Source organism: Castor canadensis, chromosome 8, assembly GCF_047511655.1.
Source record: "Castor canadensis chromosome 8, mCasCan1.hap1v2, whole genome shotgun sequence".
Classification (NCBI taxonomy): domain Eukaryota; kingdom Metazoa; phylum Chordata; class Mammalia; order Rodentia; family Castoridae; genus Castor; species Castor canadensis.
The window spans coordinates 10,159,736-10,215,700 of NC_133393.1; the positions used below are offsets into that span (position 1 = coordinate 10,159,736).

Consider the following 55,965-nt stretch of genomic DNA (forward strand, 5'->3'; position numbering starts at 1 on the left):
GTGTTAATTTGTTACAATGCCAATTGGAACCTAATACAGCTTTACAACAAATTTTCATCTTGGCTTGATTCTCATTGAGAAATGTTTAGCAACTTCTCCATGCTGAAGCAACACTTCTAAATATGTGTGCAGGATGTGTATGGCATTGAAGATGAATAAATATCAGATGTACCCCAAAAGTCACTCAAAAAGCTACCATACTAACATCAGACAGTGTTAAAACAGTGTATTGGGGGCTGGAGGCATGGCTAAACCAGTAGAGGTCCTGGTTAGGAAGCATGAGTCCCTGAGTTTAAATCCATTATTGACAAAAAAAAAAAGTATATCTTGGAGTAGCTTCTCAAAATATACCACTTCCACCCCTACACACACACACACACACACACAATGAAGGAACGTTGCTCTAGATCTATGATTATTGACCATCTAATTCTTGAACTGAGACAATTTCCTCTATTCAGAGAATGAAGTGTTCTAAGGTTCTTTATCTTTTAGGATGCTTAGAAATGAAACCTAAAATCATGGTGAGAAAGGAGGCTGCCCTGTGTCCTGGACTTGGGGTGGTGGGTAAAGACCAAAAATGGACTTAAATGCCCAAACTTCAGATAATAGTATGAATACAAGACACAATGGGCTCTTTCTTCCTATTTTAATGAACCACATTCTACCAATGAGTTATAAAAAGACACCAACACTTATGGGAATTCAAGCATCCCTAGAAATAACAACTGTTTACTCACTTAAAAACCAGCTGTCATTATTGAACTGGTTGGGGACCTCAGAGACCATTGAGTCCAAATCACTCATTCTGTAAGTGAGGGAACCAAGGTTGAGAGAGGGGACTTGTCCTAGTCATGCAGGTTTGTGGCTATGATAATTCCAATTCTAGTTCCAATACTTACGTCTCTACCCCACCCTCTCAAGAATGAGTAGGTGTAGGGCAACTCATGCAAGTCTCACTTTCTTTGATCCTTAAAATAACACCCAAACTTCCAATACTGCACCATCAAGAAGTAGACTGAAAGTACACACTCCAAAGCCTGCTTCAGATGTGGTACTAGGCAATAGCATGCCAAAAAGGATTTCCATAGGACAAAATCAGAGGCCATAGAAGCCAAAAGACAAGATTCATTCCAGTGGGAAGAACTAGAAGTACCAGATGCAGCTAATTAAAGATTTTACTCCATTGTAGGGCCAGAGAAACTTCAAGATGCCTGCCAAGTTGATAACTCTGTGATGCAATGCTTTCTATCCTGTGCTTTTATGAATGAGACTTTATGGCAGTTTTCTAAATCCTATGATTATCTCTTATGTAGCATTGGAAAAGAGAGGTAGTAGATCACAAAGTGCCTCACCCAAACCTGATGGAGATGATTCAAATCACCCAAATTGTCTAGGCTTTCCTAATACATTAACCAAGTAGGACTTAGAGGTTGTCTTTCTGTACAGGAGTAAAGGTAGGTGATGGTGTATGTTCCAATGGTAAGGAAAAACGTGCAAACAAGTATCTGCCTCACAGAGAGATGAGCTATGTCAGAGACTGCTATTTGCCCCCCATTCTCTCCTTCCTTCTGTTATAATTTAATTCCATGTTTTAGCTATGGGGTAACATGCCCCCCCAACAGACAAAAGAAAGACCACTTTTCTTTTTTTTTCTTTTTTCTTTTATTATTCATATGTGCATACAAGGCTTGGTTCATTTCTCCCCACTGCCCCCACCCCCTCCCTTACCACCCACTCCGCCCCCTCCCTCTACCCCCCCAATACCCAGCAGAAACTATTTTGCCCTTATTTCTAATTTTGTTGTAGAGAGAGTATAAGCAATAATAGGAAGGAACAAGAGTTTTTGCTGGTTGAGATAAGGATAGCTATACAGGGCATTGACTCACACTGATTTCCTGTGCGTGGGTGTTACCTTCTAGGTTAATTCTTTTTGATCTAACCTTTTCTCTAGTTCCTGGTCCCCTTTTCCTATTGGCCTCAGTTGCTTTAAGGTATCTGCTTTAGTTTCTCTGTGTTAAGGGCAACAAATGCTAGCTAGTTTTTTAGGTGTCTTACCTATCCTCACCCCTCCCTTGTGTGCTCTTGCTTTTATCATGTGCTCATAGTCCAATCCCCTTGTTGTGTTTGCCCTTGATCTAATGTCCACATATGAGGGAGAACATATGATTTTTGGTTTTTTGAGCCAGGCTAACCTCACTCAGAATGATGTTCTCCAATTCCATCCATTTACCAGCGAATGATAACATTTCGTTCTTCTTCATGGCTGCATAAAATTCCATTGTGTATAGATACCACATTTTCTTAATCCATTCGTCAGTGCTGGGGCATCTTGGCTGTTTCCATAACTTGGCTATTGTGAATAGTGCCGCAATAAACATGGGTGTGCAGGTGCCTCTGGAGTAACAGTCTTTTGGGTATATCCCCAAGAGTGGTATTGCTGGATCAAATGGTAGATCGATGTCCAGCTTTTTAAGTAGCCTCCAAATTTTTTTCCAGAGTGGTTGTACTAGTCTACATTCCCACCAACAGTGTAAGAGGGTTCCTTTTTCCCCGCATCCTCGCCAACACCTGTCATTGGTGGTGTTGCTGATGATGGCTATTCTAACAGGGGTGAGGTGGAATCTTAGTGTGGTTTTAATTTGCATTTCCTTTATTGCTAGAGATGGTGAGCATTTTTTCATGTGTTTTCTGGCCATTTGAATTTCTTCTTTTGAGAAAGTTCTGTTTAGTTCACATGCCCATTTCTTTATTGGTTCATTGGTTTTGGGAGAATTTAGTTTTTTAAGTTCCCTGTATATTCTGGTTATCAGTCCTTTGTCTGAGAAAGACCACTTTTCTTAATCTTTGTTGTAATTAGATATGACAAAATAACTAAGTTCTTGCTAGATGACTGTGAAGAAAATGGTATGTGGGACTTCCAAATTGTGTCCTTAGAAAGAATATGCCTCTCTTCCTTCTATCCTTCTGCTGTCTGGAATGTGGAAGAGATGGGAAGAGCTGGACCAACCATCTCAGACACTGGGATGGATGCTACCCATTGAAAATGGTGAGCAACAAGGTAGGAGAAGCCTGGTTTCCTGCTGAGAGTGAATACATTCATCCTCACAACCTTAAACCAGTTAGTAGAAAAACTTCTGACTTACTTGAACCACTATTATTTGTAGTCTCTATTTTAGATGTTGTGAGGGGAATGTTGTGAGATCAGTTGATGATTGTATCTGTAGGCCTAAGGGGTTGGCATATAATTCAGAATTAAGCAAAAGAACAAAACTACAATATGATTAGCTATTTAAAATATCATCTAAAATAGCTTCAAGAATTTTATTTGGAGCCATGACTCCTTCCAACAATGTTATAATTAATATTAATATTAATCCTGATCTATATGGAAACCGGAGGAAAGAGAAACAGGACAAACACCTAAATAATGGCAGACCTAGCATAAGAATGCTCCAATTTTATGTTACTGATCATAACTTCATTTCTTTTAGCAACAGATTCATTCTGAGATGGCTAAGAGGACATTATATATCTCTGTCATTTATCATAATAATCACAGTTGTACATTACCAATACTAATACCAAATTTAACCATTTAAGTACAGATATTAACTTAAATGTTTGCTTTAATTTCTTACAGTATCATATCTAACAATTTGTCCCATAATTGGGACATATAGGAATTGCATATATGTGAGAAACTCAAAACAAGAATATAGAGAACTTTTTTTCCTCAGTCATGAACTGGTTAAGTAAACCAGAATATATCCTTACCTCTAACAACTACACAGCACATAAAAAGAATAAGGAAGCTGTATGTATGACTATAGACTGATCACCAAACTAAACTGTTAAATTTTTTAAGAAAAACAAAACAAGAATTATCTTAGAAATATCTCTTAAAAGACATAAAAATTTTGCAAATAGAATGTAATGTACAATTATACAAACTAATCCAGAAATATTGATAGCCTTTGTGTTAGGAAAATATATGGGAAGGGAAAGAAGGGTTGGGAAACTTTCATTCCAGATCCTGTCATACCTTTTGAATTCTCAACTGTGTGAGTATATTGTCTATTAAATAATAAACCACACATATGTTATAAGGATAATATGCTATTTTTATTAGAGAGAATTTGATGGAGCTGTTACCCCATTTGGTTTGAAATACCAAGAGAATAGGAGGTAGGTATTTTATCCCTCTTGTGGCTCATGAGGATCAAGCACAGATAGGAAGAGCACCTGATTCTGAATTAAGACACAGTCAACTCAAACAAATATATATATTGAGTTGACTGTGTCTTAATTCAGAATCAGGTGCAGAATCAGGTGAAGAGAAATGGCTCAGTGAATAAGATCTCAGACTCCGGCAGCAAATGGCTGGATCCAAAGCCAGTTCCAATCACTTACCAAATAAGTTATTGAAATGTCATATTTCTCATCAGTAAAGTGAATAATAGTATCTACTTCATATATATATGACTATTGAGGAATTAACTAAATAAGCATTAGAGCTTCTAGCATGTACAAAGAACTTAATAAATATAGAAAAATTATTACTTAACCTTCATTATATTTTAAAAGAGGTTAAAAGTCTTGAACTAGCATAAAGGACTGACATAGTCACTGATGTCAACAGATATGAACACAAACCAGTTGTGCCATATACTCAACAAGACCTTTTCATTTTCTTCTTGGGCTCAAAGGAAGACTCATTTTTCTGGACCTTGTTGCAGTTGGATTAGGACATATGACTCATGCTGGGTAGAAACAAAACATAAAACATACTAGCAAGACATAAAATCTCACCACTTGAGTCCCCATTCTCATTGTCCCCTTTTACAGCAAACTGGAAGACTGCAGATTGAAAGTGGAGATGTCATAAAATGGAAGAAGCCTGGTCCTGAAAGATTGCATGGGCCAATATCCCTCTGTGCAGTGGCATTGGATCATGACACAAGCAAACAGCAAACATTTATTGTATTAAACACCTGAGGCCAGGATATTTGGGCTTGGGAATTGTTATTCATTTATTTGTTTGGTGTTGTTACTGCAGCATACCATAGCCTTTGTTTTACACAGCCTTTGAAAAAAGAGTATCACTTATCAGTAGCAATATTTTTTAAGGTTTTAAAATATGGCTGCCACTTTGACTAAATACTTACAGTGGGTGGAAGAACCAGCTCTTCTAACTAGAAAATATGGCCCGCTAAGGAAAAGGAATAAAGACCACTTATTGGTTGTTCTAATTTTTAGAGTATGACCCTAGGAAATTACCCCTTGTTGAGAGAAAGATATCAGTGACATAAGTCAGATATATTCTGAGTTGCTTGGGTAACTGCCAGTGCTGCCAAATGTTTAGAAATATTCCCAACCAGTGAGCATTTTTACCTAAGCCTGTGGTTTTAGAAAAGTCCACACAAATCATTATTATGAGCAAATGGAGGATTACTGAATTGTGTGATTTGGCTGGTTCCTTTAAGGTAAGGTAACCTTATTTTAGTTCTGTCAAAGCTTCACATTTATTACATCCTGTATTGCTGAATGTTTAGATTTAAAATAAAAAGTACCAATGAAACCAAAATGATTCAGAATGTCAGTGCAGTATATTTTCTTTATTGAAAAATATGCACTTGAATAACAGCTGTTGCTCAAAAAGAACAGAAAGAGAAATTATTTTGAATGTGTGGATAAAGAGAAACTGACAGAAATGGAAAGAGTTAATCCATTTGCTGCCCAGAGCAGTTGTCAAATGTGTCCTTTATTTCGACATGCACTGGGTAGATCTAATAAGTCAAACGCTAAAACATCTTCTGAATTCTCATAGAGAGTACTTACAAATGCTGTGTACAAGTATGCTTCTAGAAGTTTCCAGATAATATTCAAAATTCTAACCAACTACAGGAAGAAATCATTGGTGTTTTCGAGAACATTTATACAATAATAAATGCATCAAGAAGCTCTATTGCTATCACAATGAATGAAAAGCTTAATCATTCCCCTTACTTAAGATGTCCTCTCCATTATGGGTCACTATTTTTTAATCATTTATAAAGATTGAAAAGTGAGCACTTCACATATGTTACATATTCATGATTGAACTTCAATGTCAACACTTCAGTCAGCATCTGACCATTATTTTCTCAAGCTTAAAAAATAAATACAAATAATACACTACATTTTTTCAGCATTTCAAAACATATATATTGGAGCTTGCCATTTATTTCTGAAGCCCTGGTGAACAGGCGTGGATTTCTTGGCCTCAGAATACAGGTGCATATTTCTTGCCATGGTCACCATCATTACCATGACTCTCTCCATCCATAACATGGGTACTAGTAAATCTGGAACTGCTCTGTTTAAGAGAACAACAACATTTTTGAGGTGCAAATGTCCACTGACTTCAGCCTCTTTTCGACAGCTTTCTATTACTATTCACAGATGCAGAACAATATAGATGGTCTACAACCCCTAAACCATACTCTTGAGGATAGATTCATTTAGCAATTTATTTATACACATCTCAGCAATGGACACTGGTAGAAATGGGGTGGGTGGTATTTGGGGTTTTTTAAGCACAGAAAGTTTCATGCTTGCTTTAAGGAATTACAGATAGATACTAAAGTTGAAAGTCCAATGGGGGAGTAAAGGAGAGAGATTTAAAAGTAGTGCCTGGTATTAAATGGAAAAATGAAACCTGTTGAAACTATTCTAAGAATGGGGGGAAGGGAGAGAAAGGAGAAGAATGGAGGAGGTTAATTTAACTAAGATATATTGTAAGCACATTTATAAATGTCACAATGTACCCCCAGTGTAACAATAATATGGTAATAAAAATAATTTTAAAATGAAAAGAATAGAGAGAAAAATATTAAAAATAGTGGTACCTGAACCCAATTGAACTTATAACCTCAATAGACCATTGTATTATGCCGTACTAGAAAACATGTAAAACTGTCTACTGATTTTTAATTAAAGCCAATGACCACAAGAAAATGTCCCATTTTCCCATTTCAGAGAACTCCAAATATAATGCAATTATTACTCACCACACATCTTTACAAAGAATTTTAGACAGAAGATAGGCATTGTACACACGTGCATACACAGATGCACAGGCTTACTGACATGCATGCATACGATGTGCAAATGGATAGAAAGATGACATATAGAAAGAGATAGATTAGATAGATGATAGATAGGTAGAAGAAAGATAGAGAGATAAATGGATTTTTCCACAAATTTTCCCATGAAGTGGACAGATATATTGCATAGCTATAACAGTATTTGTTGTTATTTTATAACTGGGATAGCACACTTCATGTCAAGAACCCAAAAAAGATTGGGGGAAAAAAAAGTAACTGTGGGATGGTGGTATTATGCCCCTGTTGAATTTAGATCAATGTTTATGTCTAAATGAAAATAATCACCTTCCTATATCCACCAGGCAGAGGTAGCAGCATGTGCAGAATCAAGACAGCTACTCCTCTTCAGGCTCAGCTTGTACACATGTGCATTTGCTCTAGACACCCCTCCTTCATCATGCCACAGAAAGCAAACCACACACATGGCAGGTATAGTAAGTCCTCAGTTCATGCTGCTAGTTGTTTTACTTGTTTATCTACCTCAGGGTCTTTGATTTATCTTTCTGTGCTCTAGAAGTCAGGACCATGTCTCTCTATAGTTTGATTTTCTGATCTTTGCACCATACAATCAGGTGCACAAAGATACATATTAAATACACATTGATGATAAGAGCCATTGTAAGGATCCATGATAGTCAATGATTGGCATCCCACCATACTTTCTCTGTTAAGCTTGATTAAGGAAATGGGAAGTGAGGGTTGAGGGGAGAAATCCGATGATGGTCTAGTATCTAGGACTGCCCAAGGCTAATATTCTAGACAACATTTTTACAGATATCCTTCTCTTGGTACTCTTTTTTTGACCTCCCCCAGACTGTAACCCCAAACCTTCAGGATAGATATCTCTATACTAAAATTCAACACAAGAAAGAGTTTTGTTTGCCTGAGTCTGCTAAAAAGTCTCAAGTACCTTGAGAGTCTCTGGTTTGGTCTAATACTTTGTGCCTCTTAAAATATTTTTTTCTCCTATGTGGGAATGAGTTATGTGGAAGGATGCATATCATGCTGTTAGCACAGATAATATTGGAGGGTAGGTGGTTATCTTTGCTTTTATGCATCTGCAGTATTGTTCTAATTGTTCTGACATTACATTTTAATTTGAGAGTTTTAATTTAAAAACTTTTAAAACATATTCCTAGTATTTTGTAGTATCTTTAACCCCTTTAGGGTGAACTAAAGTCTGTCCATATTTTCTCCCATACTGACATTATAAAAAACTTAATTAGAAGGAAATAACTTTCCAGCAAGAATTCAATATGCCACTCAAAATATTTGTAATCTATACCATATTTGCTCTGAAAAATAACTGGAAATATTATTTTAGGGTATTTAGCAAAGAAAATTCTCAAGTGGCAAATTCATTCAGAACAGTAGGCTGACAATAAAGGAGAATTACTAGAAATATAACTGTGCTTATTCTAAGACCAGAAAGTCTTCCTCCACTCTTTTCCACCCTAACTTAATGTGAAATTCTGCACTGAACCAACTAGCTCACCTTTAACTGACTTACCTTTGTCAACTCCCCACCAAACCATAAGATGCATCCATCTGCTGCTCTTCTCCTGTGTCCCTGGGGACTTCTAGTCAGCATTCTCTTTGGAAGGATTGTGTACCTATCTTCTTATTTAGGAAGTAATTACTGCAGGATTTCTATTTCTTTCACTAGATCTCCACAAATCCCTCAGAAAGTTACCCTCAGCATATTCCAGAAATGTCTACCTACCAATGCTACAATAAGGTCTCCTTTTTTCTTAATAACATTATTATTGTACAGTAATGCCATATTTGGAAAATTTTACAAAAATACCCAATTAGCTTCCAGGAAATACAGCAAGTGGGAAAGCCGAAAGCCCTGAGCCATGAAGTCTCCAGTTCTGTATAAACTTTATGTGCCATTTATGAATTCTTCCAGGAAAACTCTCTGAGCCTCCACAGCTCAAGGAATGAAACATGGATTAGATGACTGATTTCCTGTGGCAAGTAAGAGCTTTAAACAATAATCAATTTCAAAGTTTAGTGTGAGCAGGAGTTCCCAGAGAACATGAAATGAACATTTTTAATTCTGCATTATCAACCACCAAAATAATATTTATTCTCTCACATCACAGTGACCACTGACTACCACTATACATACTTGAAACAAGAACCCAAATCAGAAATGCAAATGTCAGTACTTACTACATCTCCTTAGGTTGATACTTAGTGTGTGGTTGGCTCCTCTGTTTTTCCCTGCCTCATTTCTCCTAGACTGACCAACCCTCCTCTCACCAGTAAAATGGAGGCTTCCTGATGCACTCCTGTTCAGAGGAGTATATCTCATGTTTTTGCAGAAACTCTGTGGACATTCGTCACCTTTCTACTCTGGTGTTATCACTCTAATTTTTAAAAACATTATTATTAATAACCATATGTTTAGGACTTGACAGGTCCACATATGATACATTTTAAAGATTATTATTATCCCAACTTTCAAATAAGCAAACCAAGGCTCAAAGATACAAGATAATCCCTTTGGCTATCAAATATCTTTGAATGCTGAAGTTTAAGAAGCGATTCCCTAGCCCTGGGTCACTGATTCCAGAAGCATGCACATTTTTGTATGCAATAGCACTTCCACATTGTTAATAGTAAGCTTTAAGTTTACCCCTTCCTTAATTATGACAGTGGAATTAATAAATAATGAGACAATGGTGCTTCATTTTGTATCTTTCCTCTTTTAATCTGTCCAGAGACATTTCTTTTTAATCACCCGTAATGAATGATTGTTTATTATATAACTTTATGGTCAAGATATACATGAAATAAAGTCTGCTGAATTACCCTTGGTAATATGGAAAAAGCCTATCACATTTGCTTACCTTGACCTACTTTAATGAAGTGATAATGGTCTCTATTAGCAGCTATACATCCCAATGTTCCCTATCTCCATGTAAGTGCATCTCAGACAGAATAAATGCCCAGTTAATCAGAGTTGTTTAGTTTTCCTTGCCGAAGCTCCAATAATGCTGGTGCTTAATAATCTGTGCTATTATACAACTGTCCTGTATTTGAAAATAATTGTAAAATTATTTACATAATTGTTTACTGAGGAGATAATATACCTAACATGTCATCTAGAAGGCAATACTCTGACCTTGACAAGAAAGTGAGACAGGTGGTAAATCGCTGCTCTTCCAATTTTCTATTTGGTCCTCTTCCTAGCTACTGAATCACTGAATAGCTCCATGGAGACTATCCTAGCACACATGGAACAGGTTAGGTTTGGGTGGGTATTACAATGAACACTATCATTATTTTCCATGTTCCAAAGGAATAAAGGGATAATATGATGTTAGACCCTAGGTAGTTCAGAAAAGTAAATCTTTGGGTTTGTTTTTCCTACATTAAAACATGCTGTAGATGCTTTGGAATGCACAGAACCTGCCTCCAAAATGTTCTGAGAAGAGTGTCACCACTAGTGCACTCACCACTGTCAAGCAACTCTGGAGTAAGTCAGGGCTCCCTGCTTTTATGCCTTAGCCTCCCCAGTTCATCCAGACAAGCCAAGAGTTGGGTGTTACCTTATTTTTCAGTCCACATACATATTCAGGTTCTAATTCCAGGTGTGGAATGAACTTGTGAGTTTGGACAAGACAAGTAACAATCTTTTTGCCTTAGCTACTGAACAGGAAAGTTTATCTTCCACTTTTCACAAGGCATTGGAGAATTTAAGGCAATAGAAGTGAGAATAAACTAAACACTACAATGCACAATGGAAACAGAGAACATTATTAGTAAAGTAAATCCTTCGCCTAGTGTGTCCTTGTCACTATAAGAAACTGGAAATATGCCAGAACCACCAGCAGATACTCGTATCACCAGCTATTGCTAACCCTCCCTTCCCAATGCAGAGTGCACTGGTTTAGGTTCAGAGTGTCACACAAAACCTGGTAAAGCCTGTACTTGCTTACCTGCTGTGTGACCTTTGTGAAATTATTTTATGTTTCTGAGCTCCAATTTCTTCTTCTGAAAATGACATATTCATATGTAAATCCTACCTCAAATAGTTTTCATAAGGATTAAAGTATCCATATAAAAATATTTAACAGAATACCTGACACATGAGTACCTGATGGATGTTACAAATACTGTCTCTTAAAATTTCTTCCATATGATGTAAATAGAAGCTCTTGAAAATAAAGAGTTCTGGGCTTAATTAAACTTGGAACGTCCTAGCTTAAATAAGTTCCCATGTGAAAATTTCTGGGAACCATTTATATGTTCATGTACAGGTTGACTCCAAAGAGAGAGTATCTAACATTTGCCCAAAGTATGTGAAGATTAGAACCCTTTATTCTTCAGTAACTTTTCAGAACTGGGTTTTTGGAGATCATGCTTTTGGAAATCTTGTTCTCATAAATCAGACATTCATAATACTTGGATGAAATCCCAGGATATGAGTCTCTCCAAAATATTGCAAGGACATGGGGAGGGAAGAGAGTTGTAAGTGCAAATATAAAAGAAGATAAGCTGTGTATTAGTCATTGTTGAAGTTGAGGGATAGGTACGTGGGAGTTTTTTATACTATTCTTTTTTGTACATGTTTGAAAGATTCTGTAAATGGTTTTGAAAAACATTAAACCCGATGAAATACATGTGTACATTTATACAGTATCTCTTAATACATACAACAAAGTCTAAGGAAACTGGCTAATATATCCCTAGGTTTACACATCCAGTCAAGCAAAGGCAAATTATCTCCTTTAACTAACTTGGGGATGAAGTTCTTCCCACCAAAAGAGATCACCTGTGGTGACAACACTCAAGGAGACTCCAGAGGGGCAATTCAGAGGCAAGTTTCATCTCTCACCATAATCTCAACCTTTTCCCACGAAGCCTTCTCCATTTGGAAAATGCAATGCAAATTGCATCTTAACTTAATTCTTTCTCTGACATTTCTCTTGTATGCTGCCAGATGTGCTACTAAAGCCAAAACCAACCCGAAGTGTTACAGGAGGGATTTCAGAATCAGCTCCTAAGTAACAGAATGTGTCACTCAATGAACTTGGTGCAAGAGAGGACTTTACTTAAAGACTAATGTTCAAACCTCATTTAACTGATGCTGTCTTTTGGGAATGCCAAGGTTTCCAGATGCCATGGAATTCTAAGGGACTTACATTTGACTTACATTTGACTAGAACCCATTTTGCTTGTCAAAGTCCCTAACTTTATTATTTTTAAAAATGTATCTCATGATAACCATGAAATCATTAAGCAATTATCACTTTTAGGCTTTTTAGAGAAATTCTCCCTAAATGCTCTTTTGTTCTAAATGTCAGTATTTTAAACATACTACATTGCTTTTAGTTGTGCTCAGTTAAAGGTTCTTGAATATTTGCATTGTGTATTTTATGCTTTAAATTCATTTTGGTGCTTTAACAAAATCCTCTTACTGTTCATTTAACCTTTAGAAAGTTCACAGATCGCCAACCTGCCTGTCACCAAGATTGGTGCTCATGCATTAGTCATTTCCCAATTGGACAATTTCACAGTTACCAGCAGGCCCTTTCCATTCATCAACTGTGTGTTTACAATCTACTCCACATTTACAAGGTACTTTAGTTTGTTTCCATCCTCCAAAGTTCCTGTTTCTATTCTCCCTGTAGCCAGGCATAATGACTTTTTTCTTTACCTAAGAGTTACCTTTAAAATTAAGATAGACTCTAAGAACAGTTTTGTTTCTGTTTTATAGTTCCACACAAAGAAAAAAGCTATTCTGTTAAGTTATGGGATTAATGGTTCTCCAACTTTCTCTTTTTAAAAGATGGATGCTGTCACCTGGTTTGACTTCATGTTCTCCAAAGACTTACAAGAGTAGCATTCCCAGGGGTATTAAAAACAAGTAATACAGTCACAAGAATCAGACAGCTTCTACCTACATGAAACCCACATCTGGGAACCCATGGGTGAAGTTGGGCAATAACCTACACACTAAATGTAAAGAATGAAAATGTTAGCCAGGGGCTAGTGGCTGTAATCCTATCTACTTGATTGGGTGAGATGGGGAGGACTGTAGTTCAAGGCCAGCCCAGGAAAATAGCTCATGAGACCCCCATCTCCAAAATAACCAGAGCAAAATGGACTAGAGGTATTGCTAAACGAGTAGACTGTATGCTTTGCAAATGCACAGCCCAGGGTTGCAAATTCAAACCCCAGTTCCCCCAGGAAAAAAAAAAGAATGAGAATATTTTGTGTATGCAAAGCTCAAGCTATTCTTGCTGAAACTGGAGCTGGTCTGGGGAAAAAAAAAATCCCTGAGAGATGTTCAGAAACCATGGGACCATTGCCATGGCAAAGGAATCAGTAAATTGATGACCCTTTCTATAAGAAGAGCCCTTGCACAGCTCTGCCAGTAATAAAAATACATTTTCACCAATCCATACTCACCTAAATCAGCACTTCATCTGCAATAGAACACACCAAGTTACTAAGGTGGAGTGAAGCTGCCTCAGATGGAGAGACAGCCTGACTTCCTTTAGTCAAGCCTTCCAGACCAGCTTTCACAAGCTCCGGTTAGGTAAGAAGTCTAGCTCACTAGACTGACGTGTGTACTGGCAGGATATGGAAAACATGAGTTTCTGTCACTCCCTAATTGGTAACTCTGCCACAACCCTGGACTGTAAAACTTGACTTCAATATTGCTAGGGTGCATCATTGTTTTGAAATTTCTCTTCACTACTTTCTCTTGACCAGGTAATAGGTGGAGGTGGGAAGTGAGATAACTAACATTTGTAAACTAAGCTCTCTGCATGCCACACATGCTGTAAGCATTTTAGCTGTACTCGTCACAAGCAGCAAGTTTGTTATTCCCGTTACAGAGAAGATACAATTAGGTTTCATGGAGAGGCATGCTGCCAATAAGTAGCTAGGTGCCAAAACTCAACTCAGACCCTAAATATACCACACACACCCCAAAAGAACAGGTTTTTGCCTGGACACGGACATTGTTGGTAAGGACAGCTTCTCCCAGAACTCCTTCTCCCTTTGCCCAAATGCAGTCTGTCCTGCGGATTCTGCTCTCCACGTGCATCTAATTCTATTCCCTTCCTAAAGACCCGAATGGCCACAGCCACCTCCCAACACATTTCCTTGTCTTCTGCTCCTAGTCATTGTCTAGAGTGAAACACAACATCTAAAGACTAAACTTCAGCCCCTCCTGAATCTTCTCCTCCTGTACCACCTAATTTTCTCGCATACCCTTGAATCTATCCAACGTGCACTGTTCTCTGTCTTCCAATGATACTTCTGCTGAGGCCAGCTCCTCTACCTCCTCTTGTGTTCAAGCCTAATTTATTCTTTAAGACTTTGCACAAACCACACTTCCTCCTGGAAGTCAACCCCTCTTCCTCCCCTGTCTTTTTTTGTAAGAGAATAATCTCTCTGAGGGTTAAAGTCATGTTTTATTTCACATTATGACTCAGACAATTACAGGGCCAAGGCCACATAACTTAAGTAGAGATAGGACCCAATTCTGATGATTCCCTTAGCGATGTTCTTTCCAATATGTCTGCTGCTTGGGGTTTTGGAATTCTCACAGAAGAGCCATGGCAAATGGTGTTCTCAAATGTGTGTCCTTCAAACACATAGGAGGGACCAACTAGGTTGTAATTTGACTTTAATCCTGAGGGAGTTATTCTTTAACAAGAAAACCAGAATCAAGAGATGGGGGTGGAGGGAGAGAGGTAGGGACAGGGATAGAAAAGAGACAGACAGACAGAGAGAGAGAGAGAGAGAGATTGGCTTCAATTTGGAAATGTGGTTTATACAGAATCCCACTTTGGGATTTTCTACGACAGATTAGCTTGGTGTCGTGAAGTCAGGATTCCATTTGGAGAACTTGCTCAACAAAAATATGGAATGATTAAAAAAAAAAACCCTCAACCACATAACTTTTTCTCACAGAAAAATAGCTGTTATGATATTGGTTCATAAACAGACTGCTACTTCATAAGCTCTCTGGGGGCCAATCTTCCCACAGAACAGACGCCTTAATTGGTCTAAATTGTCCTTCTTGCCAGGCCCCACATCACATTTGGTATGTCAATTTCAAAATATGCCATCTTGTGTGTCAGCCTCTTCATTGCAAATATATGTAAATATACATTGCAACCAACTATTCTGGACATAGTTTTGAAATTCTGAGGAAGTAAACTGAGCATTCATTTCAGAGTGAACAGTAGAAAAATAATTGACCTAGGAAAACAGGCAGAAAATATGATTTGGGGTGCAAGGAAAAAAAATTCTGCATTTCATGTCAATAACCTAAATTAGATTTTTCTAGCCTCATCCAATTAACCACCAACTCTCCCCCACAACCCCCTGACCCTCCCAGTACTGGGGATTGAACTCAGGGTCTTATACTTGCTAGGCAAGCACTCTACCACTTGAGCCAAACCCCCAACATCATCAGCCCTTACCTGGACTAATTTTCCCCCATTCCTTCTTAAAACCATTCTTCAATGCTTTTCAAATTGTAGAGCATGGGAGAATCGGTCACCTTGGACATTTGTTTAAATGTGGATTCATAAACCGCATTCCAGTGATTCTGATGTAGGCTGTGTGAAGTGGAGTCAGGTGATTTACATTTTAAACAAGCATCCCAGGCAACTCTGACACAGTGCTCCAAATGCCACATTTTGATGAGAATGTGAACCATATTGGCCTGAAAGTCTATGGTCTAAAATTGAAACACGAAAACAATTTACATGTACTAAAAATACTTCATACTTTCCCATAGTCACAATGGAAGCTATCAACCATGATGACACAATGTTCAAAGACCTTCAAGATTCCTCTCCTTGTCTCCTACCTAATTTCACAGATCCTCTGGAGACACTACACTGAAATATATGCTGTGCTTTTCTACTTGAAACTCCCTGATTTTGAAGACCCTCTTGGAAATTTTTTTCCCACCAACTCTTATCAGGGAATCACTCTTCCAGTAATATCCCTAAGTACAACTGACTTGTTCCTTATCCCAAAAACAAAGTTAGAACTTTGATGTACCTGGTCCAGACCTCTGGACTCCCTCAAAAGCAAGAGAAATCAGTCCTAATTTTCCATTCCATTTATAAATCAAGCAAGGAAACAGAAGAGACCTAGATTAAGAGTTTAAAGCAAGCAAGGGGAAAGAGGAAAACCTACATTCAGAATACATCTTTGAAAATCTACTGCAGAGCAGAAAGAGGCACAGACTCTAGAGGCCAAGTGTGAGAGAAAGCTCAGCTTTTCAGGTGATGGGTTGTGTGATTTTAAGCAGTTTGCATTCTCTATGCCTCAGTTTCTAAAGAGCGCAATAAAGAATAACCCTTAGGATTGTTAAATATGTAAAACAGTAGAGCAGATTTTGGCAAAGATTTTTCTATAAAGAACCAGAGAACACATATTTTAGATTTTGTAAGATAGTCCCTCTCTCGATCACTCAACAAACAGCTACAAACAATATGGAAACAAATGGGTATGGTTGTGTTGCAATAAAGCTTTATTTACAAAAGCAGGAAGTGGGCTAGTTTGGCCCAAGGGTTGTGACTTGCTGATCTGTGCACAAGATCAATGCATGGCACATGTTAAACTTAATAATATCGTAGCTGTTATTATTTTCTTTGGAGAATTTTTCCTTCTGGAGGAGAAACTTGGTTTCAACCTTTTATTCAACCTTTGTGTTATTCCCACAATAATGAAAACATACTGTGACTATTTGTATTAATTGAAATCATCATTAAAATGGGCTCCCATTTGAGACTCACAACCTCAGATTTCTCACCATTCCTTACTTGTGTTTGTCATCAGAAGTAGGATCTTTTCTGGGAAAACACAGCTTCCCCTATATTCTCAACCATTCGGAAGCACAGAATGTAATTTGAAAAACCCTGTAAGACTCTGTAATGGGAAATGTACCAACAACAGCAGCTTGACTGGTAGGAGTGATTTTGTTCACTTGAAAATCACTTCCATTGACTGCTAAACTGTTAATTAATAATTGTGTTAATTAAGTCCAGATAATGCTGAATGAAGCCAAGACACTAAACTGCTAAGAGTGGCATAAATCATTCCTTTTCCTCCCTCTAGTACCACATTTCTTTTTACAGCACCAAAAAGGAAAATCCCTAACCTTCAGAATTGTCTACATATTTCTGACCAGCAAAGCATAAAGAAATTTAGGAGTAAGATCAACTGCTGAATATTCTGGTGTGATTCATGCTGTACTGCTGAATTATAAGCACAATAATTTAACCACTTCTGGAATTTTATCCAGATGATTAAAATAAATATGCTAAATGAACGTAAAGAATCCACACCTGCTTCCTTTTTATATAAACTTCTGCAAGCAAACATCTTTTGCCAGATTTGTCTAGAACAAGTTCTTGCTCTCCTCTGCCCACCTAATCCCACGCTTATTGGATTCTCTAGTGCCTGTCTTCATCCACAGACCCTGGACCAGCAGCAGCAGCTGGCCACCAGAATGAGACAGGAAATGTTCTTGCCCATTACGTCTCCCACACATTCATGTATGCCTCCACTCTCTTATTTCTGCCCTACTTGCTCAACTGCTATATACACAAGTTGCTTTAACTCTGTCATAAACACCTTTGAGCCAGTCACTTCTTGCAGTGGTGCCTACATGGTCTCCTAATCCCCAGGATGACCTGACTGCTGATTCCTAGGTCTGTCCCTATACTCCATCCAACAACAGATCAAAAGAAGTGGGTAGGGTCTTCTCTCACCTTGGAGCATCTTCCCCTCTTTAGAGAGGTATCATCTTTGTGAAGTGCCTGGTTTCATCCCCATCTTGAGCAAGGGGCCTCACGTATGCACCACACACAGGCTCAACTGCAGAATAAGATTATTCCTTGGAAGGATGCTCTACCAACTTCCCATTGTCAGCAAGTGCCAGCAAAATGCTATCTTCAAAGTGTTTGTACAAATTTCAGACCTTGTCCTATATTTAGAGAAAGGTGCTAACTTATCCACTTTCAAAAGTGTTGAGAGTAACTTGCTGTTTTAATGCCATTATTCTTCACTTCCAAGCCTTTAAAACATTTCATCAGCCTGTTGTCACACATAGATTTGCTTCTGCATAGATGGAATATCAGAATGTGTAGATTTAGATCTAATTCTGGACAGTTTGGATAAGTCCCACATGCTTCCTGGCAAATTTAGCTCATTTTATTCAAATAGATCAGCTGCTTTGCTTTTCCTCTAATAAGTTAGATTTTTTTTTTCTCATCTTTGTTCATTTGGGTGTGTACATATGAGGGGCAGGTGGGTGTTGGAAGTGGCTGTCACTTTCAAAGTAGAAAATACCTTAAAAAGTATAATTTGAATATTATGGAAAAATGTCCTCTCTGAGCAAGTTAGCTCTAAACAGTCAATCCCTGAAAATGTAGCTGTGTGTGAAGAAATGCTAACTCACCCAACAGCTTCATTTCACCTTTTCCTGCTTTTGTGGGGAGGTAAATGGCTCTGTTCCCAGCATCCCACAGGAGACTGTGGTCTGTTTTCCCCTTGAAATACTAGATGCTATACTATTCCTTTGCCCTAAGCATAGAACACACCAAAGAAAGTGTCCTGTTCACAGAAGACTCATCCTAGTACCCTGGGACACTTTTAAGTTTGCAAGTCCTTGCTTTCACATAGCTGTCCATTAATTAAGGTGCTACTGGTCTGGAAAGTTCTGATTATTACCACATCCAGTGAGCTACTGACTTAACCAATTTTCATGGGCATGGAAGTCCCATGAAATGACAGATTCTGATATAGCGGGTCAGGTGGGACCGAAGTTCTGCATGTCAAAGCAGCTCTCAGAAGACACCCAAGCTTTGGGTCTATAGACTATACTGTGGGTAACAAGGATTTAAATCATCCTATGCATAGCTACATCAAACATAGACATTTTCAGGTCAAAAACCCTGGATATGCCTTCAGAATTTTCTCTGCTTTAAATACACTCTCCAGATAGGAACAAGAGGTCAAGGTAACTGAATTTCTGTAACTGTCTTGAACCCCAAATACAATTTCTAATTCTGCCTCTATTCTTCCAAAGTTTCATAGTAGGGAAATATTTTGTTCTCATGTCAGCACAGCGTCTACTGAAAGAGCAGTCATGTCGATCCTTCCATCAGAGCTAAATAGACAAGGTTCTCTGACCCCTTTGTCCTTCTAGTGTGATTCCCACTGAAGTGGAGCAAGCCTCCACTCTCAGTGATGTACTGCTTGCCACTCCCAACTACAGCTCAAACAGGGAAACATCTTTTCAGGAATCAATTCCTAACACTTGTGATTTCCTGTAACATTGCTGCAAATGGCTATCCCCATCATACCTGAGTTTTTCTCACCTTTTCAAGTAGCTTGAACATCATCCAGCTATATCCTGACCAGACAGCCTCTACCACCTTTAGAAGAGCTCACAGCTGCCACAACCAAACCCATGTGGAATAATTATGTGGTTCTTCAAATAAGTACCACAATAACTTTCATTTATTTTATGCTTTCAGTGGACCAGAACTATCCTAAGAATCTTACACACTTAGACATTATTTACAAGTCCTAATGGGGTAAGACTGTCTCTATTTCATAGCCACAACAACTGAGGACTCTGAAAGACCAAGTAGTTTGCTCAGACAGCTGGTAAGTGACAGAATCTGAGTTTGGGATCAAGTCTGGCTAATTCCAAAACTGTACTTTGAACTTTTATTCTGTGTTTCCCAGGCTGTAGCATTGCTTGGGAGAAAAATGTGCAATTCATTATGCCCTAAAACACCTGGCAAGCCTCATTTTGTGTATTGTAGGATTCTTCCCTAGTTCATAAAAATGTCCTAGCCCAAACCAAGAACACAAACTATCCAGAGATTGTGGATGATTTCCATAGGCAATGAGGGAATTTGCTTTAAGAACCTCGCAGAAACTCCACACTTCTTTCCCCATCTTGAGAATAGAAGCCCTATGAAGATCAGTTCCCCAGGACTGTCCTGATATTTTGCATCAGGACTTTGATATCTAAAGTCCCCATGTAAAAACTGCTACAATTGGAACCATTTGTAATATATATGCATTTGGCAATGCTTTTTGCCAAAACCCTCAATTCTTAAAGAACTGAAAGCACATCTTCCCTTTCTGTTGTATTTCCCAAAACATTCCAGACACTGTATACTGTAGGCACTTAATAAAAAACTCCTGAATGTAAAGCTGAATGACTCAGTGTACCATTTGCCTATGTAGATTTGGTCAGTGTTAAAAAGAAAAGTAAAAGAAAACCAATGGAGTACAAATACAACTTGGAATGACTTTTCTCGCAGTTACGTGTTGGGTACCTGTCTGTTCCAGAGCCTATGCTGCATGTGAAGACATGTTTGCCATAGCTAAGGACATAGATTCAAAGTGATCAGGAAAAGTAGTTTAAATGCTATGCTTGTTTTCATTCACATCTCTGGAATAAAATTATTTTCAGAATATATTCCATACAGTCCTATAACCTGATGAACATACATACTAGAAGTTTTACATCTTAAAAAAAATCATTCAGTGATGGCTGAGACTTTAGGTTAAATTTGTACTAAACTGAATGCACTCCTTGGAATGTACTTTCTTAATCAAATTCCCTTTACTCAATTCTTGCCTTTTGTCACCTTTTCACAAGAGGAGTGCAGACTATTCACAATAGCCAAATACGGAATCAACCAAGAGCCCTTCAATGGATGGATGGATAAAGAAAATGTGGTATATATACACAATAGGGTACTATCCAGTCATAAAGAAGAATCACATTCAGTCACTTACAGCAAAATGGATGTAACTGGAGAACACTACGTTAAAGCAAGTACCACATATTCTCTCTCATATGCGGAAGGTAAAACAAAACAAAAAAGGCAACCTGAATGCAGAATAGGAATAAGTAGGGGTTGGGAAGGGGTATTGGGGGAGGATGGACAAAGGTAGGTTGGATTTGATCAGTGGATACTGTACACATTCATTGACATATCACACTGAAACCTACTAATTAATGCAATTAATATACTTTGGTCAAAAATACAAGTGGAATGCAGAATGGTAACCACTTTGACCTTCTGGACATTGAAACCTGGCTCCTTCTCAATAAATTTGTTTTTTAATCAAAAGCTGAGGCTATCCTCACTAACATTTTTTCTATAATGATATACATCTTCATTCTTTATTTAATGTCCTCTGATGTTCTGGCAAACTTCAAGACATTTCATTATGCTTGCATCATCCATCCCTTCAATATCCTACTTATCAGTGCTCTTTGGCTCTTTCCACTCTCCTCCCTCCTTTGTCTTTTCTCCTTCATTTGCACTAACTTAATGGGGAAGTAGTTCCATTCAGGAACTTGTGGTTTTATTGCTAAAGACCATCAAAAGCAGTAGTGTATTTTTTAAGGGAAGATTGAAAGGGATGCATTGTTTAGTTACCATTTCAGTGGTAAATAAGTATGATATTTGATTCTTGAGAAAACTGCATTTTACAAATCAAATGATAGGATTTCGCCATGAAATATGTTCCTATTGCCTCCCCTTACTTGGAAAAAGTCAAAATACATTTGCATTTGGTAATTCTCATTATGATTCCTTCATGTTTGTTTTTGTAGTCTGTTAGGCAAGCCCTCTACCACTTGACCCACATTCACAGTCTTTTGGTTTTTCAGTTTGGGTTTTCAGGCAGGGTCTCAAGCTAACTTTGTTCTGGTTAGCCTTGAACTGCAATATTCCTGTCTCCACCTCGAGTAGTATGATTTTTGAAATCCAGCTTTTCAAGTTATTAGGGCATTTCAACTCTCACTTCTCATTTCATAAATTCTTTTATTAATAGGCTATGTGTTGTTTAAATGGAAGCCTTTTGAAACAGGGAGTTAAAAATAAGAAGAAGAACAGGGATCTAGGATTTTATATTGTCAATCTGATAGTCTTTCCCATGTTTTCAAATCTCCCCTAATCATAATTTAATTTCCAGTACCTTCATGTACCAGGCACTGAGCCAGTTATGAGAACCCAAAGGATATGTCTAATTCGTGCTCAAGTTACTTGGAGGTCTTTCTCACACACAGACCCAACAGCACACAAAATGCAATGTGTCTTTTTTAAAAAACTAAATTCAGCTTAAATCAAAAGTAGCAAAATTGTTTGTGACTGTACAGGGTTTTCTCAAATCTTTGGATGCCCCTAGAAAGCAATACCCACTCAGGAAATGCCTCACTGACAGCCCGGTTTTATGCAGCCAGCCCTCGATGACTCCTCATTCTACCTCAAGGACCAACTCTTTCTGCACCAATACTGGTGACAATTCTGGTGCCACTCAGCTCTCAGGGCATCACAAATAAATGTGGAATCAAATCATGGAGGATTTAAGGCACATATTCAAATTGGTAGCAGAAATTACTTCTAGGCTCTCCCCCTAGAGCTCTGAGTGTTTAAACTCTCTTTTCCCTCTTGCTCTGCTAATCCCTTTTTATACATGTTTTTAAAGCTGTGCTAAAGGCCATATTTTAGTTAAACAGTTAATACATGAGAGGGCACAGTCTGCCATCAGGGATTTCTGTAAATTGCCAATGTTAAATTGTATCTTCTTGACAAATCTACACTGACCTACACTGAATGTTCTTTTCTCTGTTTTCGTCCCACCAATCTGTCCATCATCCACTTCCGTAATCATCCTCCCCAAAAAACAAATAAATAAAAGCCTTCTTTGCCTTACTTCCTTTGGGTCTTTTGAAATCATGCAATTTTTCCTTACCCAAAGGATTCCCTAAACAGATGCCCCAAGTTATTCACTCTTCTGCCTCCAGGCAATCAGTTGCTAAGAGTTCCTACTTCTTATAATACTTTAAATTAATATTTTCATAGCCTCTACTTAGCCCAAGCCCTCATAAATTGTAATTTCTTTATAAAGCCCCCTAATTAGTCTGACAACCTCTTGTCTTCTTTCTCCATCCTTACACAGATAATCCACCCTCCACAGTGCCACCAGATTTGTAGTTCTGAACATTACAACGCTCACAACTTCCTGATCTGGCTTTTCCAGGCCTACCATAGCAAACCCCACTTTAGAACATCACCTCCTACCTTAATGATAGCAATAAGAGCAGTTATCAATATGCAGGGCGTGCCTCATTAGAGCACAGAACTAAGTATATATTGCTGCAGCTAAGCCCCACAATGACCCTGGGATACTGTTCTGACCACTGCCATTCTACAGGTTCACAAAAGTGCAGAGCTGTAGTGCAAGCCCAGGCAGTCTGACTCTGTGCTTTACCCCGTGCCACCTTCCATCTGAGGTCCCACACTATTGCACACCTCTATGTTTAAGACATCTGTCTATAAGTCTCTTGCCTCTCTATCTGATGACAATTCTTGTCTATTTTCTCCAGACTTTGCTACACAGTCCCAAGCTCCAGGCAGAGTTGCTGACTCTTTTTCTTTAATCATAGATCATCTATTTAACACTTATCTTAAACCAGTGATATACATCAACTCCTTCCTCATCCTCTTCTACAAATCTCAAGAAAACTAAAAGACAAAGAAACTGAAAGTGTCACATTACAGAGGGCTGAGACTTGGGGGAGTGTCTGATTCTCTATAAACTTTCAAATGGATGGAGTGGAGAAAATGAGGATGCACAAAGGAGGCCACTCTCTCCCCTCTTTCCCTCTTTTCAGGAGGAGATACCAGAGAGTAGAATGAGCTGATGAGAAAAGCTTAAGTTCACAGCAGAAATGGAGGTCTATAGGATGGATTGTCAAGGAGGACACCTGTCTGGGCCTACTCTTCAGGTTAGGAGACAGAATTGGATAGACTTTAAATTGAAGGCCTATTTGGACCTAGTATTTGCATGCCCTTCCTCTTGTTAACTTTTAAAGGACATGAACTTGCCTTTGAAATCAATCCATCTCATTCATACTTGCATCTCTCTTTATCTCTGGACTTCAAAATGTATTTTTGAGGAAAAAAATGAATGAAAAGACAAAGAAACAATCACTACAAATAGCTATGCTCACTATATTCATTCCTTAAACAATTATACCTAGTAGGTCCCTGTTATAGCCACTGTATCAGTAACTAGAACTTAAGGAGAAAAACCCACTTGAGTAAAATTACCATCAGTGGGAATTATTTTTTGTCCTCAAAATCAGAGATATAAGAGTTTTCCATTTAAGAATTTCCAACAAAGCTGATTTCCCTAGAGAACTCCTTTCCAGAATCATTGCTGTTAGAGTATAATCTTCTACCAGAATGAAAAGAAAATATCTGTGAGAACCAGAAGCACAGAGCCATGCCCCAACACACAGTTCCAATGGTCACCCAAGTAAATGTACTACATAAACTACATACTTGACCCTACACTAAGATCATGATAATGATGTAATAAAATTAACACTTTTAAACATTTTTCAGAATATCTCAGACTTACTACTGTTGGCATACCAATAGGTTTTAAAACATAAGAAAAACAAAGTACCAGGGATACTTATCCTGATAATATTCCCTAAAGTTGTATTCTACAATCTATTTTTCATTTGGTCATTGGAATTTCCCAGGAAACCCTGGCTTGAGGAAAAAGAAAGAAAGTATACAAAATATAAAAATATAATACAAAGAGAAGAATGGCCACAATTGAATGTTAACAGCAGTGAAGAGGCAAGTAAGTGAATAAATGTGTCTGCGAGAAATACTGTGTCCATCTTCATACCTCTTGATGAATTTCCAGCACAGCAGAAGATTTTCTGACTGTGGTTACAGTATGCAACCTAGACATAACAGAAGAAAATATAAATTGATATATATAAATATACATACACACATCATGTAAATTTATATGTATATATACATATGTGTATATCTATGTGTACATAAGTACATATCGTGTCACCTTGACTACCATGAAGACTATGTGCATAAGACTTGAATTAGAGATGAAAAATAATAATTCAATTGAAAATATTCAAAATAAAGGAATTCTTTAAGCAGAACTTTTGAAAAGCCACTTTAAAGCATATTTCCTATGTCATGAATCTAGAATAAGATTCATTGCACATCTACCCATCACTTGGTTGGGCCTGTGAACAACCTACTGAAAGGGCATTCTTTGGAAAGGCAGCAAAGCAAACTAAAGTAGTCAAGGGAGGTTTATTACAATAGTAATGCCAGAGTTGAGGGTTTTGTTCTTTCTTATTCTTTATCTTCATTAAAATACTATTTCAGAGCCTACCTTCAGTGTGTCTTTTGGATGTTTCTTTTCTGTCTAAGACTGGTCCCTCATCTGAAGTGCCCTTCCCATGTCACTGGCCATAGGGTCCTCACTGGTCTCTCTGGAGGCTAGGTTTAGTGAATATGAGCTAGTGAGCATTCTCATCTTCTGCTTCACTAGCTTTCAACAATGACAGTGCCTGAGAACAATCCGGGAGCATTAAACCATCAAACAAGCAACCGAAGCCCGATTCAGAACAATGAGATCTAAATTTCTGTGGGTAGATTTTTTTCAAAGTTTCCCAGGTGCCTCAATTATGCAGCCAAAGTAGAGAAGCACTGTTTACAAGAGACTAATTCTGGACACCCAAGTGTGGGGAATAATAACATTTCAAAATGAGTCTTGGTCATATTTTTTTTCCTTTGGTTCATTAGCTTTTGCCAAGATCTCAGAAATTTTGAAATTCAGGTGAGTAAAAAATGAATTTAACATTTCAGGAACTGTTAAAGTTACTCAGAATGTATTTCCTTAAGCTCATAGTCCATATATTAGGTTTTTCATTTGAATTCAAAATATTTCCCAAGAAGGTCTCCCCGTATAAGCAAATACATTTCAAAACTCAGAAATGGAAACAATAGGGCTAGGGTCATAGGTCAAATAGTAGAGCATTTGTCTAGCATATGCAAGGCTGTAAGTTCAATTCCCACCACTGCAAAAAAAAATGTATAATGTATATCAACTAATCCAGTTTAACTCTATTTCTGGCTTCATATCCCTTCATCCCATGCTAAGGGCCTCCACAGTACTTACTAGGTTAGCTTCTTAATAACAACACTGACAAACAATATTTCATTTCATTCTTTACAAAGACAAAAATAAGTCTCTGGTGACTACTTCCCACTCCTCTGCTCTTCTCTGAAGCAGACCCTTCCAAAATCTGCATCTCAACACCTCTTCAGAATTGCTTTCCCAAAGATGCTTCAGCCATAAGAACCCCAAAGTTTTCTCACTGCTTCTGCACTACTGCCTGCTTCTTCACTGAAGCTGAAACTACAGTAAGGAAACAGCCCTTGCTTTGCTCAGCAAAGCAATTGCTGTATTTCCTATAAATGGCTAATGAGAACAAACGAACTGAGCTGTCTCTTGCCTGGCTGATTTTTCCAAAGGTCTGTGGCCCTAAGTCACTTTCTTCCACATAAATTTCCTTCTTTTCCTTGTTGAATATTGAATATTTATGTGTTGCTCACACTTGTGAGTGAGCATACAGAACACAGAGCCAGTCTGAGGCAAAATCATGAGCTAGGTGAAATTTGCTTCCAGCCATTCCTGTCAAGTTCTCATCTGCTTTAAATGAAGCAGTGCACCATTATTTTCTCCCAAAATTGCTCCATTAAAATTATTCTCTCTACCTGCATTCATAATAAAATATTGGTAGCTGATAAAGGCAAAGTGTGATTACTTCCTACAGCGATGCATTTTAGCATTTGAATTTAATGATTCAGTTCAACAGAGACAGCATTCACCACTAACAATATGAAAAAACACCAAAAATTGTCACTTAGACCTTTTCCACACATCCGTTTTGCTTAATTGTTATAACTTCCTGTTGCTATCAGTTCATCCCAGTTGTAAACTCTACACAGTTAATCTGCTCAAAAATATAGAGCTACTGCAAATAGCTGTCTGGTCTTCTATCTCCAAATTGTAGGTCTTGTCCCCTGTATCACAGCAACACTAATACCACTTTTATTTGTATATTTTTGTCATTTTTTTCATTTGATCATGTACCCACATGGTAAGGAAAATTAAAGTTCAAGAGAGTTGTCCTTATTCAAGCACAGAAATAGGACAAGACAAAAACCCTCACATTCCCATAACTAATTCTAAATTGAAAAATCCCCGGACATCAGTGGGTAAGAATTAATGGGGGCTCATAGAAGCTTGGGCCTGCTCTACCCACCCCCCACCCCACCTCAGCTCAGAAAATGAACTGAGCTACCTGTTCCACTTTTTTCTCTAAGACTGGTCCTGAATGGATTCAGAAGACCCCCAATCATCCTCAGCTCTTCAGTGTCTCTCTGAGCCCTTTGGGCCTTTAGGAAAAATGGTACTAGATTCCCAAGACTTCTTGATCCTTGTACAATAGAAGCAATGTAGATGAAAAGACATAAATTTAAATTCTTATTCTCCTGCTTCCTGGCTCTGTAAACATGAGCAGCTTACTTAACCTTAACCTTACTTGAATCTCACTTCTCTCGCCTGAAAAGAAGAAAGGATAACTCTGGACTCTTGTGAACATAAAATAAAAGAATTTAGCACACTGCACAAATATCATCTCTCTTCTCTGCCTCCTCTGCCTGCCAAAGTCCTACATTCATAGAGACTGGTTGTGATGCCCAAACAAAAGAATCGTTCTGTTGTGAGAACTTCATTTTGGATTAATGCCACATGCAACAGTACTAGAGTAAAATGGATTTGGCCCCAGATAAGGATGTTAAGAACCACTGAGACAGTTCCTCCAATAAACACAGGGTAGTATCTTGGCTGGTTCAGGATCAAAAGCAGAATCACTTTTCTCAGTAACTACTGACAAAGTCCAACCCCACACATGAGATTACTTGGTTTCAGGAATTTTGATGAACAGAAAATAAAGATTTTCTGAAACTACTCATAGAGGAGTAGCTTCAGTCCTAAAGAGATAGGATATACAAATGGCTTAAACTGTCACAGGATTTTGAAACAAAATATGATTCATTTCTAGCTCCTGAAATTTTACCTAAAGTCTTCCAAAGATTTCTTCTTGGTTGCTTTCAAACCACCAGTTTGGCAGCAGGCAAATTTGTAATCAATGACCTGGTAGATGATTGGGTTGTACATCGCTGCTGATTTTGCAAGTAGGGTTGGCACCACAGAAAGCTGTATGGGGATGGAGTCTGGCTTTCCAAAAGCTGACCACACAGAGACTACTGCATAAGGAATCCAGGCAATCAGGAAACCAGCACAAATCAACATTGCCACCTGATGAGAGAATCAAGAGACCTAGTCAATGATAAGTGTCAATGACAACAGGTGTGGAGGAAGAGCAACTCACTTCTTCCCACCCAAGAATTATGTTTCCTATTTATCCATTCATCCTGTCCATAGGAATAATTTCATATGGACTTCTGAGAAGCTCAGCCAGAAGAAGTTAACTTTCTGCTGTTTATCACATCCTATCTATTCTCCACTCTAGAATTTGAATGTACCCAAAGACCCATGGTATAACCTTAAAACAGTCAGATTTTGACTGCCTTTGGGGCAAGAAATCATAATAAAAAAGACATCAGTTCCCCTGAGCTTTGCAGTCTTCTCAACCCACATTCACTTAAAGACTTGACAGAAAATATGCTCACCTTGATGAAATTTTAAATCTTCCACATTTGCCCCAGGAAACTGAGAAACTCTGCCCTGGTTTGAAATTCTAATATTCATTTTCTTCAGAGATTGTTATTAAATGTTATTTCTTTTGGCTGAAGTTTTTCTCAAGTTTGAGGATCAGACTGTGGAAATTCACTGGGTTGTAAAGTGAAATAGAGTCATCCAGCTTCAGCCAAAATGGCACAGTTGTATAAAATAAGACTTTTTTCCAGAAAGTGCTTTTCTCTCTCACAAAATTATAATTACCTGAGAGGCCTCTTAATTTTCAGACTGAGGAATAATTAGAGATACAGTTTGAAACACCCTCATCATCTCTAACTTAGTCCCTTTAATAATGTAATACTAACTGATGCCCTATAACTACTTCCCTGACCCCATAAGTGATCTTACTTCAGGTCAGCAAAGGCTTTTTAGCAAATGCTTTGGACAAGACACTATGCCAAGTGCTATAAGGACACCAGTAGGTCTTAGTGTCTAAGTTGTCTCTTTATGAAATAGAAATAACTGCAAGAAAAGACATAATTTTGTTATATATTATATTATATATATTCCTAGTGGAAGAATTAAGAAAATTCCTAGTGGGAGAATTAAGAAAACTTTCATGGAGGATGGAACATATAACCTGTACTTTGCCAAGTGAAAATAATAGTAGGGAAACCAGCATGAGCAAAGGCACAGACAAGAATAAGTGAAGTTTTGACAGTAGCTAATGAGCAATTTCCTTTGATATGAGAGAGATGAGGCCGGAAGGAAAGAGCATCCATGTGTTCATGACTTTGTATAATATATTACTGAGCTTGCAGTTAATTCTTTAAGGCACTAGAAGGTTTATGGGCAGAATACATTGTGAGCTCTTTCCTTTGGAAGACTGACATAGACGATGAAGTGCAGCAGGCAGAGATAGCAGGTAGAAAGATCATTGTTTACCCGTAATCGACAAGTATTGTTGAGCATCTCCTACGTTTTGTGTGGATGATACAACAATGAATAAAACTGACACATCCCTGTCTGACACATAGAATTTCCACTCTTGGTTAATTTGTTTTGACAACTATCTAAGGAGTTTGAATTAGAGTGTTAACACTGGCAAATGAAGCCCAAGCTTTGATTTTTTATTTTAAACTTGAGCTGTTTCAGGCTTTAACCGAGAGAGAGTGCACTAACTTGAAAGTGCTCTTACATTGCTATCTGCTAGAATATTAATTATATAAGATAAACAATGAGAGCATATTCAAATCAGTCCTCTATGTAGTAGACACCAGTTTGTTTTCATTGTTTGTTTGTATTTGTTGTAATCTTTCCAGGGTGTCTTCTACTTTAGCATTCTCAGCAACCCTCTCCTAAGAGTGTTATAGAGTTGATATCATAGCATTAAATAATGTTAGTCTAACTAGTCAGAGAATTACATGCCCATGCTACAATAATAGGAACAGGAAGAAAGCACTTTTCTCTCTCACAAAATTATAGTTACCTGAGCAGCCTCTTAATTTTCAAACTAAGGAATAGAGATACAGTTTAAAACACCCTCATCATCTCTAATGATGATTAGTTTCATCTGTTAGATTTTAAAATATACCTTTCTTTTATCTTTGAGTGCCCTAAAAACCTTTGGAAGATGTAAAAATGCCACTCTTGGAGACCACATTGCTTCCTCTTTCTCTCATTCCCTAACTTAAAAAAAAAGAAAATACCAACTCCCAGCACCAGGGAAATGACTAGTTATGTGGAGGATCAATGACAAGGAGTATGATGCAATTTTTTATCAATAACAGTTAAAGCAACAATATTTATAATTACTTTTTGCTTTAGAAGTTCAATTGGAGAAGTTTTATTACCATAAGGTCATGTGTGTGCATAAGTGTGCATACATTTCAATATGCTTTAGTGGAAACAGAGTTATCATATATAAGAAGTGGTCCAAAGCCTCAGTCTATGACCTGTGGAATAGCCTGTCTGTGGGGTGTCTTGGCCCTGGAAACCCACCTTTGTGGGGTGTGTGAAAATGAAGCCTGGGGACTGAGGTGCATTTCAGTGGTAGAGTCCTTACCTAGCCTGTGTGAGGCCCTGGGTTTCATCCCCAGCACCATCACCAAAAGAGAAGCAAGAATGAATGAAAGATGGGAAATCTGCCCTAAAGTCCCAAGTTCCAAAATTCCACCCAAGAATTTTAAAGCATGTCTCCAAAAATTAACTGTATAATAGTTAATATATAACTGTATAATTATATATTATATAATTAACTGTATAATAGTTAATATATAATAATTATTATTATATAATTAACTGTATAATAGTTAATATATAATAGTTATATAATCTTAATAATAACCATTTTACAGAGAACCTGAATCCCCAACAGATGAATCAAATGATCCCAGGATTCCTGCTTATCCTGCAGCTCTATTTTAGTGTACTGCAGCCACGCTTTCGGGTCCTGAGTCAAAATTCTCACCCGTGCTTAACAGATATAGACTGTTAATACCTGAGGCACACACTCGGCTCTCCTATTGGGCTTGCTCTTTCATCGTTCCACATAAGCTTACCCAGGAGAAATTTTTATGTGGTTTGGTCTGTATGACTTTTGTTTGTTAATAGAATGGGTGCCTCAAGGTACAGTGAGAGTCTTCCTTTTCCAAATCCCCAAACAAACACTAACTATATAAACAAAGCTTTCTTTAGTGGACATCTAAGGACTTAACATAGCCCTATCCTTGCTTCTTGGATGAATCCTGTGAGGATTTCTCAGTGTCTCAAAGCTACTTTATGTGTTGATGCCAAAGTCAATGACAAAAAAGTAGATTTGCACTTAGTCCATAATATTTTACATTTTCAATTTTTATGGAAGTGTGCAGCAGAGAACAAGAAAGAGTTAAGAAACATTTGTACTATGTTGTCTGTTTTTAAAGGACATAGAGGAATTAAATATATTGTAGTTTTAAAAACATATAGCAAATGAATCATTGTGTGGCTTCTGGGTTTAGAATAAGGCTGAATGGACAGAAATCAGGCTTAAAACAAAAAGAGAGGGGAAAGACTGGATCTAAAAGGTATTACACAATGTTATTTGTGTTTTTGAAATGAATACAAAATTGAAATGAGACACATTTATTTTCTATAACCTTATTTTAAAATGTACAGCACAAATGTTAAACATTTAACATTAAAAATATTACAAGATATGCTCTACAAAAGTTTCCAAGCTTTTCATATTACCCTCCATTTTTCCAGAGCTTTCCACTTACATTTGAGTGGGCTTAACCTTTTTATCAGTTTATTCCTTGCTTTCCTCAATTCTAAGTGTGTCCACATTTCCATTTTCTAAAACTTACCTCTCCAACAGCCTTAAAGCAGTTCTAACAGAGGCACCTGTACCTGACAATGTTTTCTAACTTGATTATTTTTTAATCACTTCACTTTTATCACTGCCATTTGGTTCACTGACAAAGCACTAAAACTTCAAATTCCTAAATTAGACAGTTTTGTGGGAGGAAATTCACAGAATACGTGTTTAGTTTCTACAAAAGATTCACACATCTGCAACTCAGTTTGTTTTAAATAAATCCTGCTAGAGGACCAGAGACATCAGTATTTGCCAGCTCTAGTTCAAGCTGGCATTAAATGTCACAAAAACAATGTTGTTCATAATTACTCAATTCTAGTGAATTAACCAATTAAAACAATATTAAATAACATGGCTGAAAGTAAATTCTCCAAGTTGCATATGGCTCTGCCTGTGGGCCCAATGTATCTGAACTATTCTAGTAGGCATGAGTTCTAAGGAGGGAGGTTCTACCCTCCTTCAGTACGTAAGGAGGGGGTGGAAGGGTAAAAGAGTCATTGTCTACAAGACACTCTGGGTCTCTTCTTGGTCACAGTCATGGTCCAGTCCTACTAACGTGTGAGTCGGATAAAATTCTTGATGTTCTGTGCACACCACTTCAGAATGAAATCTCAGTTCTCCTGACCAGACTCCTTTGCCCAGATATGAGTCAGACTTCACTCACATGCTACCTTGACGAATGAAATGGATGAGAAGAGGACATGGAATTGGTGTGAAAGTAAAAGCTTTTAAAAGGCGGGCCAAAGAGGTGGAATAAATTCCCCACTTAAAACAAAACTGAGTCACATTGCAGAACCAGTTAGACTAGTGACAGCGAAGACATTTCAGTGGCTGGAGGGAAATGAGGTCCATAGATGGCTGAATTAAGAAGGGCAAAGGACAGAGTACTTCCTGCTTTAGGAGAACATGCAATTAGAAGAAGCATAGGGATGAAAACATTGGTTTTTCTATCATGGGTCTAGTTAACAAGTACATGGATTTGTCTCCAAGCCATAGGAAAATGATATTAAAAGATAGTATTAAAAATCCCAGTTCTGAGACTACTGCCTTTCACATATGGGAATGACTGTCACTGAGTGATAAGAGCAACAGAAAGTAGGAAGGTAGGAAACTTGACAGTTTGACCTATCTTATTTGGCCCTGGATCCTCTCATACATGTTGAAACTAAGGGTGATGATATTTAGCTTCTACAATACCTTTTAGAAATTTCAACAATCTAAGTATGCCTACTTTGAGTTTCTTCCTTCCTTCTATTTTGCTAAGAGAATGCCAACTAAGGCCAACGACCCCAGACTCTCCTCATGAATTTCTGAAGATATTTTCCTGAGGTACTTGGTGTACCTGCCATATGCTAAGCCTGATTCTTATCCAAGCAGAAAATATGAATTCATACTTCAAAAGAAAAGAAGAACTATGCAATTTTCTCAAATCTTAAAATATCACTACTCAAAAAACAAGCAAAAGCTGCAATTCAAAAGAGAAGGCAAATTAGGTCATGTCATTCTGTGCATCTGTGTTTTGGAGTTTTGGTCTAAAACTGAGCACAATATTCCCTGACTAGACAGTAGCTGACTTAAAGAACAGGAAATAATGTACAAATAATCTAGTTCAACAAAATAGGAGGTGGGGAAGTCCCTGTTCTTTATGGGTGAACCAAGGGTGGAATGTTAAAACTGGGAAAGGAGCAAATACTCAAGCTGAGAGGCCAGGTGATTTTAGTTATATAAGCTACATACACTATAGCCCTTTAAATAATTGAACTAAATAATTGAAATAAAGCCATTTTATGGACCCTCAGAGCTTTGAAGATAATTAAAATATCATTTCATTCCTCTTCCCCATTCCATTTCACAGATGAGAAAACTAAAGCCCAGAAAGATTAGTTTGCCCAAGAAGAATCAGCCAAGGTCCTGAGCTACCAGTAATAAAATTGATGTTGGCTGAGTGAGGCAGAAAAAGGATTTATTTAAAGGACACTAGTAAATACAGGGCATCACTAGAAATGCTGTACTTAGAATTGAGACCCAGTAAACAGAAATGATACTCAAACCTCTAACTGTGGACCAATTCTGATGCAGAAACCACTGCTGCTGTAGTTGTGACCTTGGGAGAGAACTCCCTGTCTCTGGATCCAAAGTCACTGGGCCTGAAACAGAGTGGTGGCTGGTTCTACGTGGCCACAGCTATACTCTAGCTACAGGGGAGAATCCTGGGAAATGAGTGATTTTCAGTGTTTTGGTTTGGTTTTTTTTTTTTTTTAATTAAGAGTTGTATAGCTCCTACTTCCCAGGAAGATACAAAATATTAGGAATTTCTCAACACTGAAGGGGTTCGGCCTCTGGCAGCCAAAACAAACAACAAATGTTGACTGTGTAAGATCTCTCAAAGGCTAGTGTCAAACTTGGAAGTGACCACAGGTTTGAAATTCTTTTCATCATTCTGACCTAATCCTTTTCTTTAACAAATATATATTAAGCACTTGCCATGTTTGAGGCATCGTGTGAGGGGCTGGAGATACAAAGTCATCAAAAAAGACTTGATTTCCCTGCAGACCTTTATTGACTGGTGGCAAAACAGGCACTGAACAAAATAAGTATATAATTGTAAGTTAATTAAAAATTTGACAAATTCCAAGAAGGAAATATAAAGGTTTCAATGTCACATAAGAAGTCTTGGATTCTGTTTTGGAAATGTTTCTCTCAGAAATGACATTTAAGCTAAGAACAATTAAGAAGTACAAAGGAAAGTAATTGATTAATTAAAAAAGAGCATTACAGCTCAGCTTGCTCAAAAACTGCCCTTACAGTCTGCACAGGGAGTTCCCAGGACCTGCACCCTCATTGACCAGTAACATTTGATGAGCCACACACAAGAGAAGTCATTTGAGGGAAACAACACTGTAGTTTAAGAGTTTTTAAAAGGCTGTACAATCAGTAGGAAAGAACGGAGCAAAACAAAATGTCCCATCAGGTATAAAAGAAGCCCGGGCACTGAATCCAGGGGTCCAGGTACCTCTTAACAGTTATCAAGGTAATTAGACTTAGTTATTCAATTATGTATTTATCCAAGAAATCTCAGGTGCCAGACTGTAGGGTGCAGAAGCAAACAGAACATGCAGCACTTGCCTTTACCTCGCATACGGTCTTACAAAAAGGAGTGACAAACATATAATTCAGTGTGACAAATACCACTGAATGTAACATGCCAAGTGCTCCATCAATAGCAGGGAACTTAAACTGGCTAAAGAGTCAAGAAGGATTTCGGGGAATAAGTGATACTAAGAAAAATCCAAGTCCCACTGGATCTGGCTACTAACTGTCTGTCTGGGTATTATAGGTAAGCAATGAGTGTTAAATGAATGAATATGAAGTACAAACATATATGGTATAATAATATTTAGAAAAACTAATCTACACTTCTGGTATTACCTTCCTGTCATACCACCATTTCCCTAACTAAATCAGTAAGAGTGTTCCCTGCATTGTGTGAATGTTTTTACCCTCAAAAAAATGAACCAGTCACTTCTCAGGTTCTCAGTTGCAAAATAGAAATTTGAAACTTACATGAGAGAAAGCAGTTGAGAGTGAATGGTTTTGAATGAGGGGAAAAATGACTGAGTATCCACAGCTAGAAGCCTGCAGAATAGTGGCATTAAGATCACTCTGTCAACAGCTTAGAGGAAACATGTGGAAATAAAATCCAGGTTTCTACCCTAGAGGATGAAGGGTCTGTAGCCCAGAGCAAGGGAAGACATCAGAGTTGCTGGTAACTGACCTTGAGAAGGTGTTCTGACCCTATCTTACTAAGCTGAGCATCAGGGATCAGGGATGGGGGTGAGAGAAGCAATAGAGTCTCAATACATTTGGGGATATAAGGAGCAGAACACTTTGCCAAAACCCTAGCCATGTTCCCAGTATCTACTGGATGGGTTGTAATAGAAGGGGTAGAAGGATGGGGATGTAGCTTACAAAGATGCATTATAGTTTGTACAAAGAAGACGCAGTGTGTCCCATGAAAACTGTTACTAAGATAAGAAAGAATTAAATATCTCATGACAACCACCACTCATTGGCACCATGACAGTATGAAAATTAACTTGGAACTTATAGGTAGAGGAGGGAAATCCTTGATTGTACTTAATTTATACTAATTATTCAATGTGAAATTTGTTTTACTGGATCAAATGTAGACATAGAGATGACATTGTGTTGAGTCATGGAAATATAAAGATGGTTTACATATACGTATATGTGTGTGTATCTGTTTGTTGTCTGAGAAACTTAAGTCTGCTACAAAAGTCAGCAAAACCATCACTTTAAAAAAATAGAAGGAAGCTACCAAGTTGAGAAAGGTTTGTAGGAAAATGCCAGTTTTGGCTTGATAAGTTCAGACTAACAGAAAGCAGGCTTAGATAATAATCCAGGAAGAAATAATTAAAATAGAAAGAAAACTAAATGATTTTGATCCTAACATCACGGAAGGCTTTATGTTATAAGCTTTTAGACCCACGCTGTTGTAAAGATCAGAAGCACCAAGTGAATAACCATATCGTCAATCCTGAGCAGTATTTGAATTGAGGAAAAGATGTCCAAAACTATAAAAAGTACCAGTTTGAGGTTGTTTCTTGTTAATTTTACTCAGTAGGAGAAGTCAAGGTCAAAAGTAAGTAGCAATTGAAAATAGCTTAAGTATAGGGCAAATGTCACAATACAAAATTGTATTTATTGTTCAATATGGTTGAATTTTTATGTAATTTTTACACAAATATTAATAATTAGAAACATTTTATATTTAGGTTAAATATAAATCTTATATATTCAAATGAAATATATACATATTACATAATACTACTTCATAACATCATTTAGTGTACAAGTTAGAAGAATATACATATATAAAACAAAATCATCAAGACTTTTTCAATGAAAACTATAAACCACTGAAGAAAGAAATTGAAGAAATCATCAGAAGATGGAAAGACCTTCCATGCTCATGGATTGGTAGAATCAACATTGTGAAAATGGCCATACTACCAAAAACAATCTACATGTTCAATGCAATCCCTATCAAAATTCCAATGACATTCTGCACAGAAATAGAAAAAACAATCCTAAAATACATATGGAAACACAAAAGACCTCAAATAGCCAAAGCAATTCTGAGCAAAAAGTCCAATGCTGGAGGTATCACAATTCCTGACTTCAAACTACATTACAGAGCCATAACAATAAAAACAGCATGGTATTGGCACAAAAACAGACATGAATATCAGTAGATTAGAATAGAAGACCCAGACATAAACTTATGCAACTATAGCCAACCTATCTTTCTTCCACAAAGGAGCCCGAAACACATTATGGAGAAAAGACAGCGTCTTCAACAAATGTTGCTGGGAAAACTGGATATCCACATGTAGGAGACTGAAACTAGACCCCTGTCTCTCACCCTGTACCAATATCAACTCAAAGTAGATCAAAGACCTTAATCTGAGGCCTGAAGCTTTGAAACAACTACAGACACTGAAATAAATAGGCAGAGTGAATGACTTCATAAGTAGAATTCAAAAAGTTCAGTATCTAAGAGAAAAGATGAACAAATGGGACTGCATCAAACTAAAAAGCTTCTGCACAGCAAAAAAAAAACAAAAAAACAGTCACTAGACTTAAGAGACATTCCACAAAATGGGAGAAAATCTTTGCCAGCTATTCATCTAATAAGGGACTAATATCCATAATCTACAGAGAACTCAAAAAATTCAACCTCCAAAGAATTAACATCCCAATGAAGAAATAGGCACAAAAATTACATTAAATAAGGAATTCTCAAAGAAAGAGGTACACATGGTCAATAAATTTATGAAGAACTTTCGTGGCTATGAAAGAAATGCAAATCAAAACTACACTAAGATTTTATCTCACCCCAGCTAGAGGGGCCACATTGGAGGGCAAAAACAACAACAAATGCTGGCAAAGGTACAGCAAAACAGGAACACTTATACACTGTTAATGGGAATATAAATTAATATAACCATATGGAAAGCAGTATGGGGATTCCTCAAAAAGCTGAAGATAGAACTGCCATAATGATCCAGTGATACCATTTCTGGGCACACACCAAAAGGAATGTAAGTCACAATACAATAGAAACACCTGTACACTGAAGTTCACTGCAGCACTGTTTACAACAGCCAAACTATGGAAACAACCCAGATGCCCTACAACTGATGAATGGATCAAGAAAATGTGGTTTATATACACAATGGAGTTTTACTCAGCCATAAAGAATAATGGCACCATGTGGTTTGAAGGTAAATGGATGCAATTGGAGGACATTATGTAAAGTGAAGACAGGCTCAGAAAGACAAAGACCATGTTTTCCTCTCATATTGCAAGATAAATCCAAAAGATAAACATACACACAAAACAAACATGATAATATACAAACTTATATGTAGAACATGTTTGTAACAGTAGAACTATTCTATGGAACTCAGGGAAGGAGGGAAAGGAAAAGAGAGAATGATAGAGAGTCAACAATATTGTAAAATATAACATCTGTGAAGACAGAAGATATAAGGATATGTATTGAATGCTATTGAAAAATGGGGGGTAGGAGATAAAGGGGTAAGGGAGAATAATGGAAGAGGTTGAGTGGACCAAAGTAAAGTATACTCACAGTGGGATTACATTGAGAAACCCCTTTGAACATCAATTTAGATATTAATAACAAAAGACAGAACTGTAGAATAGGTACAGTGGGGGCAGGAATACTGGTGAAGGGGAAGGAAAATGAAGGAGATTAAGGTGAGGGAATATAGTTAATGGGCTGTTCATGTACTTATGAGAAATAGAACAAAGAAACCTCTTGCAATAGTTTTAAGTGGGGAGGGGAGGAGATCAAGGGAGAGAGGTAGTGGGGGTGAGCTAACCAATGTACAATATAAGCCTATTTGGAACTGTCACAATGAATCCACCCTGTGAAATGAATAGATCCTAATAAAAAATTAATTAAAAAACAGAAAAACCACAAAAATCATACATATACGCATGTGTAAACATATACATAAATGCCTACACTTATAATTTTGTGAATCTGCTCTAGGGTGACCCTAACTATTTGATCTACACAGTTCAAGTGAAGCAGAACGATGACGCATCAAATTAAATCATGTATGCTGATTTAATACTTCACATATATACCTCACATGTATAATGAGTTTTAGAAGTTACTGATTGAATAAAAGGCCAACCCCTCAAGAATCCACAAAAAATCAAGATGGTAAAGTGTGAATGGGTCAAGTTGAGCAATGAATAGGAGGGAAGATGATGAAGAACAGATGCAGAAATTACAGAAAAGTTTCATGGGAATCAGGACCCAGATGCACTGAGCAAGACTAACCAAGTACCTCAGATCCAATAACATCACTAGGGGATGACAAGAAGAGAGCATATCATATGAGCTCTTGGTAACTTTATGGTATGTCAAACTATAGGACTACTAGGTAACATGAAATCCACGTACTACCGTGAGTGTACTCTGTAAACTATTGAAACAAAAAAGTTTATCCTTAATTTATTTGCCCAGTTCCTAAAACAGTACCTGCTGCAGAGTAGGGCTTTGATTAAATAGAATATGACATAATTTGAATTAATTTGTTTAGATTAAATTTCTTTTTTAAAAAATCACAGAAAAAAACTAAAGGGAGGAACTAGAAATGAAGAAGCTGAAACATGATGCTATGTTTCATGGAATTATTTTCCAACTTTACAACTAATTATCAGAGAGAAGTACATCAGGATTCTTCATTCTGCATTTTCATCCAAGAACCACTCTATTATTAAGCTAAGAGTATAGATTTAGAGCCTCAAAAACTCTGTAATTTGGAAGTGAAATATTACCAGAACGAAAACCTTGGCTTATTAAGAAGCCATGGGGGTATGTATGTATGCTGCTATAGATTCCTGAGACCAGCGGTCTCCAAAATGGGCTGTGAGAACACTTTAGAAGTTTAGAAATCAATCAGTATGATTGATTAGAATACAGGAAGGAAAACTCTGAAGTTCAGTCTACATTTATTTGTATTTTTTAAATATAAGATAAAAATTAGGATGTGCTGATCATTAATACAGAGTTTGATAGTGTTTCCTATATGTCATTTATATTAAAGGTATGTGTACCAATTTTTTTTAGTAGAGGGATGAGATACTCATGAAAGTGTGAAGATCACTGACTTAGACTTTACCAAGAATTTCTGAAAACCATAATGAAAAACTCTGTTCTTTTTAACACCTACTATGCAACATTTGACAGAATGACAGAATTTACTTTATTGAATCTCTACAACACCCCAATGAAACATATAATGTTATTCTTGTTGCCTAAGTGAAGAAGTATAGATTTAAAGAAACTTAAGTATCTAGCTCTGGATCACAAACCCAACAAGTTCAAGTCTATTGTTAAATTGTATGCTCTTTTCCTTGCACCTCTAAATAACTACCAACTCTGAAGCTAGTGTTTATGAAGGAACTCAACCTAGCAGAAATTGCTCCTGTGTTGAGACAAGCTTCCCATCAGAAAGCATATGTGGCAAACTTCTCTTCTGTAAGTAATTTGAGTGGTTGAATGACCAAAGTCCTTGCAAAAATAGCAAAGGCAGCAAGTCATTTTATGATTCACAATACTCATTCTTATTAATACTTTATTCACTAGAGAAATAATCAACTGTGAATCCATTAAACAAATTCGTTAGACATTTTTAAGTGGGGGAGTGGGGTGTGCTTGGATAAGCAAGAACAAAATTCAGAAGCACATAAATGTGAGGATTCTAGGTTTACCCAGTCCCAATATTCCCTATTCCCTTTATCTTTTGAAGTGTTAATTGGTCAGAAATTACTCCTGTAAACTATGGTTGCAGTTACCTTGGTCAGTTTCATTTCAAGCACATGGCTGCTGTGGATCCGACTGTCAAAATGAGCTACTTCTTTGGAAGAGGACTTAACCTTGGCAATGATCTTCACGTAGGAGAACACAATCACAGCCGTTGGGAGCAAGAGGCAGAAGAAGAGGATGTTCAGGATGAAAACCTGACCTCCAACAGAGGCCTGGGCCAGCCACCAGTCCAGGGTGCATGAGGTTCCAAAGGGCTCAGGTGCGTAGTCCCCCAGGCCCACCAAGGGCATGGTGGTCCAGAAGGAAGCATAGGCCCAGATGACTGCCAGGCCGATGTAGGCGTGCTTTCTCTTCAGCCAAACCCCTGGAGGCAGAAGAAAAGCATTACCCCGATGTAATCTGCCCTATACCCAAATACCTACCCTCGATATGTCAAATTCCACCTTCAAAGATTTAATCCACTGAATTCTGGGAGACGTGGGCAGATAACTGAAGCCTGAGGGAGAGTGAAGTAAAGGGAGGAAGTTCCACAACTTGGGCTTTTCTCCAGGAGAATGAAATTTGAGATTTCACAGGGAATTATTTTTCTAGGCACCTAGGAGCTTTGAGAGGGGAAAGTGGCAAAGGCTGGTGAAAGGGACCAATAAAACGAGGAGATGTTATAGACAATGGAGGATCTTGGGAAAACATCTCAAAAGTGTATGTTAGTGGGACTTCCAAGGATCCATGGGAAAGGTGAGAAAGCACAAAGCATTGCTTGTATCTTTTAAGTTCCCTCCTTTCTAAAAGCTTTTGTGTTTCTCATCTCCTTTGTCTTCCTAAGAACTTGGTTGGTGAGTGGGAGGTGGGAGGTCATGCTTATGCCCTGTGGTGGAGGATTGTGCTTGGTGATTCGTGGAGCAGATTTTGAATCTTCAAATGTTATTCACAGGGCAATCGCACTTCCACCACCATGATGAGAGAGGCAGAGAGTCTAAGTAGATTATATCCTTTTCTGCAAAAGTTAATTCTGTGAAAATATCTTCAGGAAGACAAAAAATGAGCTCCATTTTTCAGCACTACTCCCTTCACCAAAAGAGAATTCTATGAGGAAGAAATACGCAGTCATCTTTTAAAAGCTGAAAAGCACTAGTGATCAGTTTCCAAAGTTCAACACAACCACCAAAGACAAGTCAGCCAGATCTTGTGCTGCAAGCTGTCATGGGAAATTACCTCCACACCTCCCTCATCACCTCACATGAAGACAGCCAGGCAAGTGGCTCCTTACTCCTTTGGGTTTGTAGTAGTAATAAAAACTAAATGATTTCTTCAACGTAGACTTGGGGTTTACCTTTGCTTATGTGTGAGTTTAAGTCAGTAAGGCACTAATTCTTCCAATTCTAATATTTGACCCTGCTTATGTAACCTTTCTAGATACCCAGCGTTCTTAACAGCAAAGCAGGAAGAAACGGTGATATACTGCTTACAGATTTTGATAAAGGTTAAATGAAATAGCATAAGAAGCCTGCTTTGCAAACTATGAAACTCTGTATTAACATGAATATTCACTCTTGTGTAAGTGTGTCTTATTTAGCAATAACAAGAAATATTCCAGATTGTTTCTGTGCTCTATTGTCTCCATTTTTTTTTCAAATGCCTGGCATTTTGTTTCATGAAATGCAAATTTCTCAAGCCCAGCCAGATAAGGGTAATGATCATGTAGCCACAAAATATGTCAGCTCTTGATTATCCACTATAAGGCATAAAACACTGGCAGAAATAATCACATATATTGATAAGAATGTGCATAGGCATACGTATAAGCATTCATGGTTAGGGTTACTTAGTGAGGTGTTTTATACTTACATTCCAGTATGGTGAAATGCTGTCAAGTACAGGAGGGAGTAGATTAGTAGATTGGTTCTGTGTTGCTCCAGAAGTCAGAACTAGGACCAATGGGTGGAGGTTACTGGGAGGCAGTTTTGTCTCAATATAAGGAATAACATTGTAACAATGAGAGCAGACCAATCAGAGAATGGGCTGCCTTGTGCAGTAGTAAGCTCCCCGTCACTGGTCACTGGAATTATTCAAGAAGAGGCCAAGTGGTCATCTCTGAGGGATGCCTTAAAACAGTTTACCACATTACATGGGAGAAAGGTCTACATGTCCCCGAGTGACCTTCTAATTCCAACATTCTAGGACACTGTGTGGAGGGTTTAATAGTGCATCAGATTAAATGATGAAATATGATTGAGGTCCAACCTTAGAAGAAGCTAGACAGTATATACAGCTCCCACGCAGTTCTGCCCACAGTGATTCTGGTGGTGGCAGTATCCTCTCTTTAGTTGTCACAAAGCTTAAGGTCAAGAATATTTTTTAAAACAGGGACATGGAAGTTTAGTATTCCTCAAATACTCTCAGGAAGTTGAACTTTTTGCCTTCTTGTTTAAAAAAATGTATAGTTAAATTTAAAATCTGTTTGACATGACTGAAAATAAGATTATAGAAAGAATTAGACCCTGATGTCATACAGAATATGCAAAATTATGTATTTTTATCTTATTGGAAATTTCGATTCAAACTATTTCTATTGGAAGTTTTGAATGTTTAAGAAAGGAGGTACAAAATTCTTTATGAGCGTTGAATCATGGAGACAGTGTTTCATGTGCTCCTCACCTCCACCCCAATCATGGTCTCCTTGGAGTTTGGGACTGCTGACTTTTAAAATATAAAGGAAAATTCTACCTTATCTGAGAGTACCAAGGGAACTTCATTGTTCCCACCTCAGTTTTCTGGCCATACTCTGTCCTCAGGGTCTCAAGCATGCTGGTTAACAGACTGACAATCAAACAGCTTCATACAGAGGGAGCCAGAACTGTCCCCTGGTTGTGCCTGGGAAACTTAAATGCCCCACACTTCTCTTGTTGGTTAAGTAAATTTCCAAAACCCCCAAAGCAAAAGTACTAACAGTTACTTTCAACAGCAGAATGGTCTAATCTTAAAAAAAAAAAAAAGACTCTGAGAACTTATTGCTGTCTCACCCTTCTCCAATTTTCTTAGTCATCTTTCTACCTACCAATGCTATAAAAAAAAAATTGAGAGATATTTCTGTATGTGTGTCCTTTTATGCAGGAGCAGCTGCATGGCTTTCTAAACTTGGAGGTGAACATTTGGAATTTCTTGTCTCTGAAATCATAGGGAGCCTAAGTCCTAAAGGAGAATCACAAACAGCCTTTCTTATAATCACACTTGTTACATAAGTAATCAGCTAAACATCTCAAACCTAATGTCCTATTGTTTACTTGACAAAATATGGTAGAAGCTTCTACTTTAGACAAGAAAGTGATACCTTTTAAAAGCATTGTAGCCACACATAAAACATTATTATAAAACTAGTATTATAAGAAACCTACATTGATATAAGTCGAATACTTAAATAGACAATAGAATAAGATAAGCTATAAATAGAAATAGTCTTGGTCTCTGAAGTTATTTGCAACTTTATTTATTAACTGTGTAAAATATGTACAGCTCTGACACTCCATCCATCTAACTTTGATTATCAGGGAATAAGAAACCTTCCAACTTACCATAAGATAAATAGCAGATTTTTAAGTATCGATCCAGACTAACAGCAGTCATGGTGATAAGGCTTCCACAGCCAAAGAAAAATCCAGCCCATCCATACCAGCGGCAGCCAATCCAGCCAAACACCCAGCGGTGACAGAAGCAAGAGATGATGGTGAAAGGCTTGCCTACAACTAAAGCACCAAACAGGTGTCAAGGGAAGTTCCCTTCAGTTAGAACCTCCCCACCTACTCGACTCATCTGGCCCGTCCTCACCTGAAGCACAGGAGCCCCTGGGAGTACACTTGGGCACATACACACCATTTATTACACAGAACTTCTAGGCTAATAAAATTCTGCAGTTATCTTTAAATAAACCAAGTTTGAAACTGACCATAGAGGTTTTCAGTCATCCCAATAAGCCAAAGATAATGAAAGGTCATGGGAGGAATTTTTTAGAGTAATTTTTGCTGTAAAGACCTGTCTTAAAGAGACCCAGTTTCAAGGAATACAGGAGATGTGATTTCAGGGGGCTGGTAAATGTAACTGGTTACTTTCAGTGTTTTATTGAAGTAGTGCATGTGAAGAACGCACTAATGGAAAAGGGTGATACATTCACAATGAGACATTTGAGAGGAAATCTCTCTGCTTTCTCTCAATTATTCTCACTGACTTTCCCCTCTAGAGTGCCCAAGATGCCACCATTCTTCTTCCCTTCAAAGTTAGACATTCAAGGTTGAGTGATCAACAAATATTCATAGAAACCAAGGTTTTGTTCAAGGTACTTCATCACTCATTCATTCACAGCAAATTAATTGACAAAATCAGGTTCTGCTAAACAATGATCCCATGAGTTTTTCTCCAAAACAAACCTACTTAGAGAATCAAATAATACTGGCGAGGTTACCCGCTCACAAAGAAAGCTCAAGGAAAAGTCTCACATCCAAGAGCAAGGTTTAATGGGCAGGCTCGAACTGCCAGGCTGGCCGGGGAAAGATGGCACAGCGCTGACTCTGGACTAGGCCTGGCTTTTATAGAAGAGGGAGCTTGAAGAAGTTAGAGCATGCATAGGAGTCTCCAGTAGGGGTGGAGCTGCCTGGGGGAGGCTCCATTTCTCAAGAAGTGAGGCCTGAGGATAAAATGGCTGCCGATTCACAAAATGGTGACTTTATTACTCTATCAGTAAACATCTATGTATTCTGATTAACTTTAAAAGAAAGGCTTTTAATATTTCATTATTGATGTGACATTTCTGTTACCTTTTGTCACACAAGGAAGTTCCTTTCTCATCCTAGCATGTTAAGAAAACATTTTTAACCAGAAATACTTGTTAAGTTTTAATGAATGCTTTCTCTGCATCGTAAGTTTTATGTGCTCATTGAATCTGTTAATACAGAGTATTAAGAGATTTATAATATTGACACGTGCTTATATTCCTGAGACAAATGCAACTTTTTTAGAATAAAAACTTCCACAACAGGTCCAGTGCAAATACAAGCACTATCATATATACATATAAATATATACAGGACATGTTTCCAAAAGTGAGATTGTTAAAAGAGACTAAAGGAGGAGGAAGAGAAAAAAGAAGGATAGAGAGTAAGCAATACTGAAATACATCACATCTGTGTAGAACAAGACTACGAAGCACACTGAAGCACAATATATTTATATGTAAAATCCCCATGGACCAAGGGACAGACAAATAATGAAGGACAGGAATGTAGAACAGGTTATGTAAAGGGGGCGGGGGACATTAGCAGGAGGAAGAGCATAAATGAAGAGACTAAAGGAGAATGGATATGGTTGATGTACTTTCTATACAGGCATGAATATGGAACATTGAAACCTGCTGAAGTCACTTTAAGAAGGGGATGGAGTTGGAGGGAAACTAATGGAGGGATGAACTTAATCTGGGTATGAAACATGTATATATGGAAATGTCACAATGAAACTCCTTGCATAACTACCATATACTAATAAAAAATGTTTTTTTAAAAATTCACTAGGTAGCCTAGGGTGTCCTCAAACCCTCCATCCTCCTGCCTCGGCCTCCCTGTGCTAGCATTGCAACTCACCAACAAGCCAGGCTTGTACTTCTAATTCATACCCTGTAGCCTTCGTTATTCAGTCACTGGACTTAATCTTCCATCCCTTCCCCTGCAAGGGAATTTTCTGGGGAAGCTCTTCAAAGCCTTATCTAATCTGCATATGAAAAGAAGATTCCCTAACCTCATTGAATTAAGGAAACTAATACTCACTGCCTGAGGTTACTGGTGCCCTCTCCTTCCAGGTGTGCCCCCTCCTTGATATACAAAGGTATGCAGGAGTTCTTGTCAGTTGAATCATTTAACACACATTTACTGAGATTACCTTCTGTCATCTCAACACATATCTTCTCCTGCTTTCTAGACAGTGCCATAGTCCAATTTACACCCTTTTAGGAGAGCCTCCTACTCCTGGTTAGTCTAACCTCATGGTTAATGATTTTGTTATTCAACAAATGATTGTCCAGTACTTACTAGTAGCAAGCCCAGAGCAAAGAGCTGGAGGACAAAATAGAGATAAAGATCGACAAATTTATTTTTGAGTACAGAAAATAAACAAAAAAGTTTGCATTATAAAATATAGTATGACAGGGACTAGGTGTGGTATTGCACACCAGTAATCATAGTGCTTGAGAGACTAAATCAGGAGGATGATAAGTTTGAGGCCAGTCTGAGCTACCTGTCTCAAAAAATAAAATATGATACAACTGAATGATAGATGATGATTAATGGTGTGAAGAAAAATAGGAGTAAAGAGATATGTAGAAATTATTGTTTACATAAAGAGACAACGCTTAGCAGCTGCTCTAATCAGTGGGCCAGAAGTCAAATACACAGAGGGAAAAGATTCTGGGCAGAGGGCACAGCAAACACAAAAATTTGAGGGAGGTGTTCACCACATAGACTCTAAAAGCAGCAAAAAGATAAGTGAAAGTGACCTAATGGAGTGAAATTAGCAAAAGTCATTTCAGGTTTCCTTCTAGAGCCAGGACAACCTCTCCTCTTCTCCATTTGTACAATGCTTCTGAACTTGGCTGCTGTTGGAGAAGCTATTTTGTTTTCACTTTGCTTTGCTTTAAATATCAGTGTCCAGGGCTCCAACACCTAGGCATTCTGATTTAATTTACCTGAAGTAAGCCTAGGCATCATTTTACTTTTTTAAAACTCCCCACATTATCCTATTACCCATTATCAAGTGGGAGCCATTAGTACTTAGACAATGCATGTGTGTTGCATAGATGCAATAAATCCAATTTCTAGGATGTGTTCCTTATAGAATATAGTTGAGCAAGAAAAAGAGCAGGCAAAAATTTTAAGATTTATTAGAAGACAAAGATGCTCAGAATGATATAGATTAATCGGAGAAAACTGTCACGTGGATGAAAATGCTTTCTGATGAATTACTCTAAAGACATGCAGAATGATGAGGTGGTCTGTGCAATTTTAGAGCAGACTTGCTTGGCTGTAAGCATTTTCAGTGTTATCAGACCAATTATGAGCATTTTTATTCAAACCTAGTCTCATTCAGCCTTAAACATGCGTCTTGTATTACTCTCTGGTGAAGGATGCCACTGGAATGACAGATTTCATTCAGGAAAGCAATTTATGCTTGATACTAAGGAGACAGCTTTAAGAGACCAGCTGGTGAGTGACCAAGAAAGCCTTCATTCCTGTTGCAGCACCTCCATCGTGTGGCGATAGCAAAAATGGCAGCCACTTTGTGGGCTTGCTCATTCCCTGGGGTTCATCCTATTTTCACAGAAAGACGTTTAGCAGGTCATGTATCTCTTAATGTACACGTGCATTTACCCTAAAAGCTCATGGTATTTAAGTCTGACCAAGACCAGGCAACATATCTACTGCTGTGTAATAGTAACTCTACATGTAGAGGATTATAAAATTCTTGTTTTTATAAACTGATGGCCACATCCAAATCCATCTATAAAAGAAGAAACACTGTCAGAAAACACCTTAAATGGGGGGCGTTAGTTAAATAAGTGCTAAAGTGTTTCTTCTAGTGATAAGAGGAGCTGATGCGTGCAATTCAAATACCATTTCCCCATCTCTAACAATCTAAGACCACAAGCTAAATAGCAGATGTTGGAATCCGAGGACATATTAGAGTGCAGCTAGGCAACCATGGAGTTTTATGGAAGAAGGTAATGAAATGTGGCTTATCCAAAGTCATTCATTTTTAAATGAGTTACAGTTGAAGTCAGATTTCATTCCAACTCCTCCTTGCTAGGTTATCAGGAAAGCCAACAAAGCAAGAAAGAAATCAGTAGTTCTCCAATGAAACCTGTTGAAATTGTTCGAAGAGGGGAGAGAAGATGGGGAAGAATGAGGGAGGGGGTGAGTCTAATTAAGATATATTTTAAGTATACCTATAAATGTCATAATATATCCCCCTGTACAACTATTATATGCTAATTTTTTTAAAATAAACCAGTTGTTCTCATTTTTGTTCACACAGTAACTTACCTAGAAACTTCAATTTTAAGTATGCCCAGGTAATATTTTCAACCACTTATATTAAAATTCCTGGGTGTGAATTTTGGGCATGAGTACTTTTTAAGTTTCCCCCTAAGGTGATTTCTTGTGTGGTCAATTTTGAGAACCATGGAGCCAGAAGCTTTCTACACTGGTAATCAGTCCTTAAGTCATAGTTAAATATACCATTAATAGGGCAGCTCTTCCCTCATTCTACAGTCACCTCCCAACTGTCCTTGGGTGCCATTGATCCTTCAAGATCCCATGCTCTTAGTATTTATTCTCCTCAGACTTCCATAATGGTGGGAAAAATAGGAGGATGTTCAAAAGAGTGACCTGGAGCCTGCCTGCAAGTTTCTGGTTTCTGAATCACTCAGTCCATTCCCCCGTGAGATGTGTTAAGTATCATAGTTGTATCCTCAGTATCTAACATCCTGGCACATAGAACACAATAAATATTGAATAAATGATCTCTTTTTCAGAAAACATTCCATTGACTATCCACAAACACTGTAAATATGATTTGTGAAGGGAAGAACAGAAGGGGATGGAGACAAGGGTGATCTCTGAGCCAATGAGTGATTTAGAATGGTTTAGTTTAAATCCCCAGATAAGAAAAGGCACGGTTATGTTACCTGAAATCCCCAGATCACAGACTGCTAAATTGATAGTCATTATTTCAGCAGGTCTTAGCTTCTTCTTTCGTCTAGAAGACATATAAAGGACATACCCATTTCCAAATGTGGACAGAATCCCTACAAAGAAAAATAAAAATTCCCATCATTAAAACTAGGATTAAAGTTCATTCAGATATGAAACACTTTTCAATTGCAAAATGGACACCATCGATTTAGAGGGTAATGAGAGGACTCTAAACAAAAATCTAAATGAAGAAGATGAAATAAAAAGCATGAATTGTGAGTGACAAGCAAGGGATGCGTTCCTTGAAAGGGATAGGAGTTAGGGATTATACGACAACTTACCCAGAAAAGGAACCACTAACACCCAGTTAGGCTCAGGAACGTATGGGAATCCCAATGGTCAGTTCTTGTACCGGCCCCCAGGGTGTAGATTTTCCTCAGCCATTTTTACAGATTATTGGCTTTATAGAGCTCCCTCCCTCTGATAAATGGGGTCAACCCTTGGGTCCTTGATAAATTCTGAAGATGAAGCCACCAACAGAAGTGACTTCAGTGTCACTGTGGGTGAGGAAGCACCAGCATGCAGGAGAAGCAGGGCCCGGAGAAGACAGGTCTGATCCCCTGCAAGAAGGGGATATCTCCTGGACACAGATCCCAGGGCTTTGACTCCTGAGGAGATATGGATCCTGAGTGTCTGGCAGACAAGACAGCCTTCGGCTGCTACTGGACTAGGTATCAAGGAGGGTAAGTGGGTGACAATTGGTAACATGGACACTCGCCCTCCCACCAAGGGGAGAGAAAGTGACCCTCAACCCATCAAACCTACCAACAATGGCACAAATGTGTTCCCATTTTTTAATATTATTTTATTAATGACTAATTGCCCTTGGTTCTTGCAAACCCAGTTTAAATCCAAAAAAGACCCAATCCCTACTGACTTTATTTAAGAAAAGAATACACCTACTTCCATAGCTTAACATGTAGAGTAGATATCCTCAGGAATCCTTGCTTCATAGTGTAGCTGTGTATAAATGAGAATCTGGTACAGCTGCCTTTAGTAGTAAGGAATAAGGAGAGTATTAACAGGAGAAACCCAGATTTTTCTATTTTAATTTCTATTTTAATTTCTCCACCACAATTCATTTGGGGGACAGGGAAAGAAATGTGTGTCTCAGCTGATGGTGTGAAACCACCAGGAACTGACTGCATTGTGCTCTTAGGAATTCTGACTCCCTGGAGTCAGTGATGCTTAATGGTCCATTAAAACCTCTTTAAGCTTTCTTAAAGCAGAAGAGAAGAACTGAAGAGATTATGGAGTCCTAGAGCAAACCAACTAAAATGAGGTTCATGTTTCATTAAAGGAAACCATCTAGCAAGGCACACTGGGAAAGTAAAGCGTGAGAACATAGTTTAAATAAAAATAAAACAAATTCCATTTGTGTCATATCCAAGAAGATTTAAACAATATGTATGCATATGAATTCAACTTACAAGGCTCATTTAACCACCCTTTGTCTGACTATATCTTTCTGAGATTATTTGTGCTCTTACTCTTCTTTCCTTAAATGTTCTTTACTAACCCTAGTTCATAGGGTTTTACCCAGTGCCCAAAGCATGATCAACTCTTTATTAGATGCATAGAAATTATTTCCACAAGCAACCTTATCTGTAGATGAGTATTGAGAGAAAGCAAATTTATTTTTAATGCTAGTTAAAGGGAAACAAAATTAAGAAGATAAAGATTGAGGGTGGACATTTTTAGATTATCAAAATCCTGGATCTTTTTATAAATACAAACAATCTCATGTATAGGCAAGTAATAAACTAGATATAAACATAAAAGAGTGGAGAAAGGAAAATGGGTCTCTATTTCTCCTGCATTCCAAACTCGGATTTGTATTCTGATTTTCTGGTTTCCCTAAGACTTCTAGTAAGGATCACCAAGAATGTTTTTCACTCCACTCTGACTCATCAGAATCTGGACACATCTACATATGTATCCTAAGAGAAAGTGACAAGCAGACACAAGCCAAGTCAAAGACCTGGGTGCGCAATGAGTCCAAATGCTTCCAGATGACCCTGGCCTCACATGAATGACTATTCTGTGCCTTAAATTTGTCTCCATCCTCCTTCTCCCAGCTCCCTGAGAGTCACCTGACATTCCATCTGAATAGAGACTTTTGGGAGACCTGATTGGATAGCTCCATCCCAGCACACACATTTAAAAAATGGCTGTGAATTCTCCTCCAGCCTCCTTGCATCCAGTGAGAAATTCTCTTGATTTTCCAATTACCCACCCTTGGCTGCCTCTCTTTTATGCTAGGATGGGGAATTACCAATGGTCCTCCCAATGTTGTGTTGTCTAGAAAGACTGGTCAATTTAAAGGTGTTCCTTTTTAATCCATCCCTAGCAACTGATTCAGATAAATTCAACTTATAAGATGCTTGTTTGTCTGCCTTTTCTGATAATTTAAAGTACTTGAATAAAATTGAAAAAAAAAGATTAATTAAATTGAGTTAATAAAAATGCAATGTGGATTTTACTACTAGGTAATCTCTGCTCCAAAAGAGTATTTAGTATGCATTGCTCTATTCCCAGCAACTAAACAGTGGTAAAGAGGGGATGCTCACAATATATTTGTGTTTGAAAAGGACAAGCTTAAATTAAGTTCAATTTCAATTAGTAAGATGCTAACTAACAAAAAAGGCCATGACCCAGGGAATCGCTTTGCAGCAGAATTTCTTATTCAATTTCATAGATTCCTTTTGCCTCAAGCACTGACCATAGAGGGATCTCAAGAATTTTCTGAGTTTTTCTAATTTCAGGAATTAAATGACATTCTTTGCCAGTAATAAATAGATGAGAGAGGAAAGGAGAAAAAGGAAAGGAGGGATCAGAAAGGAAGGGAAGGAGAAAGAGACAGTAGAAAGAGAGAGCAAGCTTGACCCAACATCTGAAAAGATTAAAGGCAGATAAACCTAAAGACATAACCCACCTGCACACTGGTCACCCAAATTTAAGATATCAATTTTATATTTAAGAATAGTATTGTAGTTAAATTTTGTCTAGATCAGTTCAGTCAAACAAGATACATAATCTTCACCAGAAATGTGAACTACATGATATTTTTAAATTGTTCTGGTAGCCACATTAAGCAAAGTAAATGTATACAGATAAATTAATTTTAATCATTTAATATTTAATTTACTTAACCTACCCTAAATATTACGGGTTCAACACATTTTCAATTTTTCAAAATTGTTAATGGTATTATTTTACATGTCTTTTTCCAATACTAAGGTGTCAGAATGTGTTGTACATTTACACTACAGTACAACTCACTTGAAAGAAAACAGTTCCGGTGCTCAGGAGCCACAAGTAGCCACTGCTTTGGATAATGCAGTCTAGAAGCAAGTGTATCCCTGTGTGAATGATGCACAAGCCTTTCCATCCTAGACTGACTTCCGTTTATCATCAATACCTTTTTCCAGTCCTCATACAAGTGACTTGGTTTTGCTGACGTGATACAGCTTTTCATTTAGATGAAGTAAATTGCACTGGGCCAGACGTTCCTCAATTGTAAGAAGAGGAAGCTGAGCTACATGATTTCTGAGTCTAAAATCATGTGATCATATCAAAACACTTTTTTAAAAGTAATGTATCACTATCATTATTTTTGATGTTCATAAGATAAACCTACTAGCAAAATAACAAAAATGCAGTATATCCTCAAGGTTAATAATTTCACTATTAAAAGTTCTCTGGATCAATGGAATTGAAGCAGGATAGATAGATGAGGAGACACGGAAATTATATTTTAATCAATATTAAGGGCCAGTCTCTGACACTGAAAAAAAAGAGCCACAGCAGCTGGTCCCCTCCTGTCTTTTAGATGCTAAGTTACAAAAACAGGGAGACAAAAAAGAGCTGCTTGCTTCTGCTTTCCTCTTTGAGATGTTAAGGAGCTGCAAGGATCCTTGGATGGGTGGAGAAATAATCACAACTAGAAAAGGGAAGTCCTAAAGCATCCTATTTTCTCTGATTTAGGGTGTGATTTGGGCGGGTAACCCTTCCTGTCAGCCATCTCAGCCACCTGGACCCATTATCCTTGAACATGTGTATTCTCCTAGCCTTCCACTATAAAACTAAGAATTGGGGACTGCCATTTTTAGTAAAGACTCCCATTTCCTGCATGTGGGCAAAAATGTTTCTTTCTCTTTTTCACCCTCACTCCCAGTCTATACTTTATTCTGTTAAACTAAAATAAATCTTTGCTAAAACTTTCACCTTGTGAGACTCCTTGTTGTGAGACACCTCAGAATTCTTTTCAATGTTTGTAGATCTCGAGGACCTGAGATTTTGCATGGAAACTGGGAAGCTGTAGGAGCCCCCTCATCTGTCCTCCAGTGACAGAATATTTATTCCTAATAATGATGATAGCAGTCATTTTATGAAACATTTATTGAATGCCATAACGCACCCATCTTCCCACTCTTCTCCTCTAAAATATCCATGTAAATGTTGGAATCATTTTTGCAAAATCAACATACCAGCTTGTGAATTTCTAAGAATATCTTTTGCACAGAAGAATGAAGGAGGCTTACCAATTATTGTTAGGTAAAAGCCAGCCACTATATCCGCTTCCCAGGAAAGTTTGGAAGCAAAGGGATCTTCTTCTCGAAGATAGTGTGGCAGGCGCTCATCCTGGGGCAGGGCAGTGTGGTTTAACGCCATGCTAGTTCTCAAGCCACCAGGGATCTGAAAAGGAAATTGGTACAGACTTCAACAGACCTGAATAAGTCAGTTTGAATCTTTTTATAACCCTGCCCTCTTTTAAAACAAAAACCAAACTCCAGGATGGAGTTATTATAATAATTTTATTATTATGATTATTATTATGATAATTTTATTATTATGATAACTCCATCTTCCTATGATTCTCTAATTGATAGCTAAGGAAAAGTTTAGCATTATTCTTCAATGATCTAAATATGTCAACATCCAATTATTCAGTTTGCAGACTACACAAGCTATCCTCTGAGGCACTTCACACCTCCCGTGAATGAATATGCAATTGAAAGTCAAGCAGTCAATTGTTCTGTTACTTAACAATTTCTCAAAAGGTCTAAACTAGAAAAGATATGGTATGCAGTGTAGTCATATATATTTTTTTTTCAATTTGTCAGAGGATAGCATTTTATGATTATCCAAATTGCCCAGAAAAGCCATTTCTCCATTCATTATGTTCAGTGAGATTTAGAGTTTTGCTAAGGGAAGAAATACACATTGAGTACAAAGAACATGGACTAACATCACTAATGGAAGCTAACAGCTAGGACATTATCAAGGTTATCATGAAACTGAGGGCCAGTTAGAAAAAAAAAAATGATTCTTGCTTGTAACACACTAGGCTCATCAACAGGAAAATTTTGTTCTAGAGTTTTTCAAAGCTGAAAATAACCATTCACTTCCCTCCATCACTCATTCAAATCCAAGATAAAATCTTGAACAATGAGAAACTCCCCAAACCCACAGGTCTTTGTACTTTTTCTTTTGAATTTTAATACTAAAAACTTTCCAATAAGTCTTCTAAAAGTCACATGTTATCTCACATAATGACACCGAGAGTGGCATGTTTTTCCTGAGCTAAAGCTTGCCGGGATGCCATGACTTCTGTTAGGATGATGTTAGTTGTTTTGAAAGGAGAAGATACATGAATTTGGATGTTTCAATCACTTTTGAATTTGTTTCAAGTTGAACCAATAGATGTCACTGTTCAGCAATCTGGAGCATAATATGTCAGCCTGCAAGTGGAACACAGAGTTGTGGACCCACAGTTGGTGAAGAGGCAATTGGCAAATATCAAAAGATGTAACTCAACCTCTCCAAAAAAGACAGATTTAACCCCTTTCTAACAGCTGATTTACAGCTCATGGAGGACTTTTAATGGATAGTGGCCAGTTGGCAAAAGCTACTATCTACCTCCATATACAATTTGAGGACAATCACATGGTTACGATTTGTTTGCATTCCTTCTCCCTGGGAGCTAGAGAAAACCATATAGAAACCTCTGATTGCCAGTGCCCCTCCATCTAACCCTGCCCCAAGTCAAAGACTGTATTTATCTTTCAAACTGATCCCACTCGTTCTGGTAAATTTTCTCATCACAGATTCTCAGGCCCTCTGTCTGTTCAGTCTTGTTAGATTCAG

The 55,965-nt window shown here is 37.8% G+C and overlaps 1 protein-coding gene across 1 annotated transcript; it reads right to left on the reverse strand.

Moving 5' to 3' along the window:
- Positions 1 to 5,641: 5,641 nt before the first annotated feature.
- Positions 5,642 to 54,489, reverse strand: Opn5 (opsin 5). Its single transcript, XM_074081690.1, has 7 exons — positions 54,360 to 54,489; positions 49,749 to 49,868; positions 44,599 to 44,769; positions 41,059 to 41,393; positions 28,159 to 28,400; positions 24,885 to 24,942; positions 5,642 to 6,358 (listed from the first exon to the last, which is right to left on the reverse strand). Exons 1-7 carry the CDS (start codon positions 54,487 to 54,489, stop codon positions 6,266 to 6,268), a joined length of 1,149 nt encoding a protein of 382 aa, XP_073937791.1. The 3' UTR covers positions 5,642 to 6,265.
- Between the last annotated feature and the right edge of the window lie 1,476 nt (positions 54,490 to 55,965).

Bases quoted from the DNA above. Each gene is read 5' to 3' on its own strand.
- Opn5 (XM_074081690.1), bottom strand. From the start codon at position 54,489: ATGGCGTTAAACCACACTGCCCTGCCCCAGGATGAGCGCCTGCCACAC. The intron at 49,869-54,359 runs GTAAGCCTCCTT...TTTTCTTTGTAG, and splicing joins CTTTTACCTAACAATAATTG to GGATTCTGTCCACATTTGGA. The intron at 6,359-24,884 runs GTATGAAGATGG...TCTCTTAAACAG, and splicing joins TGCTGGAAATTCATCAAGAG to AGCAGTTCCAGATTTACTAG.